Raw genomic sequence first — 61,149 nt, 5'->3', positions numbered from 1 at the left:
TTTTGTACGAATTCTTACATGGAAATGGTTTCCCGAAACGTGGTATATATTTGCCCGGTTTTCATTTCGGGTGCTGTTGTTTCTGATTTCAATATAGATTTGTATTCGAAAGTGTTCAAAATATCGAAACATTCTCGATAGTGTATCCAGGCACCCCACGAAGTACAATATACATATATTACTCGTCTAAATTAGGTCAATAGGTATAGCAAACGCACATTGTCTATCGTCCACCTAAAGAAAATAACTTTTGTAAATATATGCAACTATTTTATGAATATGGCTACAGGCCATATGGCACATAAATGTTGAGATGTCTTTTATTTTTCTAAATGTACTATCAACGATGTTGATTAACCTTTGGTAGATGTCTACCAAAATTATTAAGTATTTTGTATGCGTCAAGAAATAAGTAGATATTTGTAGATCAAAAGTGGATATATAATTTTCAAGTACAAGAGACATATATTTATATATGTTGTTCAGATACCTATGATATGTGTTCTGTTGTATATTTACAAAAGACATTTATTTTAGATGAATCGTAGATGATATACGTTTGCTATACCTATTGACCTAATTTAGACGAATAATATACGTATATTGTACTTTGTGCGGTGCCTGGGTAGTTTCGACAGCACCGATAGATGGCGAAGCTTTCTCGCAAATCATGCGGATCGCTTGTTGCATATAAAATACTATCTTATAAGTATATATAATATAAAATACTATAAAATCCGTCCTTAACTGACGCTAAGACATGTATGAATGTCAACAGGTCAAGTATAATAAGTTCTATAAACGTCAATAATTACAACATATTATTTTCGGAACAAGATTTAATTATTAATAGAACTATTCACAAAAGTTAATAATACTATCTAGGCATGTAAAATATACGATGATATATCAGTTACATTAACAATAATAAAGTGAAATTTTACTATATAAATAATAAAAAGATTTGTTATTCTTCCTAAGAAAGTGTAATAAGCGTAGAATAGATCATTTTATTACTCCCAAAAGTTAAAGAAATATAGTAACCGTTTCTAGATTTCCTAGTTCAGAAGAAAGTTAATTTTACTATAAAAAATATCTGAGTACTCTTTGAGCTATAAGAACTATTTAAAAAATAGTTCATTTAACTAGATTTTTCTCTCGGTGTATCGAAGTCATCGATACCAAAAGTACTTGCAATCTGTTGGAATTATAAACCAGAAGATTGAGGTTTATAAATGAAACAAAAACCAATCTATGTTTAATGCGTATAAAGAGAGAGAGAGTCTGACCTGTATTTAGTGGAGGGTTTTCGGTAACGATAAGAACCGTTGTTTGAATTAAGAGGCGACGCAGAGTCGCATCTCCACAAAGAGGGTCCAGAGAAAGAATTTAGTCATCACTGGTCCTGACCGAGATCAGCAGTTGCCGTTTTGTAGTTAGTTCGCTAGAGTGATTGGAGAAGTAAAGATGGGTCCTCCGAGCGTTAAGGGGTATGGCCACGGTAGAATTTTCAAAAAAACGATTTTTGTTTTTTTGGCTTAAACGATGCTTTAATATCATAAGAATAAGTTAGCATTCGACTTACAGCGAAAAAAATTTTCTTTATCGACTTTGAGCATGTAACATAAGCCTACTTGTAGCGTGGCCGTGGAGTATCCGGGCGCGCCGCGTGACGACCTCGGATTTTCGGAGCTATACCATTAGAGAGCACTGGTTGTCTACCTGTACGAAAACATACCTATAGAGGATCATCTAATGCCAGTATGACCGTTGAAAGAACGCCATTCACTTGCTCTTCTACTTTTTGTGCGTGATTTTGTATTGTGCAAGTTGAAGCATTTTATGTGAGCAGCCGAAATGAGTGGCCAAAAAAAGGTTTATCAATCAAAGAAGGGGTCAAAATCAAATACTTGGTCTTCGTATAAGACCAATATTTCGAAGCGTAGACTGGTAAATCGATTCTTAGCAGAGGCAGATGCAGAAGGCGTGAGCGCGTTGGCCAAGAAACTACGACTGTCAACGAGTTCGCGTGATAATGACACTAACGCTAAATTCGGTAACAGATTTATAAATTTCGCAACTGTTATGAACGCAATTGCTGAAGTGGTTGTTTGCAAAACGTGCGGTCAAGATGTAAAAATCACTGAATCGGCCATGCGCGGTTTGGGTTTCAAGATCGTAATTTCTCGTAACCAGTGTGAGAAAACTGAAATACCTAATTGCCTTTATGTGAGAAATGGATATGAAATTAATCGCAGAATCACCTTAGCGATGCGATTATTAGCTGTAGGTTTGAATGGTATAAAAAAGTTTAGTGCCTTCATGGAATTGTCACGGCCGATATACCATTCCTTTTATGACAAACTTGTCGAAGCAATTGCTGTAGCAACGAAAACTGCGTACTGTGCGTAACTGTGCGTAGGAAAGCTGAAGAGGATGAAAATCTTGCCTTAGAAGGTTGACTTTATGGAGCTGGCATCGCAGACTAAAGGTAAACATTTTTTTTGATTCGATTCTTCAAGTTTAACAACAAAAAGTTATACGTCAAACATTAAACGCATTTTTCTCAAAACAGCTTTTTTCTAATTCGCGTGATAAATAACTTCGACAAATTTCTTCCGATTGACTTCAAATTTTTATATCATCTTTGTAATTGTATTTCGCAGAGAAGTACATACGGAATTTTTGATTAATTAAAAACTTTCCATTTTATGAGCAGTTTTATACGAAATTTTTCACTGGAAATTCACCCATTAACTTCAAATACCTGCCATTTTCGAAAAAATTAATATTTTTAAAATTCCATATGTACTTCTCTAGGTATTTTTATGTAGATTAACGAGAATTTTTTCGTTTTGTTCTAGGTTAAAAATTGTGAACGCCAAATGTCACGCCGTGGAACGCCTCGGAAAAAAGATGAAAAAAAGCAAATAGGAGTTGTCGGCCATTTCGCATAAGACAATGATTGAAGAAAACTATTTTTGTTACTTTGATACATACACTAAATGTACCTGTAATTAGTTCTGTAAATAAATTACTTTTTATACAACAAAAAAATTGTTGAATATGCAAATGATTTTATACTCGCTACCGTGGCCATACCCCTTAAAGAAAGAATAAAGTCTTTGTTAAATTTGATACAATAAAGTGTATCATTCTCACATCCCATTTCCAATACAATCGAAATCAATGTATTGAGTAAATGTTCGCATTCACTTGTATTGGGTTACCTCTAATAAGCCTCTTTCATCAATAGTGACGATCAGTATAAAACTCTATAGTTACCTTCCTAGGAAATAATGCTAGGCGCAGGCGTTGGTACCAATGGCGGCAAGGAACAGGCTTACTTGGCTTATACCGTCCACCCATATGGATCAGTGCGTCGTTCGCGATTATACAAGACACTTGAGGGTAACAACCCTTAATTACGTTTCGCAGTTGTTTCAAAGTTGTTTCAACGAGCAAACTTCCATTAGACAAATTCTTACTAATTCAATAAAATTGGAAGGGAACAAATATAAGAGAACAAGACATTATCCACGTGCCAGATATAAACAAATCAGACACTTTAATTAATTGTGCGCGTACTTGGGTGTAAATTAAAAAGTGATCATAAAGATAAATGTACACTTTGTATGTGTATACCTTAAATTAACTGATTTGATGAAGAAATCTGTGCAGTAAGAGAACTCCAATTTCTACAATACTTTCTGTGTACTATCTTCAGCGGCATAGTTACAACTTTATTGATTTCTATTTTGATCAGGTATGTTCGGTAGTCTATGTCGTATAACTTGTACTTTTAATGCGTACGTCATGATTTATTTACGAAGATACTATGATTTAATTTAATTAAAGATCTTCCCGAAACGATCGATTGGTTTTTGAAGTCGTTTAGAAAATAGGAATGTAAATGGAATACATAGTTTTATTTCTGCTGTTTTTAAGTTAAAGGAAAAAATTAATTTCCCGCGGTGGAAACTTTAAAAATATTACTCATCGTATTAATATGAAAAATGCAGTAAAATCTTCTTACCACAAATCCTTAAAACCGTTAACCCTTATGTCAATGACCGGGTACTCTTCTCCTCCTCTGCGTGTAAACTCTTTACATTTTCCGATCCGATATTGAAAAACGCCTCCCTGAATTTTATCTTGGGCTTCATTTTGTCATTTTAATGCAATAAAATATTTACCGTAATTAATATATTTTTTAGATACTTATCACACTAAAATATCCAGTTAAAAGAACTAGAATTTTGGATACTGTAACTGAATTTGATTGTTGTGCACTCATTATTTCTTTGGTTCAAAAAATCGGACGTTTTCTGTAAAATATTACGTACTTTTTCTGGTAAATTGAAAGAGAATTTCTGTTTAGAAGAAAAATAATTTTTCATTAGAAACTCATCCAGTAGTTTAAGAATTTGATGAAGATGACCATACGTTTTGTTTAATTGTACATTTTAGTTCAGATAACGATATTCAGATACGGTTGAATGTATACGATACGTAACATGTACGTATGCAAACTTCTACTGAATGTTAGTAAGATGTAAATCTCAACAAAAAATACTATTACGTCCGTAATAATAGGTTTTTAAGATTTTCACGTGGCCGAGCACGGTCTTTTCTTTGTAGCGCGTTTGCCAACAATGTACTTACAAGGAAACATTCCCAAGTGTCCGCCCCCGATCTTATTGATTTTCATATATGTTGAAGAACCCAAAAATCTAAGAGACACGTGTTTTTTTATATCTGCAATGGTTCACATTTAAGGGGTGAAACAACCCCCCAAAGTTTGGCGAAAATTCGATTTTTATAACAATTTTCGTAGAAGCAATGGAGGGATTTCGACGAAACTTGGTATAAACGTGTTGTGTATAAAGACGGTGAAAACACAATATTGTTCAGCAATGTTGCACCCCCTCAAGGAGATGAACTACCTTTCAAGCGACATTTTTTTGTAATATCTATTAAACAAGCATTCCTACTTAAGTTCCACTTACGCGATGTGATTGCTCACAAAAAATGAAGAAATACGTGTTTCTTGCTTTTTGCCAATAAACATTTACACATCGGTTATAAGCAATGAATGTAGGTGGTATACGGGTACATTTTGACTAGCTATATTGGATTATATCGTCACCAATTCAATGTACATAAATCTTGTGAACGTGCTTATTCCTCAAAATGTCCTTGGTTTTCATAGCATGCAATTATTTATAAATAAATTTAAAAAAAAGTTTAAGAGACCAAAATAGTTTCGCAACAGATCCGATGACCCAGTCATCATCCGTTTCCAAATAGTAATACAATCTCCTTGGTGAAACGGTAAAATTGGATTTTTACTGTTTTTACGATAACAGAGTTAGCGATATTCGTAAATAATTGCATATTATGAAAACCAACGACATTTTGAGGAATTAGCACGTTCACAAGATTTATGCACAATGAATTGATCACGATATAACCTAATAAAGCTCGGAATATACCCGTATACCACCTGCATGCATTGTTTACAACCGATGTGTAAATGTTTATTGGTAAAAAGCAAAAAAAACACGGATTCTTCATTTTTTGTGAGCAATCACATCGCGTAAGTGGAACTTAAGTAGAAGTGCTCGTTTATTAGATATTACAAAAAAATGTCGCCTGAAGGGTAGTTCACCCCCTTGGGGGGGTGTAGCATTGCTGGACAATATTGTGTTTTCACCGTTCTTATACGGAATATGTTTATACCAAGTTTCGTCGAAATCCCTCCACTGCTTCTACGAAAATTATTATAAAAACTGAATTTTCGCCAAACTTTGGGGGGTTGTTTCACCCCTTAAATGTGGATCATTGCAGATATAAAAAAACACGTCTCTCTTAGATTTTTGTGTTCTTCAACATATATGGAAATCAATAAGATCGGGGGCGAACACTTGGGAATGTTTCCTTGTTAGAATCTTCATTATTTGAGTATCGATTACAGAACCAAATCACGGCTCAGCGTTTGAAACGAAGGACAATTCCACGCTCTCAGCAAACGTCTTGATGATGATCGCGATGCATCGCGAGCATCTAATTACAATAAAGCAATTTAGTTCGTCTGCGACTAGTAACTCAGTAAGACAAAATTCCTTTTGGCGATATTCTTACAAATAAAGTTAAGATTTTATTTCCGCAGATTTGTGAGGCCAAATAAATCATAGCTGTTAGTAGCTGTGCGTTTATGCATGCAATGCAAGGAACAAACAACTTTAGTGTAAAAAAAGACAAGTTTATAGCCTGATGAAAATTTAACTTCAAAAAACACTAGAAACATTTCTAGAAAGAATTAGCTGTCATTCTTTTCAATTTTCAAAAAATTGTTTCTTGTATTCAATTTGCTAAAGTTACGAAATTAAGTGGTGCTGACAAGTTTAGAACATTTTAACAGGTGTGCCGATAATCTCTTAAAGTACCCGGTAAGAAGGCTGGAATTGATTCGAATTGAACATTTTTATTCCAGTGAATACCTAACTATTCCTTTGCCCTTTATTCCGCTGGCGATAAAAAAAAAAGGAAAATCACTGCGAAATATCAATTCACTGTGAAAAATAGAGGGGAACGGGATTTAAAGGAGTTCTAAAATACGAGAACCAGGGTAGAGCAAAGGAATATGAATTTCAATTTTCTCGGTGGAATTGAAACAAATTTTTTATTTACATGGAAGGAAAGAAAAAACGGAAAAAAAATCGATTTTTATTATTACGTACGTTATACGGGAGACCAAGGTCAATTATAACAATTCTTACGTTTTTATTTCTACAATTAATCGGAACAGTTTTTTATGATCGGTACTTGGTTCATATATTAAGAAAACCATCCCCTGAAAGACAGTTTACATTTGATTACTTCAAGATCCTATAAAAATCAGCAATTTTTACTTTCTTTACTAAATGTATTTATTACAATTGCAACCATTGCAGGGTACGGTTGTAACACTCGTCGGGGCAGATGGCGGTCGCTACTGATTAATACAAGAATACTCAAATAACTATAATTAGTAACTATGTTTTGATAAATACGCGTGAACACAACGAAAGTCACTTATTTAAAATACATATATAAATAAATAAATATAAATATTTCACATTTCTAATTAGTAATACATTTCGAACAGTAAAAGTAGAAATGATCCATCTTGTTTTCCGTTTTACTGATGCACTTTTCATGGAACCATTTCTTGCATTGATGGCACTGAATGCAGATTTCGCCCATTTTACTTTTAGTGATGTACAAGGCTACGTATATCCATTGGAGCTAATCCCATATATACATTTGCGGATTTACAAATACATTCACAAAAAGTCTGTTCATTTTCATAGGAAACTTTGTTATGGGGTTTGTAACCCATAATCATTTCCTTTAGACTTTTTACGTACCTGTTTCAAGTCACATGACAAATTTCGAAATCATTGACTACACTCCTGTTACGTCTGGGAGGGAACAAATGAATTGATTATTTTTATGAAGTAGATAAAGATGATTTATTTCACTCTATGGTTATAACAATTGGCTTGGAGTTTCTGGGGTCCCCTGGTACCAACGCCTGGGCGTTATCGCCGCTAGATTCGGGAACGTCTATGGGGATAAGTTCCCAATTGGGGGTACGGACTTCGACACTCGTGAGTCGATGAGGTTTGGGTCGAGGAACTGTCCTCGGAGTGGAGGTTTTGAGGGGCGCCCTAATGATTTCGAGGCGCTCCGGAGAAATTGATAAAACCCTCTCTGGAGGTGAACGGGGTGCTGCCGGAGATTGATCTTGGGCCTTTTTCCTCGATCCTCCGTGTGGACGCCTACGGGTTGTAAATTTAGGCCTACCCTCTGCTTTGGCGAAAGTTACAAGGAGTTGGTATTTTCTCCCGGATCGTCTGACCATCTGCGTGTTAGGTAATATAAGGCTTAATACTAATACGGTTGTATTATATAAATTAGAGGAGAAACTATACCAGGGCCCGGACTCCTTTTTATATTGGAGGATAATAGGAGTTAGATGAAGAAGGGAAGCTAGACCAAGCCCCGCGCCCTCTTATATCAAGGAGATAATAGGAATTGGATATTGTTGTTGTTTCTCCTTTCAAAAGGGACAAGAAAAGAAAAAGTTCGTATAAGTGTGAATGATTGATTTATTAAAACATAGAAAAAATATAGTACCTTGAATAATAAGAAGACTGGTTATTCTTCCTCGCTCGTACTTGTAAAAAACTGGAACTCTGCGAGATGTTCGTCGTCTATCGATAAACTGTTACTGAACTCAACTGAACACACTAAGTGAGGGTGCATAGGTGCGTCCCTTTTTATACTGTTCCTAAACTGCATTGTCTCAAAATTTTAGTAGAGGGAGGACACTGCCCTTAACTACATTATCCACTTCTATCAGTTTTCTTACTTGTTTTAACAATGTAGGTTCGAAGCCTTAAGTTGGGCTACCACTGGCCCGAGCCATCGTTGTCCTAGAGGATTAAGAACAAGGGATTCTCGTTCTTATCACCTTTCGCATGGTGACGGTTACCTATTTTGAGCACGTTGCTAACACGTGTTCGGTAGAAAATTGACAGACGAGCGAGGACGATATAACACGATATTAGTAACATAGTATTTGAGAAAAGTAATAATTACGACGCTTAAGTTAATTAATATATGTAGTTGGAAGGGTGACGTTACGTGGGACGTAACACTCCTCTGACTGTGACTTATATTCATAATTAAATTTGCAACACGTTTCATGATATCTTCAGATGGATTTCGGTTCGATATCTTTTTACGGACACGGGGCATATTCAAAGAATCTGCAAGAATTATATTGAATTTATCCGTGGAACGTAGATGAACGGGATCAAATGTCCCATGTTACATTTGTGACAGTCTGACTTGTTATAATTATCCCCGATGGCTCTTTTTCAAATAATTGACACATACAATTACAGCAACTGAGAGCCAGTTTACTTTCAAATGCATTAAACATATAATGAACATCTGTAGGTGCAATACTGTGTCATGATTAAAGCAGTTTAATCCATTCCGGATTTAATATAAATCGAAAATATTGCTAATAAAAATAGTACTAACCTATGCCGTATCACGAAAAATGAAAATAACAAGAGAACGCCTAATTTAACAAACATGAAACAACTGCAGGATATTCCTAATATCCATGGGAAGCTTCCACCGCTTAATCACGCTTTTTCAAGTTTGAATAAATATTTTATAACGTTTGTTACAATTGCCCCATGTTACATTTGAACTCGGCCTCCCGTACTTATGTTCCTGTAAGTGTTCTCTTATATTTCTACCTTAAGTAGCAAAATATCATTTGATGCTCAAAAGGGTGGTTTCTCGATGATAACTTTCCTTTTCCCTCTTCTTCGGGAAGGGATAGGATCATTATAACATAAACGTAAGATATAATAACGAGTCTTATATACAAACGAGCTGTCGGCATCGTCTGCGAGAAATCTGGCCATCTGATGGTTTTGTCGAAATTAATGGTGCCAAACCTTTGTTTCCGCAATTACACAAGCAAGTTTAGAATAACGTTGCAATGTGGAAAATCTTACTATAATTGTGGTTACAGCTACCAGGTAAACCTTCTATCTTATTGTACTTATTACAACCATTTCATATAGTTAATATTACCATTTCGTTTGATCACTACTGCACCTTTTAAGCGCAGCGCCATGCATACAGCATCTGTTGGCAAGGTTAAGTTCATCATTCCATGAGGGTAATTTCATTTGTGCGGTTTCATTTACCACAGTATTTTAATCACATCGCTATAATAATTGTAACCAAATTATTTTTTTCTGTGTACTGATAATACTGGAGTAACTGATTAATGCGTACATTGTAATGACAATTTTTTACAATTCTTTCCATTGATAGCGTCTTCTCACTTTCCATATAAAAAAATTTGAAATGTTACATTCATTTAATTATAACTTTTTAAAATGCATGAGGTTTGATCGAATCTATGTTTCGAATTCAGGAGAATACAATACATATGAAACCAATCTCAAATATTGGAATTCAACTACTTAATCCCTCAGGCATATAAAGTGGAATTGATTTAAATTAGAAATTACAAACTTATATTCCAAAAGAAGGTTTCAAGGCAATTTAATACACCATTTTTTGAAAGGTACTGGAGGGAATTAGGCATTCCTATAATGTGTTTCTTTTAACGAAATACAAAACATTTTAATACCGATATTTTTTGCCGAACTAGAAGGAATTAAAACAAGTCGAAATATATTCCTCATTACGGAAATAAACAAAAATCAGAGTACAGATAGTCCTCCTACAACGCGGTATCCTGTAACACGGTTTTGCTCTAAAATGCTAGAATAAATTGCGGGAACCCTCGTATAGCACTGCACCCTATAACACTGTTTCGCTCTAACACGATAAGAAAATTGCGAGAACCTTTGTACAACACTGTACTTCTACAGCACTGGATAACATGATTTTTGTTACACATATTTAAAAACTAAATTACCTTAAAATAATGACGGAAAAGAATAATAAACTATTGTGCCTTTACATGAAAATAATATTTCTTGTTTCTTTTTCGTTTTGTGTTATACATACATTTATATTTTTTATAAAAATTAAGTTGCTTATATGGAATTAAAAAAAAGTTTGTCTTGAATAGGTTTTCGGAACGTAATCCCCCCCTTTTGTACTGACTCTGAGTCTCATATAACAAGGTTTCACCCAACACGGCATTTTCTAGAAACCTATCTACTGTGTTACAGGAGGGTTACCTGTATACAAGGGCAATAGAATATAATTGTCCGCAGTTCCCTCTCCCGGGGCCTCCCTATTTACCCTGAAGTACCGCCGCGCATGCCTGAATTTGCGCTGAATTAATTGTCTCACAAGGGAACATTCCCAAGTGTCCGCCTCCGATCTTATTGAGTTTCATATATGTTGAAGGACACAAAAATCTAAGAGACATGTGTTTTTTTATATCTGCAATGGTCCACAATTAAGGGGTCAAACAACCCCCCAAAGTTTAGCAAAAAATCGGTTTCTTAAATATTTTTCGTTACAGCAGTGGAGGGATTTCGACGAAACTTTGCATAAACGTATCCTGTATAAGGACGGTGACAACACAATATTGTTCAGAAATGTTGCACCTCCTCAAGGGGGTGAACTACCCTTTAGGTGACATTTTTTTGTAATATCCATTAAACAAGCACTCCTACTTACGTTCCACTTACGCGATGTGATTGCTCACAAAAAATGAAGAAATACGTGTTTTCTGCTTTTTGCCAATAAACATTTACACATCGGTTGAAAATAATGAATGTAGGTGGTATTAGAGTATATCCCGACTACCTTTATTGGGGTATATCGTGACCAATTCATCGTACATAGTCGTGTCAACGTGGTAATTCTTCAAAATGTCATTGATTTTCATAACATGAAATTATTTATAAATAAATTAAAAAATAGTTTCAGAGGCTAAAATTGTTTCGCAACGGATTCGACGATACAGTCATCACCCGTTTCCAACTAGTAATACAATCTCAGTGGTGAAACGATAAAATTGGATTTTTACTGTTTTTACGAAAAAATAGAGTCAGCGATATTCGATACCTTAGGTACGAGAATAGTACATTGAAGAAGAGTATGCGTATAAATATTGGTTCTGAAATTGATCAACAGGAAGTTATAAGAGAATATTTTTTACATCTCTCTATAAAGCAGGAGATTATTTAATATTACTGATCATATTTATTACAGTAGTGGTATTCGTGGAAAAAGTGCTTTATACAAAATGCTTTTTTGCTCCAAGAACACCGTATCATTGCTGCTGCACCACAAACATTACATTTCATAACTGAACAGCTTTCAAAGGCAAAATTAACCGGGTTCGGAAAGTTTTCTAATCTTTCATCGATATAACCACTTTTATACCGTGCATATTGAAACAGACTTTTATATCTAGGAGAAGACAACTGATTATGCTCGAGTGATTGCAATTTTATGATATTATTCCGTAAATGAAGGTTAACGTCATAATTATGTAAAAGGACAATATCAGAAAAACGCCTCACAAAATTTTTCCATACTCGAAAACCACAGACATCTAAAGGTCGGATTCGACCCCTTGGAGTAGTTCCCTTTGGTATCATCATTGACACAATTTTTTTGTCGGCAGGTTTCGTTTTTTCAATTGTATCGCTGCAGTGTCCGCTCCAGGAGTCAAGCAGAAGAATGCTTTGTTGACCAATGTTCGGGTAGAGGACATCCTTCAACCACGTTTTAAAATGCTCTACAATTTTTTTAATCGCATTAATCATTATTAGTATACAAGTTAATAAATTAAAGGAATAAGTTCAAGGCGTCTTTACCTGAAGTTAGCTTGCCAGACTTCGAGGCCAAAGGAAAAATATTTTGTGGACGAAACAATGTTTTTTCCACGACCGGTCCGAATTGGCCACTTGCTTCTTTCAGCACTACCAACAGCGGTGATAGTAAACGTCCATCACACGAAATTATTGGTTGGATTGTGTAGCTATGTGTTGTCGACGAAATTGATTGCGCAACACATTCCACTTTTTTTTCCCTTCATATGATAATGTCCGTCCCGAATGAATTTCTAGCTGAAATCCACTTTGGTCGGAATTATACACATTTTCGGCCCCGTACTGCGCTATCAGTGGTCTTACACTGTCTAGAAATTCACTAGTTACTTTTTGTAAATTGGCGCCGTCTTCTAATGTCTTCCTTGTAATAAATTTCGTTATTTTTCGTGACACAATACGATGAGCTTTTTTAAAATTATATAACCATTTTGATGATGCTTTAAAACTCACGTCGTTGTTTGTCCGTTCTCTCCATGCTTCTGGAGACCATTTTTTGATATCTGCGTCATGTACTATAAAACCAACGTCAATAGCGTTTCGTAATTTGTTCAGCGTGAATGTAGAGACATATAGTAATTTTTATTTTCGACATCCTCCGTCATCCACTTGGTTGGCCCACCTTTTTAATTCACGAGCATAAGAAAGTTTCCTAAATCGTTGTTGGGCGGTGGTCAATTTGAGATTGCCGGACTTTCCACTTCTCCAGAATTCTACTGCTCTCTTTTTATAGTCGAAATTAACGGCGTTCACCACCAAAGTGGGGACGATGACTTCCACCGCTAGATGGCATTAGCATCGAATTCGGTGGGAGGTAACCAAAACGTACTTTCTCGCTCGGATGAGGGAGACGCGACGCATAGTGGGCGGTGTTTAGCAACGGGCGAAAAATGTGTGCGTATTTTGCATGTATAGGACTCATACAATGGCTAGACGGCTCTGGACTAGGCGCCGAAACGAGTGTGACCCCCGGCCGCCCGCACACGCCAGATGGACGCTCCGCCTAAAGTCGGCAACGGTTGCCAAGGAATGCCCAAAATCTTCGCGAGAAACTCGAAAATCCTGAAATAGGTGCTCCACGAGGACAACGATTTTGAGCGTATTTCTCAACCGATTGAGTTCGACGAGTGCTCATTTTAAACATAAAATGTTGACGTGTGTTTATATGGAAGCGATTTTCGATCAAGCACCTCCTTCCTAGTTAAAAGGGCATTCAAATTATGTCGTTGCACTTTTTTATATGAAAATGACCACTTATCGAAAATCGCTCCCATAAAAACACATGTCAACATTTCATCTTCGATATGAGCACTCGTTAAGCTCGATTGGTTTAGAAATACGTTCGGAATCGTTGTCCCCGTGAGGCCCTGCAAAATCACTGGAGTGGTGAGCGCCCTTAACCGCTGTGTCTTGGCAAACCAATGAAGACGGTTGTGGCATCGATTCGTCAGTCCACTCTTCTTCATCTTCAACTTACTCAACTTCCCGTGCTTGAAAAGGTTCATGAAAATCCATTGTTGAATCTTCAGTAATCTCAAACGAATTAAATTGGAATATACTATCCAAAAGAATCGTTTTAATAGATTCTTTTAAGAGTATTTCTTGTCGATTAACTTCCGTCTCCATTAAATACATAGTTTGAAACGTAGCTAACAAAAGGTAGATCACGTTTATAGGATTTATCATCATTATGCACAAATATATCGTAGCACGTCGACAAAATAATTTAACAAGGACGAAGTCCTGATCAGAACTGATCAGCATCGAATCCAGTGCAGACTTTATAAGAACGCACGTCGGCGTAGACGATTCCAAATTTGATTTGATTCAACGTACCACTCCCGTATCTTAGGTATCGAATATCGCTGACTCTATTTTTTTCATAAAAACAGTGAAAATCCAATTTTATCGTTTCACCACGGAGATTGTATTGCTAGTTGGAAATGGGTGATGACTGCATCGTCGAATCCTCTGCGAAACAATTTTAGCCTCTGAAACTATTTTTTAATTTATTTATAAATAATTGCATATTATGAAAATCAATGACATTCCACTGAACACCAAATCTAACAGTTACGTAACTTAAAACTAACAAATAACATAACATTTGTTACAATATAATAACCTAACAGTTACGTAACGTAGAGCTAACTAGTTACATGCCATTTGTTACAATGCAGTAACATAACAGTTACGTAACATGGAGCTAACAGGTTACATATCATTTGTTACTATCATATCTACATAAATCTAGCTTAACTTTGTTACTCTTATCTTACATTATGTTACTGTCCTGATATTACTGTGTATATGCAGCACATATTTGTAACAAAACAGAACCACATTGGTGCTGTCATCTATTTTATCACGTCATCGTCATCGTCATTGTCATAATTCATTGTCAAATGTCATAAGATTAATATATGTCATATTTTGTTTACTACTCGTATGAAAAAATGTGACTTTAATTCGTACGCGCATATACATTATCCAGTAATTGTTTGCTAGTCGAATGAAATCATAATAGTCTTTACGTAAAATCAGATAATTTATCATTACATCATTTCATTGAAAGTTTGATCTGTCATTTAATATCTAACTATTGTCAAGTACCAAAAAAATAATTANCGCGCGGGGTGCGGACGGCGCCAACCGTTGGCGCCGGTGACCCCCAAATGTAAACAGAGCGACCGAGGAGAGTCGTGTCGACTCTCGCTCGATCGCTTGAACATTCTCGTCACAATATATGAAACTCAATAAGATCGATGGCGGACACTTGGGAATGTTTCCTTGTAAGTAAGAAGAAATATGCAGACATCAATTAACATCTTCGATATAAAGAAAAGAGTAGACATTGTCACATTGTAGTGGCCTCCAAAAGGCAACGACGTGGGGGAGGGGCAGCTCCCACGCGACCAAGAGCCATCCGTAAACCTCCTCGTGGTGGGGCTGGATGCGGATCCCTATGGATCCGTAACAAAACGGCAAATGGCTACTGGGGAACCATGAGAGATGCTCGCTCTGCGGAGTTTGACCGCACTCTTGTTCCCCCTAGAGTTACCGGCGAAAGGTGGCCCTCATCATGGGAATACTTCTCGACCGGACGGCTGGAGGTGCTCCGGGTAACCCGTCCCGTGTCCTCGGTTTATCCGGGTGCGGGTTGGGGGCCGGCCCTACCGGCCGTAATAAGAAGGCCGGCGAGCTAGTACGGGCCGATAGGTGGGATAACCGATCCTATATTTGCCGGGTCAACTCGGCCGATGGATCGGGTTCCCACCCGACCTAGCCTGGAAAGCTCGTCAAACCACGCTGGAGCATTACGTCTCCGCACCACGCGGGTGCAGGGGAGGGACCTCCTCGAGGTTCCCCGCAGGCAACGGGTGGGGTCAAGCGGCCTCCCTTCGGGGAGTGCGTCGCGGAGGCCCTGTCCCGGCAAGCGCCTCCCCGGGGTTTGTACGATCGGTCCGGAGCATTCGGGTTTTTCCCGGCCCGTCCTGGGCCTTCGGGCCCCTTTGACGGTGGGGTTGCCAGGTGGGTGGATTCGTACGCCCCGAGAGGGGCGCCGATAGGAGGCGCAAGCCTCAGGTGCGGTCGGCCACTAGGCCGGTACTAGGATCTCTGTCACATTGTAGTCTTAACGAAAGTAATGCCAACGAAGTCTTCAAAAGTATTGACCGAGAAATATAGTATTACAAGAAACATTCCCAGAACATTTCGTTTCACATTTAACCTGAAAAGGTAATGCAATTACATGTTACATTAACTAATTACATATTACATATTATATTATATTAATTACATGCTTAAAGTGTGTCGTATATAAACAAAGATTCGAAATTTATTGGTACATATCAGGAATCAAAATTACAATTAACGACAGAATTTTTTGAACATTTCCTATCAGAGATTTTCAGCGGGATTCATACATTCTCGTCATTTCAATTTGTTGACGTCGACGATTACATTGTCATAGTCACGTACTCTGGTTTTAATTTCCTTTTTTCTGAACACTGAAATACGGACCGAAATTATTGATTAACGTATTGTTACGTTCGCAGCTAAGTATGCTGAGACGACCTTTCAATAAATGTAGTCTCCTAGTTGACGCGTTTCGATCAAATTTTATCACAAACTGAACGTCGTCGATTTTCGGATATTCCTTATTGTTTAACACGGTTACAATTGCTGAACAACGACCGAGTACTTATAGAGACATATTATCTGTTTATTAGATGATGTACCTCAACCGTATTTCCATTTTTACAGAATGCTATTTACGAATAGATGGTTCACGGTTTGGATTCATCTTGGAATTTATTGTGGAATGCTCGAATGTGCCCGACCACAGTTTGATACTTCAACGGATATGGGCTTAGTTCTGGTTCCAGCTGATGCAGAAGTTAATTCTGTTATATTCCGATTGCGTGCCACAGACCAGGACGCAGATTTTCCACTTGTTTTTGATACTACAGGTAATTATATGAAACCTAATTTCTGATATTTCCAATTTGTACAAAATGAGGCATTACACATCCCAAATTTATAAAGTGCATCATACAGTAATGGTTATAAAAATTGCAATACCTAGTAACAATGAGAATACATGCTCCGATTTAGCAAGAAAAAAGATCATTATGCCCGAGTAATAAATGACTAAAATTTCAATTATTGTAGTCAGACATTTTTTTTTTCCTTTCTGTATATTGAAACTGTTCAAACATGAACATCCATAATTTACTTCTCGTAATACTAATATTTCACTCTACTGATGTTCGTCCACTGGCGTCCAAAAGATTGATTCTCATTATTGCTTTCCACATTTAAGGGTACGCACTACACACTAACACTCAGGGTTAAGTCCTCTTCAGACGGCGGTGTAGATTGTCATTATCGAGGAACTGTAATACCTCGACGTTGGGATGGCGATGTAGACGATCTTCATGCTTCCCAGCAAATTGTTTAATCACTTCTTTAACAAAAAGGACCCTTAGATCTCTATGGAGGTCGGAATTGCTTACATACCAAGGGGCATCAACGATAGTTCTCAGTACTTTATTTTGCCACCTTTGGATAATCCTGATATTATTACCGCTTGTACATCCTCATATTTGGATACCATAAGTCCAGGTCGATTTGAGAACGTGGTTGTATATCAGTAATTTATTTTGTACTAACACTTTTGAGTGCCGTCCCACAAGCCAGTACATCTGGCGACATCGCTTTTCTTTTGCATTGCCGTTTGGGCTTTTTGTGCGTAACTGGGCGGACTCGAAGCTCTTTACGCTTCTTAGATTTTGGTAGAATCCATGCTGTTTCTCGGGCGACCAATTCTTCTTCTTCATACGAATTTATCGGACTATAGTTCTTGGGTGGTTGCAACTTTTCGATCGTACCTCGTAGGTTTTTAATTTCCTCATTTGCACGTCTGAGTGCCTCCTCAAGAGTTTTGATTTTTTCATCTCTCTCAGCTGTTATTGAGTATAGTAGGGTAATTTCATTTTTTTGAGCTCCAGATGTAAACATTGTGATAACCCGAACCACCTCGGCAGCCGGATACCACTCGCAAGCAATGATATATTATCAATACCAGAGCGCCCTTCGTACACTTTTTCACTGTCCGAGAGTCAAACTCAAACTAGAGTAAACCACTTAAGGCAGAATTCTCACCCACTGACTCGCGCTCGAGACAGACAGAGAATATTAAATCACAAAAGCGTTTCGTACTTCGCGAAACAGCCGAGATTCAAACATCAGAAATGATCGCACTTTGCGAAAGGAATTACTATATAAGGGTTCGTACATCGCGAAAACGGAACTTTAACGCGACGGCCGTATAAGACAGCATTCTTGATTTCGGGTCGACATGGCTTCCTGGTCCGTCCGAAGAGAGAAGTAGCAACGCGATTAATTCAAACAAAGGCCACTCACACGAGACTTTGGACAAACGATAATGAAACAGGCCGCTCACACGGAACTCGGCCGAATAAAATGAAATAGGCCGCTCAACAAAACAATGGCCGACTAGAATGCGAAAGGGTGGACGACGTGCCGCGTGGCCCGACGACAGGTTACCCGGTGAAAGTGCCAAACGGGAAAATGTAGTCAAAACTAATCACATCCTACTCTAATTACGGTACGCTCAAACCTCGGACTCGGCGGGTGCGGCGATGCTCCCTCGATGAAAGGGCCACCGGATGCGGCGATCCACCACAGGTAGCTGAATTAACGTTGAGGCAGCGATGGGTGGAAACTCTCGAAGGCAACGAATAAATTTGGATACACCCAAGCAGCTTGGTGCTCGAAGACCAAGAAGACCGGGTTCTCGCTTTGGTCCTCCGGGCAGGCTCGGTGCGGCTCCTCATCGACGGCTCGAAGTCCACTTTATTTTGTTACGTGGCGGCCGAGCGGAAGCGAGGCCGGGGAAATTCGGTTAGGGATTACCTGGATTTCGTGCGTAACGAATGTATTAATCTTGTGAGGACATTGACCCGAGCGGCTAGATAAACTCCTCTGGTGGGATCTATGGAAGTGAGGACTAGAAGAGCGTCTGAATGGATGGCAATCTGGGCTAGTGTGCTATGATTGTTGTATTTATTCGTCAGTGAGATTGAGTTTATAATCAGCTGGGAGGGGTACCCGAAGTGCCTTAACCTAATTTTCTCTGGGTTATTACACTTCCGCATCGCGGCGGTTCTGGTGTCGCGATAGCGCGCTTTAGCGGCGGTAGGTTACTGGACGCCCGGAGTGCTGACGCGGGGATTCTTTACTGTTAGAACAGCGAACTATTCGTGATTCTATTTTATCTCGCGACGCTGAGATTTCGAGCTCAGTTGTTCGAAGGATGTTGAAGAGTCTTATTCTATCCGGTTGATCGGAGCAAGGCATGGAATTCGCGATAATGATTAGTATTCGGTTTGGTCGAATATGGGGGTTAACAAGTAATGAAATGAAGATAAGTCAAGTTTGTGAAGGATTCTCTACCTGGCTTAATCAGCGGCCGAATTCGGTGACACTCTCCTTTGATCGACCCAGCCAAATGACTGCGCGTGGACACCTTCGTCCCGTGGCGTGCCCTAGAGTTGGAGGTCTCCTAGAAGCCCCTCATCCAACGGAAGTCGGAGTGCCGCCGTCTGTTCCTGACTCGGTGCCCTGGGATCGCTGGAGTACCGAATGGCTCTACTGCGGCTCGCAGGATAAATGATCTTCGACAGGGAGTCCAGCGGTCTCGGTCTTAGACTCGTTAGGAACGGAGTACAGAAGATCAGGAGCTTCACTAAAGGTCGTCGACGAACGTCGACGTTGACTACCTTGTGGCAACTTGAAAGACTAACTAACTAACTAATTGGAAGGCTAAAAGCGTCGCTGATTTGGTGGTTGTCCGTTTTATTGGCAGGTTGTTACAATTGGTGGGGGATCCTAGGGCCCAGGTGATGGTGGCGTTTCTGTGTCGTGCTGATGCGCTGTGTAATCATCAGATTGTTCGCTTCGGGTCAATCGATGCCTTTTAGAGTCGTCTTGGCCGATCAATTTGTCGTGTCAGGTAGCCTAGTTCTGCATCCTTTCGCAAGAGTTTCCTAATCGCGTTCCCGTACTCGGATTTCCACGGCTGGCTTCCGGTGATCGGAATATGTTTCTTCCTACATTAAGGTACTAAGGGTTCCTACGAAACAGTTTGGTCTCCGTCGGCTGCCAAGTGCGACCGCCCTGGGCTCTCATCGCACGCTAGGTTTGAAGTCACACCGGTAGTCCAATCGGGGCGCACGGATGACGCGTGACATCACCGGGAGTAGTGTTCAGGGGCGTAGCTCCTCGGGTATCCAGTGGCGCCGGTCCTGGGCTTTCTTGAGCCGAAGTTTTCCTCATGGTGTAACTTGAGGGCGCCGACATCCCCTGATGCGGCTGCTCCCGGGTAAGGAGATCGGTGGGCCCTTCCACCCTGGGGTCACCACGCCCTGGCTTCGACGCAGGGGGCGATGCAAATGAGACCCTGCGCCGTTGCCTTTATAGGGACTCCCTTGAGTGAAAGATCCTGAGAGTTGAGATCCTCCCTTGAGTGAGAGAAGGGGGGGGTCCAGGGCTCTGGAGACAGCGCCCTCCTTCTGCCAACGGTGAGGAGCCGGAAAACCGGGTGCGGACGCGATGAGTGACGACGCCGTCATGAGTCGGTCCTTGCCGTAAAGCGCGGGGCCTCGAGCGGTTCGGTACGGCCCTGCTCCCCGCGGCCCCGGTATCCGTGGACGGTAGCGGGGCGAGACTCCCTGGCCACTATCTTCTCTTTGCCCATGGTTCCTCGAAATGCCCTTGTCCCGCGACCGTTTTCCGGGATGTTGATTTCTGCGCTGTCTGCATTCGTCTCACCGCAAGGACGTCCTATCGTCTATGTTACACGCAACTTATGTACTACAAAAAATTAAGGTAGCGTAATTAATACTAAGCTCCCTCCGCTCCGCGGTCTCAGGCGCCGAGCATGCTGAAATGAAAAATAGATGAAATAAAATAATACCGAATTAAATACAATTTCACTGTCTTCGGCAATTATTTAATGCTATCTCCGAAATTAAATATAATATTTTATAATATTCTGCCCTTGTGACGATCACCCCCAGGATACATCGTTACAAGGAAGAAAGTTTTGAAAAACTTAATATCACATTTTCATCCCTAACTAGCGTCACAACAAAGATATGAGGTTGAAACTTGGCAAAAAATGTTTATTGATAGCAAGCTAACAGCTAATGTATGCAATATTTAATTTGGCCCACGGGCACTTTTCACATGCTTACCCGGCTACACCCTTTCCTATCATTGTTGAGTACTTGAGTTTCCCCATCACAACTAAAGTGGGATGTGTGGAAGGATTTCACTATAGGGTCAAGGTAGCTTGATTGGCGGAATATTTTCCCAGATATCAAGAGGCCCGGATCCGTATCCCGACGCAATCACCTGAATTTGTTGCCAATCTTACATGAATAAAATCTTGTTCCTCGAAGACTTGTATTATTGTTAAAGTATTGCATATAATTATTTTATTTGCAGCAACCATTTCACCAATTGTGCGCATTGAGAATTTACCGTGTACATTATACAACAAAGTATGTCAAGCTAATGTCATCTTAATTAAACGTCTGATTCCGGGTCGCTTGCACGATTTTGCTGTACGGGTTAAAGACGCAAAGGGCGACTCAAATTCAATGCAAGCAACAATTTCGGTAACAAATGCAACAACATCTCGACAGATGATATTTCCGCATATACCATCACTTATAATGGTACCTGAGGTAAGCAAAATAGTACCCAGTAGTAGAATAAGAAAAACGGAAGGTATTTGATATGCGTAGGCAAGTTATTAATGACATTTTTTTACATCTCGTGGTACACTATGTTAATCACCTTGTACTGAAATGATATCTCTTTATTATTTTCTATACAGATTTGTCCAGTTCAATTTGAAATCGAGCACTTGATTATTTGCAAAACCTACATTAATCATCAAAACCATTTAACCACAAATTGAGAATTCATAACCAATTAACCTTTTAGCTACTAAACGCCACTATAGTGGCTTTCGCGTATGTTAACTTTTCGAACGGTACGCCACTATAGTAGCTTTCGTGAATATCATGTTTTTTAAACAAAAAACATATTGTAGATAATTGGTATACCAGTCCGGCTTTATTCCCGTATGTCTACGACAATGCAACAAACGCGTGCGGTACTGTAAAACATCGAAGAAAGGACGTGCCTATTATGAACGAAAAATTGAAAGCAGGTGAAATATGTATTTGATCTTCGCCTAATCTGGTAGCTCTCAAATGGCAAGACAAACGCAAAGTATATATGCTGTCCACTTGCCACTCTGCAGATTTAGTAAACACGAAAAAATTAATTACCGGACGGAGCAAGTTTACCGAAAACCGTCTTGCACAGTGGACTATAGTACAAGTATGGACGCGATAGACAATAGGAATAAAGTAATAACTAATGTTGAATCCGTCAGGAAAAGTATTAAGTGGTATAAAAAACATTTTTTCCATTTACTTGATGTGACCATTTGTAATGCGTTTTGTTTATACAAGATGAAGATAAATAAATATTGACAATGGGCGCATTTTACCTTCAATTAATAAAAGAAATGGTAAAAAAATATAAGACTTTAGACAATAATTATAGCAATCGTAATAACTCTACTGCCGACCACCCATTAAAATTAAAAGTAAAACATTTCCCGTCATTTTGTAAAACTGTAAATACCAAAAAAATATTGCAAAACTGTGCAGTGTGCTAAAAAAATGATGTATGGAGAAGATCTCGATACGAACGTAAAGATTGTAATGTGGGACTTGTCGTCTCTTGCTTTAAAACGTATCACACACAATTATACTATTAACTAATAAGGTATACGTCATCATATTAGCTCATTGTGTATTTTTCGAACCTATTACATGAAAATGTATAAATAAATTATAATTTGTTCTCTTATAACTCTATTTTTCTCTAATGTCATAGTAAGAAGCGTCATGCATAGTTTACGCGCGGTCCGCGCTGAAGCTTGCCGTACAGAGATACAGTATTGCGGAAAGTTCAGACGTAGCTAAAAAGTTAATTTCACCAAGGAAGCAAAATAGAATATTGCTCCTGCAGATGAGAAATTTTTCTTTCTTCTACCTTAAGGTGAAGTGAAACACGTCGAGGAACTTGATCAACGTCGATAAAGAAGATTTTTCTCAATGCCTACGTTGCCGACGTTCGTTTTTACATTGACAGCTGTATCGAATTATATTGGGTATTGTCCCAAATGGCATACTCTACCTGTCGTTTTCGTATAATAATTATAAAGAAATCGAAGTAAAACTCCAGAAATCCTCTGGATTCATGCTTTCTGGGGCTCTAATTGACTGCAGTGGTACCTCCTGCGCCATCTGTGATTTCCAGGTCAATTAAATTTTCACTCCAAGACCTCGTATTACCATCGTTTTGGCATAGAAGCGCATACAACACTTTTTTTGCCTTTATCCCGTTCAAATGCGAGTTTATCAATTACCAGAGTGTTCTAAATTGTCGTAAAATTGTCCTGACCCTTTTGTTTCTCACATCAGAGCCTTCAATAATTGTATATTGATCGAAATATGAGAGCTCGACGCCATTTTGGTTCCTGTCTGGGCTAAGTTAAAACAATTTTTCCAGAAATTCAAAGTTTGAATGTGTCAGGACAATTCTTAGACGATCAGGAGTGATGTTTCAAAGTTTCGGACAGTTTGGTCTAATACCCTTAAAAAAAAGTGTTGTATTCGAATCGACTGATTTGAAGGGGGTTTCACTTCACCTTAATGCCAGTCCACTTTCAAAGTTTCGGACAGTTTGGTCTAATACCCTTAAAAAAAAGTGTTGTATTCGAATCGACTGATTTGAAGGGGGTTTCACTTCACCTTAATCGTCCGAAAGTGTTATGGGATACTGCAGCATCGAATGTCGCTTCACTATTCTTAATACTACATTACGAAGAAGTAATAAAAAAAAATCTTAAGAATAAAGTGACCAATATTCTGAATTTTCAGTACAACGTTTAATGGTTTAGAATACGTATGCATATACATATTGCTTATAATTACAGGACACGAAACCAGATGTAGAACTTGACTACCTTCTAGCCAATTCTAATCCATGGAGCGGTAAACCTGTTTACATTGAATTGTGGGTATGTTAAGGCGTTTCATATAATTTAATACGGATTGTGATTCATACGAATAATTCATAGTAACAATTTTGTGTATGTTACAGCAACCGAAAGACATGTTTACGATTAAGCAACGACAAACTCCTACGCAAACCCGAGGAATCATCACATTAATTGGTGAATTAGATTTTGAGACACAGTCAATGTACACGCTCACCATTTATGCCACGGTAAGTGACACATCAATCTATTAAAACGAGGCAGAAGGCATCGCGCGCCACCTGTCCGTTCCAGAATGTAATATCGCCGAAATAAAACGTGATCAATAAGGCAATAAACGATAAGACTATCTAGGGAGATATGAGATGTTGGCGAAAGTTGATTTGTGAAAGCTGACATGTTGGGGAGACCTTGCAAACCCGTCGCAATACTGCGATACCACGGAGGGAACTAATTTATATTCAACGCTGAGAGAAGTAGCAAGTAAAGAGATAGAAGAAACTGTTGAAGTAACTACGAGCAGTAATCCATGAGCAATTCTGAGCAGTTTAAATAAAGTTAATCTGGACATTCTTTCTCCAGCCAACTTGGTCTTCTGTGAGCACAAGTACTCCGCAAAAATGAAGGTATGCTATGACGTAGCAGAATTCTGCCGTCACAATTACGGGCGCCGCAGTGGCGGTAGGTACCGAATTTTTGTAAATAATTAACTACAGCATCGGCGGCGACTCTCGGTGTCATCATATGCAATCCCTAGACGTAAGTATGTGTTGTAAGTCATTCTTTTGTAGTAAGCATTGTTATCTAGGGTGTCTGGCATAAGATTTAATATAATGAGACATTGCCGCGACCGGCTCGAGTCGAGGAGGAGCATTCGGGTAAGGAGCCTCCATCTAACAAGCCCTGGGAACGATTTCGATGGAATTCGGCCGTTTAATTACTGCGCCGCGGTACTTTACGTGTCATCTGACATAAGCGTCTCTAAGGATCGACGTGTAGCGGTTTCGTCGGTGCGTGGCAGATTCGAGGAGGGGGTTTTCTGCATTTCGGAGTTTCTGCCGGTCCTTGGACTCATTGTCCAGGATATTTCGAGAGTCGCCGAAAGTGCCGAGAGTCGCTCCGCTGCCGTCCCGTTGCTACCTTACCGTTGTTGCCGCTTGCTGCCGTCTTGTTTCGGTTTCACGTCTAATTTGGCGAGCAAAACCACCTGGGGCTGTATAACGTTTATTTCCGGTCCATCTCATAAAATAAAGTGTAACCCGTAGATTCCTTCTCGACATACGACTCACATTCCGCCATTTTCCGAGCCGCGGGTCTGGAGAAATTAAGTAACCACGTAAATGGTATAATGTTGTGGCGGCTGTTTCGTTGTTTTAAGACCGGGACTCTTTTCCCGTGTGTACATACCATGTCTTGAGTCAGTGATCCCCTGGTCAAACGTTATCACCCCACCCGGCTCGAATTGGTCCCAAATTGTTGCGGGAGTCCGGACGGTGTTAGGTTTGGGCATAGTGCCCCTTTTCGGTTCTCTCGGGGTGCAGGGTGAAGTCTCTGGTGAGAAACCGTCTGCTACTCTTTATCATGCAGGACCGTGAATTATACTTGCCGTAGAGATACTGAAGTGAATTTGTGAAAGACAGAATAAAAGAGTTTTCGAGGGTAAATTTGATAAATTTGATCGTGATCTGTCTGATTTCAAAATTTTTGAATCCTTATCGAAACGAATTCTTATCGTCGCTCCGCTTCCCCCCCCCCCCCCGACACCTCTGTGCCACAAGCGACAACTTGGCTCCTTGCGGAGCTGAGTAGCCGGACATCCATTCTTTCCACGTTTTTTCCGGGAGCCGGGCTGAATACCTGACGACTTAAATAAATTTACGCGAGCCGTTCCTCGTATTGAATTTCTATCGCCCGGCCGAACTCGGAATTGGCACAGGAAAATTTCGCGGAACACCAGATTTACAGGGTGTGGTCTGCGTGACCCTAATTCCTGTCACAAATTTCTGGCGCTCAACATGGGGCGTTCTTGCAATAAATGTACTAAATTTTTTTGATACCATCTTATTTTGGAGCAATTATTTAGAAAATATTATCTTTGACTTGTAACGAGAACGAGAGAAAAGTTTAGCGCGAGTATGCGGAATATTGCCATGATTTTATAATGGTTAAAGCTGAGCATGGATTAAATTCTGAAATTTGATCCGGGAAATTCTGTTGCTGTTAACTACCGCCCCGGTTTTACATTGCCCGGACTTTTCTTTACAATTCACGGTACAGACTGATGACAGCACTATCGGTCTAGGAGCCATCCTTTCGTAAGAAAAGAAGAGAAATGGGTAATGGCGTACACGAGTAGGATGTTCAACGACACCGAGAGGGAGTATATCGTAACGGAACTAGAGTTCTTCACCGTAATTTTCGCGATTGATAAATAGCTACCTTATTCAGAAGGGTATCGTTTCTGTGTTGTAACCGATCATAGTAGTCTCCGTTGACGGAATAAGCTCAAAACCTTTTCCGGTCGTTTAGTTCGTCGGGCCTCGGCTCTTCAAGGGCATGATTATGAAATTATCTATCGTAAGGACAGTACAAACATGGTACCGGATGCCTTGTTGTGATCAGCGGAGGGTAATGTCGCCCTGATAGTCTGTGCCGTTGAGCCCGAGGTAGAGGACAGCGTCTTATGATACACCCAACAAGTCGCCGAGGTTACGAGTCAGTCCGGGAAATTTCCTGGTTGGCAGATTGAAAACGGTCACCCTTATTATCGACGGGCAGATCCTTTATTAAAACAACTGGCAGGAGACCTCGACCAATGAAAGTTTGGTATTGCCTCTGGGCTGACGGTTACGAGCTTTGCAGGAGGCCCATGATGACGTTCTGGCCGGACATTTAGGGGTAGATAAGACCTTTCGTCGTCTGGCCCGGGAGTACTTTTGGATCGGTCATTCCTGTGTTGTCATAACGTATGTTTGTCGGTGAGCGACTTGTCAGAGTGTAAGATGGAGCAACAGCGTCCCTCGGGATTATTTGGCTCTCCTGTGGTTTCTTAACCCTGGGTTATGGTAGCTGCCGACATAATGGGACCCTTTTCACCAAGTCGTCAGCAATTTTACTATCTATTGGTAATTCAAGACCTGTTTACCAAATGGGTGAAATGCAAGCCACTTAGGAAAGCTACCGGTGCTGCCATTGAAGAGGCTGTCGAGAATTTGGTATTTTGTCGTTGGGGAGTACCAAAAGTACTGCTCATCGACAATAATACTGAATTTCTAAATAATACCTTACAAGAATTTACCGCCTCTTATGGGTTCAAGTTTTGCTAAATCCCTTCATATCATGCCCAAACTAACCCCGTAGAGAGGGTCAATCGAATATTAAAATCCATGTTGGTATCATATTTCAGAGGTAACTGAGATCGGGACTTACACCTTTCCGCTCTACGATTCGCATATAACACGGCGCATCATAGTATTTTTGGTACTAATCCTGCTTTCTTAAACTTTGGGCGTAATCAACTCCCGTTGCGATCGTATAGTCAAAGCTTAGAAAATCATTATGAAGTTACAATTCATATGGAGCCTCGATAATGGTAACGGCGTTGAGAATCTTTGAAGACTCTACAGACATGGGTCCGTATTAATTTAGAAGAATTTCGACAGCGAAAGGTGTATTACTATAATCCGACACGTACGAATCGTGTGTTTACCTTAGGCAATCTTATGTGGCGCCAACAGCGTATATTATCCTTGGCCGCAAATTACGTTGTTGCGAAGCTGGTACCGAGTTTTGTGGGTCCGTGTCGAGTGACTCGAGTTATTTTACCCGTCGTATATGAACTGTGCGATTTATCAGGAGGAGGTGGACGAAACTGTCATTTGTCCGATTTTAAATCAGTAGAAGCTTGAGCTGTCAGGATGAAATGAACTCCTGGTCTGGCGACTGGTGACGATATCTCTTACCCAAGATTGTCTTCCTTATTCCTGGTCGCCGCGTGACCGATACGTCGAGAGACGCCGTCGAAGCTACTACCGGAGATCATAGCGCGTTCCGTTCCTGCTGACGTTTTTGGTTCGGTGATCAGCCCACTCATCAACTCCTGCCGGGCACTAGTAAAGCACTGCCATGGGATAGGTGATCTCTTTCAGGATCGGCGAGGGAAACTTTTGGCTGGCCTGCGATGCGAATTAGCCTCGTCAGACTGTGGTCAGTTACGGAGGTTCCTGAAGACCCAATGTCCATGGGGGATGGAAATCCTGCAACGATTGGGGGTCAAGGAGCCAACGAACCACCAAAGGACACTCCGGATCTGGAACAGCCATCGGCCAGCGAAAGCCAGGGCCTGCCCCTGACAAGGGATGAGACCCAATACTCTCTCCGACTCCGGGTCAGAGGAAACCGCCATCTAGGTGATGCATAACGCTGATGAGGATCCAGCACCAACCCAGACCCCTCCGAAAACCAGCAACCAAATTCTTTCAAAGATAGTGCTGAAGACGTATTTCCGGGTTAACTAGGAATACTGTCAATTCGATTGGTCACTTAACGGCAACGGTCCCGCGGCAATGGGCAAGGTTACTTCCGCTACGAGCGAGAGGGGGGGGACCTCTCCACCCGTGACTACCGACGTTCTGCACCCAGACGGCCGAAACATATGTTGGAATTGTTAACACGAGGGCCACCGCTACTCCGACTGTACAGAGAGGCGCCGCCGGTTTCGCTACGGATGTGGAGCTCAGGGCGAATATCGGGGAAGCTGCCCCCGCTGCAGAGACACCTACTGGTAGGAGCTCCGCCATAAGATTAGCGCCGTGCGCACTTCTGCCCCTTAGTCATGACGAGGGATTGAGGTCGCACTGCATTGGCCGAACGTTCACCCCGTTGAAGGTTCCCCGTCAACCAGTCTTATAATAGACCTTAAGGATCCACTTGGCCGCACACAGGAAAATAGTACGAAACTGTTGTTATTTTGTTCTGTTCTATTCTGTGCCAGTTCCAAGTTATTGTTATTGTTTCGGATTGATTATTCAACTTCCGGGTATCGAGCCAAACTTTAAAGAGTATGCTAACTGTACAATTACTCCTACCCATTCCCCTCGTATACTACCGCTACCATTTTGTTATTTTTGTTTGTCAGAGCGAAAATGAGCATTCATCTCTCAAGTACAGGTGCAGCGAGGGTTTCGACCGATAGCCCCTGTGTCCTGCGGCTTCCCCGAGGAGGGAGGAGTATATGACGTTACATGATTCTGCCGCCACAATTACGGGCGCAGCGGTGACGGTAAGTACCGTATTTTTGTAAATAATTAACTGCAGCAGATTTCCGGATCATCATGAGCAATTCCTAGTTGTAAGTATGAATTGTAAATAATTGATTTGCAGTAAGCACTGTTATCCAAGGTGTGTAGTATAAGATTTAATATGACGATTCTGCCACGACCGGTTCGAGTCGAGGCGGAGCATTCGAGTAAGGAGTCTCCATCTAGCGAGCCCTAGGAGCGATTTTGATGGAATTTGGCCATTTAATTACCGCGCCGCAATACTTTTGATAACATCTGGCATAAGCGCTTCTAATTGTAAGTGTCGACGCGTAGTGGCTTCGTCGGCGCGTGGCAGATTCGAGGAGGGGGTTTTCCGCATTTCGGCGGTCTTGCCGATCCTCGGACTCATCGTCCAGGTATTTTTTCGGACGTCGCCGAAAGTGCCTTATCGTTGCTGCAGCCTTGTCCTGTTCTACGTCTAATTTGGTGAGCAAACCCAACTGCGGTTGTATAAAGTTTATGAAATAAAGTGTAACCCGTAGATTCCTCCATGGCACACGACCCATCATTTTCCGTGTCGAGGGTTCTGGAAAATGACGTAACTGCGTAAATGGTATAAGTGTCGTCGCGGCCGTTTTGTCGTTTTAGGACCGGCTCTTTTACCTAGTGTGTATACCGTGCGCTTGCCTTAAGTCAGTGATCCCCTGGTTAAACGTTATCAACCCGCCCGGTCCAAATTGGTCCCAAATTGTCGCGGGAGTCCGGGCGGGGTTAGGTTTGAGCCGTGTCGAATTATGTTGGGTATTGTACTAATTGATATACTCCATATGTCGTTTCCGTACAATAATTATGAAGAAATCGAAGTAAAACACCAGAAATCTCTTGAATTCGTGGTTTTTAATGCCCTGTTACGTCCCACGTAACTCAACCCTTTCAATTATATATATTATATAAATTAAGCGTCATAATTACTATTTTATTAAATACTATCTTAATTCGATATTATTATAGTGTTATATCGTCTTCGCTCGTCTCTCTATTTTCTTCCGAACATACGTTAGTAACGTCCTCAAAATAGGTAACCGTCATCAAGCGAAAAGTGATACGAACGAGAGTTCCTTGTTCTTAATCCTCTAGGAGAACGATGATCCGGGCCAGTGGTAGCCCAACTCAGGGTTCCAAGTACACATTGTTAGTACACGTAAGAAAACTCATAAAAGTGGACAATGTTAAGTTCAGGGCAGTGTCCTCCCTCTACCAAAATTTTGAGACAACGCACCTCAAGAATAGTATAAAAAGGGACGCACCTGTGCTCCCAGGTCAGCAGTCAGCAAAGGAGTCGACTCGGAAGGTGTCCTGGCGGATTCCGAGGACTCGTAAGTTTTAGAGTTATGCGTAGCCTCTCGTAGGGACCTGGTGGGCTTCTGGAGTTTACTGATCTGCTTTTGGAGTTCCCTGATTATAATTTGACCTACTACCACTGACCGTCTTATCGCGTCACCCGAAGCTTCGCAACGCAGAACGAAACCGAAACCGTAAGAATTAGACTCGCGGGTCCCGACGGATCCTTATGATTTATAGAAATTCTACTTGACAAGAGGCAAATACAGTCATCCTCGTCAACTTATTAACAATCTGCATTTATTGAGTCCCACTTCAGTTCCCCATTCCTATAAATTCCAACAGAGGATTTGGTCAAGCCGCTCGGATCATTTCCTCGCAACAATATTTAAAACGGTACGTGAGCGTATGAGGTAAGACCTCTTTAGGCAAAACCCAAGTATTTCCCCGGACCTCGCATTCCCTCAGCTGCTATGTAACAGCGTCGTGATCTGGGTTGGTCCTCGCATTTCGTTCTTTGTATCATCTGTTTCGAGTCCCACCTCTTCGAGTCTGAGGGCGAGGTTGGCTTTTCGCAGTTCCTAGATCCAGCTTGTCGCCATCTTGTCGACTACCGCTCGCAATTACGTTAAAAAAAAAATCCGTTACTTTCTCGCGTCTTCGCACCTTACAGCTACTATATGGTAGATCGAGTAGCCGCGTCTCCACCTAAACACTATCCTGGCAGGATCGCCATGTAACGGTAGGCCGTTGGTGCCACAGGTTAGGTGACGCCCCGTATGCCACGGTCTACGTTCGGTTTTCTTCCCGAGACAGTAGCCGCTCGGAGCGTTTGACGTGCGCGGCTAGAGTCTGGATGGAGTAATTCAGTCAATGCGTAACCGTAACAAAATTTATTGAAAGGGGTGCCGCCAAAATCTCCGTTGTGGAGCTACAAAAGGAAAGACTAATTCGTACTTTAGTATTGGCTCGTCATTCCTCAAGTGGAATGACGTTTCAAAATGGGGATGCTTCAAAATGGAAACCTTGTCGGCGCCACGGCGCGACTGTTCGCGTTACTCGTGACCCTGCTAGTGCGCAGCGGGTCGCGCGTGTCCTGGCGTTGTGCGGTGCGCGGCGACTTGTACTCGTCGTGTTGCCCTAGCCCTGGTGTTGAGCAATGCGGCTCGTCACAAGTAAATAAAATGTATTTAGAACGGCTAGTAGTTCTTACAAACCCGACACCTCCAGCCATCCGTCCTCCGAGCCGAGAGTTCTCCGACGCTAGGTTGGCAATACGTTGCCCCATTTGTGACGGCATTCCTCCCACCGAAATGCACAACAACATCTCCCCGGAGCAGTGGAGGCGCCTCGCCGGAGCATGGCAACGTCCTCTGAGGCCTGTAACTGTGGGGCCTCGCCCAAAACTTACCAAGAAGAAATGACCACAAGGTAGTTGGGATCAATCCACCGTACAAAGCAATATATTTTTCGGACTTCCACCCCTGATTCACAGTTACAAAAGTGTTTATCCTAGGGACGCCCGAAAAAAAAAACAAAAGAAGAACGAAAAGCAGATAGCGCCGTATGGGGTGTTCGGCGCGCGGGATTCTTATTGTGCCCCTCGGAGGCGCCCGAGAGCCCGCTAGTCTAACCTGCTAAGACAAGGGCCGCTCGGATAGGCTAAAAACAATATTATTTCCCTCCTCTAGTGACCAACCCAACGTGCGGAGCGCGCGCAGTGCGTCGGAGGGTTGTTCCACGCTCGGATATCTGGAAGGAACAAAAAAGGAAAAATGGAATTAAAAGAAAACTTTTGAAGGGGGCGATTGCCGGGGCGAGAAAATGTCCCCGGTGTAACTGTGGAGGGGGCTCGACACCCGGTGGATATGGTCCGGCAAGAGGTGGAGAAGCCTTCTTAAAGTGGGATACCCGATTTAGTCGGTATCGCGAAAAAGACAAAAAAAAACAAAAAGGGCATGGGCCCAAAAAACAATCTTTTCACCGTAGATCGACAGCCCGAGAGTGTGATTAGCGTGTCAATCCCTACGGCGGCGAGGGCAATAGGAATGTTATCGAGGAACCGGAACTCCTCGGGACGCGCGACCCGGAAGGTATTAAAATAAAAGGGGTTGGTGTTTGAGATAACAAAAGGTGAAAGGGATGGGGAACAATTGCCCGTAGAAACTATCCCGAGCGTACGCATAAAAATGAAAAGGACTGTAGGGACTAAGCGTGAATCGGTTCGCGAGGATCGTAGGACTGTAGGAACCATATGTGGGTCCCCAGTCCCACGGAAAGAAATTAAGGTAAATATAAATAGATTATAACGACGGGAGAACTAAACAGGAAGGTGCTCTGGCCCGACGAGGTTGTGGTCGCCCTGGAACGCTTGGCGATGGGTGTACCTAATCCGTCGGGATTCATTTGTCGCCCCCTCGTCTGTCCGTTCCGGTCAACCTCGTCCTTTTGAAGCGTGTAGGTACGTCTGGATAAAAGGGACGAGAAGCAAAAGAAAACGAGGTTACATTTAACACTTTGCACTCGGTTGTCCCCTCTGAGGGGACATTTAAGTCTAGATGGGACGGCGCCAAGTGCAAAGGGTTATAAGCATCCAGTGGGACATTCAAGGGTCGGGGGATTGTAGGGTTTGAGGTTTTCCACGTGCATCTTACCTATCAATTTCCCATCCAAGGAACTTACTTCAAACAGCAGATCAGACATACGATTGATTATTCTAAAGGGACTGTGGTACTTTGGAGCGAGCTTTGCGGCGATATGTTGCGCGACTGCGGATAAAACAAATTGTCTTTTCAGGACTATATCTCCTACTTTGAATTGGTTCTTCCATCTCCCTGCAATATAATAAATGTTAAATTTTATTGTTTCATTGGTTAATTGAGCCCTGTCCTTAATTAACCCTTTACGGTCGTATTTACCCACGATCAAGAGAACTTTGGTGGCTGAGAGTAGATATCCGACCGCAAAGGGTTAAAGAACCCGCTCCTTTTTAGTCATTGAAGGCATTACTGGATTTTGCATTATTGTTCACGGGATTTGCGAGATATTGCTGAGGCCAATAGAAGTTGGCCAGTTATTTATACTTGAGGTGATCTATTAGGGGTACCCAAAAGTAATCAATTATTTAGAAAGAGGAGTTTTAGACGTAAAACAAAATGATTACTTATGGGTACCCCTAATATTTCGGTTGTAAGGAATCTCGATTACCTGTCGAATAAAGTACTAGGTTAGTTGGCAGTACCGAGTACTTGGTGTCAAAAAGTGTGAATTTCATCGCTTTGACTTTCATCGAGCCCCGATTTAGTTTTTTTTTCTATAGCCACTGACTCGATCGCGTTGTCCGGACCCAAGGTTAGGCGTTCAGCGTCATTCAGAAGAAACGAACTCTCAGATGTATAGTCGCAATGTTCATTAATCTGTATCTTCTTCCATAAGTGTAACCTACATTTTTTTTTACAGGACCCGTATACGCAGCCTGGGAAGGATACAAGGAACATTGCAGGATTATACATTGCTGTAATTGTTCAAGATATTCAAGATGTACCCCCTATTTTTACTCTTGCCCCACCATTGACAAAGATCAATAACACAGTTCAACCGGTAAGAATACCTTACGCACATCACAAAAGTTATTGTTACGCATTAACGTATATAACACAATTCATGCAATGTCGTGAAATTCAGTAGAGTTTAATTCCTAGCACATTCGTGCACATAAAACGTCATTTGAGTGGCAAGAAAGTCCGCGTAAACACAGTTGCAGACAATTGAAAGAAGTAAATAATAAATAGCGACTTTCAGTTTGTATTGTGCATACTGCTTGAAATATTAAGTATCGTCAGCATTTCGCTCTGCCCGATGAACTTTCAATACACACTTTAGAAACTGATTTCACTACAATTCACGTCAGAGTGTAATTTTTCTACTGTTAAGGGTGACGTAATTTTGCGTGTACACGCAGAAGATGGAGACAAAGGTGTACCACGAGAAATCGTTTATGGCCTTGTTTCTGATGGGAATCCGTTCGCTCCATTATTCAACATATCAGAAAATACAGGTATGCGAATATGGAATAACATTTGATTATTTTAATTCCATTCGGTTTAATTAATCATATTCTTATTTAAGCCTGTTATGTTTCGGAAAAACTGAATTTTTACCAAACAGTTTAGCAGTCAATGTATTTTATTAAAAAGAATGTTTTGAATTCCATAATAATTTTAATTCCTATGAGAACGCATCGGTTATTATAATAATTGAAAGACATTAACATTTTATCAAAGAACTATTTACAGAATAAAATAAAAATATTTCATTTCACGTCCGAAAAACGATGATGCTTTCCAAGCAGCAGTATATCGTCATAATGATGTTATTTTTGTTAGAAGGCTACCCAATTTTCCTCAAAATAGAATGGCGCGCATTCTGTTAAATATGAGTCAGTTACCGGAAGATAAATATCGAATCCAAAGCAACGACAGTATCGTCAGATTAAACCGAAAAAATAACAACAAGTGGAACAGTCATCGAGGAATGTTTTGGTTTATTCGCACGCCTCCCGCATCGAACTGCACTCTGGATCAAAACACGGACCTACTCTTCCGTCAACATAGTGACTACCTCAGCACGTCCGATCAAGCTTCTAACAACAAAATTCAAAAACAAGGAAATCGGACCCTGTCCTCACGAGCATCTCAAAGATAAGATCTCGTATAAAAGCGGTACCGAAAAGCAGCAGTCTATCAGTGAGTCTATAGAAGAGTTTAAGACAGCGTACAGAGCAGTCTCAGGAGCGAGGCTGGAGCTCTCTGAAGAGCTGATCGTACCGTAGTAACAGTTGTGCGTTTCGGTACTCCGACATCCACAAGCTAACAGTGAGAAGAACGACGGTGCTCCGAATTCCGGACCAGCGGGAGAATCTTAGGAAGCTCCAACCCTAGGTCACGCCCCGGTTTGAAGGCGTTCACGTGCAGTTCATCGCAACCGGCAGGACGTAAGAGAGACGTCACCGGAAGTAAAAGCCTCTGCGAAGCCAAGGTACAGGTCCTCTTCGAAGAGTTCCACTCTTCCACTCGTCCACTCTTCCACTCGTTTACTCTTTTATCACTCTATTTCGAACCCTATTCCAAATTACTAACCCGCGGTAGAATTCGGTATCTACCTTCTGGTAACAACTATCAAATTCTAACTCTTCAAGTATGAATCGCAACTCATTAGCCGCCCTTGCTGAGAAAGGCAAAGCGCACCTTGCAAGCAAAGAATTCCGCGTCAGCATTCCGCAATTGATACGCGGACGTATCTCGATTACACTTGCGCGAGGCGCTAGCGCGCGACCTACAACGTCCTTGTCTCGACTCGCTACGATCTGCTTAGCGCAGCACATCCACCAGGAGTCTTGGTGGCTAGAGTTTGATTCGTGGTTGTAATGGCTTCGGACTCCTCCATGTCCTGTAGATGCTGGTCTAGCCATCTTTGTAGTCTCCGATACTGGCCTACTCGGGAGTGGAGTTGTACCCAAATACGGTGGGGGTTCGTGAAGTTGCTGGCCCGTACCAACTTGTCCTTGAGCGATTCCACTGGTATGACTGGGATGGTGGTTGTTTCCATCTGGCGGGTGAAATTTTAGGTAAGGGTAAAGATGTAGCGAGATTGAATGAATTTGTAGGGCTGGGACAGGGTAAAACTTTGGTTGTTACTCTTTTCTAATGACCTAGCTCGTGGTTTTGTCGTGGTGGTAGTAGTTTCCTTTTTACAGGATTATGATGGAATTATTGACCTTACTGTTTGTTTTATTCTTAGTATTTGTGATAGTGAAAGGAGGATAATAATGTCATGTATGAGATGATGTGGTTTCGAAAAATTTTCCTTTTGTTCAGTACTAGTTAGATGTATGATCTGCGGACCCACGCAATCTTATAGTTGACCCTTACCTATACCCTTAAAATTACCTTACTTTCTATTATAATCGATAACAGCCCAGTCCATTCGCTGATCCCGTTCTAATAATCTGTGCTTTCATATTAGGACTGAAAAATAAAATTAGCATCTATGCACGGGTGGTTCCTCCGAATTGCCTGATTACATTTTTACAAGGTTCCTTTTGTTATCTTAAATATCGATGGACCTAATTATGATTTCTGCCCTGCTTCGAAGTCGCAGCATGTTACATCCAGGTACTCACCGATACAGTCACGGCATTCCTCCGCTGGCTTCATCTGCAGGACGGGCTGTGGGTATCGGCTGCACACCGTGGGGGTCTCTTTCTGATGAGGCTGTGCCAGGTGGTCCAGATGAATTCTCCTCGATCTGGTTCCAATGTTGGATGATTGTAACACGTCTCGCAGATTCGCTCCGTTCGTTGCGGATTCCACCAGACGGCACTGTGTTCCGACTTCAGGCATATCAGCTGGTACAATGGTCCATAGGTATTCTGGTATTGGGCGGGTATGACCCCGTCGGCCTCTCGGTTGTTGATCGACTTCTTGTGATGCTGCAGTCCATGGACAACCGGCATTTTGATCTCTGCGTTTCAAAACCCTTGATTTATGTTATACTCCTCCCGTTTTCGTTAAGGGTGGAGGGTAAAGAACGAAGGGCTCTTTGTTCCGCTCCCATGGGCGTGGAGTTGTTCGGTTCGAACCTCCCTGGGTTCTATCATGGTGTATAGGGTTTCTTCCTCAGTTGGCGCTACCGGTTCTAATTGTATTCCATCGGCCGGTGATGTGCAATTGTTCCTAGGAGAGGGCTTTGGGGGTTTCCTGCGTGGTACTATTAAAAGGTGGGTGACTGAGTCCCACACACCTCCAAGGAGGTAGATTGACCACCCGTAGATGGTGTAGAGCGCATACCCGTGTATAATCGTGTCAATTATTAATTTGACTATCTTTAAAACGACAAAGACGCCAACTATTCCCGCACTTATGTTCCCGAATTTTGTAAAGTTATCCCATGTTTTGATCCAGGCAGATTCAACAATTTTAGTCAGGGTACTCTCATCTAATAAATTGGATATGGACTCTCCAGTGAATGTTGTCGCCTGTCCCGTCATCCCTCTTGCTAAATCGTTTAAAACCGCCAATCTTTCGGCGGGAAACATGACGTAGTCCCTGAGGTCTTCCAATTCGGCTTCTGAATATATGCCGCTCGTGGCTAACGATCTTGGGCTTTTGTAGGTCCATGTGGGCGCAGTACTCGGCATGATGACCGTTGGTGGTAGTGCCTCCGTAACCTGTGGCGTTATTTTGTACCATAGGTCGCCTATTAGGTACATGGGTGGTACCAATCGGTTGCACGTCACTTGGAGTCCAATCCTTAGGAGGATATGGGTCCTCGATGTTAGAAATAGTGTGGCGTTGCCCATCTATACTGGTAGTTCGTGGTAGCAGCGGGGGGTCTGGAACAATTTTACTTCTACTGGTACGCATTTGATGATTGCACGACTTCTTTTGCCACTAGTGCCATGTGGGCAGATCCCTTCATTAATCTAAATGCGAATTCGTCGGGTGCTTGTGTGGCTATAGCTAAGGAATTTTTCAGCATTTGTCTTTCCAGATTGCAGTATTGGGTTAATACGTCCTAGTGGAGATGTTGGACATGTGTGCGGATGTGTTTTTCAACGAAAATGAATTTCGAATTCACATTGGTGAGGATGCCTAAATTGACCGTCTCAATCTGTGTACGCGGGATTGAAACTTCCCCTTTTCGAATATTAATAATTTGGGATGTTCGGTCCTGGTCAGGGTATATTCACAACCCTTAAGATCTGATTTGGCTGTCAAGGCGAAGGTGACGTCGCTGCTCATTAGTGACTATACTGTTTGGTTGGTTTTCTGGTCGCTGTTAGTCATCTTTTCGACCGGCCCCTCATATAATGCTCCACACTACTTAAACGAGCAAGCGTCAGCAGATACTGGGTCCCAAAAGGTGTATTTTCCTTCGAAGTAGGTTCATCGGGTCTTGGATTTTCACATACCGCTTCTGAATTTAAATGCAACTTGTTTGTGTCGTGGTTCACTCTGGCTATGTAGTCCCTGAAGATGACCTTTATATTACTGACTACGGTAACTCCGGTCCAACTTCCGTACGGGTCTGAGTACGCTCCGCCCTCACAGTTACCGTTTCCACCTAGTGTTCCGGCCAGAAGAGTGGGTCTGGATATGGTCTGGTTGGGGAAGATCCCGTATATAATGGTTCTTCCTGTTATGTGCATTCCCGTAGTGGTGCATATCTAAACAGCTGTCCCTTGACACGCCCTCCACGTAGGCGTGTTTCCCGTTCGGGACATAGATGGAGTGGGAAAACATGCCGCATTTCCTGATGAGTCGATCTATTTCCACCTTGCACTGCTTGATCTGGACTGTGAAGAATTTGTTGATATGCAGGAGCTGTACGCGTATGCGGACGTCCTTGACTTCTCGTTTGTGGAAGTTACATTCCCCGACGTCTAGCAGAGACATGATAGTAATGTTGGATGAGCGGGATCCGCAGTCATATCCTATTAGGGCGAAGGTAGTCGGCATGACTCCAATCAGCCCAACGGTCAGCAGGGTGGTGATGGTGGACCTACTACTCGATGCTTTCATCTGAAAAGTAAACGCGAATTTAGCGCTCCTGGTGTTTCAGGTGAGAGCGTCGTAATCTATTAGGGTGCACGACTTTCGAGGTTTTCTTGATTTTGTTCCGAACATTCCCTTTGCCTAGTATCTCTAGTATTTCACGCGGACCGGTATAATGGTCGTCAACCTTCTCTGGTTTAGGCCCTCTTAGTAAGAAAACGAAATCTCCTACTTTGAACGTCTGGGGGTTTATTTTCCGATCATGATATTTCTTGGAAGTGTATTTGGCCTTTATTAACACGTTGAGTGCCACGCGGTTTTATAACGACTTCCCGGTCAGGCCACGCGCGCTGGTATCGTGGTACAACAATGCGAAGGGCAATACTACCAAATAGAATTTACTCGATGCAAATGTTTACATATTAGGGCCATTGTTTCTTATCGTAGTGGAAGATATTTCTGTTTGAAAGGGAATGCTTATATGGACATTCATCCAACACGTTAGGTGCCTCGCTTGTTTTGTATTGTTTATCGTTTGGCCCGCTAGATAAGATTACATTGAAATCGACTTCGGGCCGGGGCTCGGCTTAGGCTACGACAAAGTAATACAAACACGTTAGAAATATCCTACGTGATACGTTTTTGAAATGTTTTACGTTTATATCCATTCAGTCCTCTATGGTTCTTGGTCCAGTGCACACGAAAATTATTCCTTAGCCTTCAGAATGTCAGTCGAAGCGTCTGAAAGTGATAATAGCGAAGTTATTTTCGCTAAAAGACGGTATAGAGTGACCGTTATTTCTTCATCAGAGGAAGAGTAAAAAAGTGTTGAAGATTGGAGTGATCCGAGGGGAAATCAGCCAAGTATTCTATCTTTTGCCTCTCCTTCTGGATTTGTAATTGAAGATTTAAGTTTAAGGTCGGATGTAGCAGTAGAAAATTGCTACGAACTATATGTGCCGGATACATTATTCGAGGAAATTGTGAAACAAACGAACCTATATGCGTCACAACATTAGAAGGCGGATGCTCGGAGCGCTTGAAAAAGTGGACAGTAACAAATAAGTGTGAGATAAAGCGATTTTTAGGACTAATTCTATGGATGGGATGGGTGCGATTACCGGCCATACACTTATATTGGTCCCATGATCCTGCGTATGTGCAAACATTCCCACAAAATGTCATGTCCAGAAACAGGTTCGAATTGTTACTGAGAATGCTGCACTTTGCCGATAATAGAAACAATAATGGATCCAACCGTTTGTTTAAAATCGAATCACTTGTAGACGCACTGGAAACAAATTTTAAAAAATATTACAACCCGACAGAGGACGTATGCATTGATGAATCGTTGATTCCGTTTCGTGGCCGTATTATATTTAGGCAATACTTGAAACAGAAGCGCCATAAATTCGGAATGAAAATATATAAGTTATGCTGCAAATCTGGCTACACATATGCCCTTCGTGTGTACGCGGGAAAATCTTTGGAACAAGAAAATACGCCCACTAAAATCGTGATGTCCTTTTGCAGGGACATATTCCATAAGGGGCACACGTTATATACCGATAAGTGGTATACAAGTGTGGAATTGGCAGAAAAACTAATTGGCAAAAACGTGCATTTAGTAAGAACGTTACGTTCGAATCGGCGAGGGAATCCGCAGCAGGTGATTTCGAAAATGTTAAAACGGGGAGAGGCAATTGCGAAAGAAAATAGAGAAGGAATAACCATTTTATAATGGAAGGACAAGCGGGACATATTAGTTCTGTCAACAAAACATTCGTCGGAAATGGTCAATGTTCAGAGCCGATCAGGGTATAAGTTGAAACCGAAAATTATAGTGGACTATAATACAGAGAAGGCAGCTGTCGACTTATCTGATCAGATGAATGCCTATAATAATAGTCCACTAATAAGATCTGTGAAGTGGTATAGGAAGCTGGCTGTTGAACTTTTGTTAAATACTGCAATCCTGAATAGTTTTATTTTATGCAAAAATATCACAAAGAAGAGTATCAGCATTACGGAATTCCGCAAGAAATTGGCGGTTTACCTAACAAATTGCAAGGAAGCCGACGTTCCATCCAACAGAATTGCAACCAGTAGAAAACGACATAAACTGCAGATAAAATCTGGCAGAGTTTCAGCAGTGCGAAAATATTGTAAATCGTGCTATAAAGAAAATGTGCTACAGAATGGCAGAAAAATAGCAAGAAATTTGACCAAACAAGTTATAACATTTTCTGACACTTGCGAGGGACAATCATTTTTATCTTTACCTTGTTTTAGTATAATCCATTAACGTTTTCTGAAAAAATGTTCAAGTACATTAATAATAAAATCCCGCATTAAATAAAAATTAAGTGGACTTTACATAAATTTTAGATAACAACTTAAAACAATGTTAATTTTTAAGTTTAACAGGTTAGCTACCACGCGCATTTATGAGGGAATCGCGGTGAGGCCACGCGGCCTGAACGGAAAGTTCAGTGTCAGTCACCGATGACTGACGCGGCCTGAACGGAAAGTTCAGTGTCAGTCACCGGTGACTGACGTGGCACTCAACGTGTTAAGTTTTGTCTTGCTAGTTCTTGTCGAGTATAGAGTTGGGTTATTAACTGGGCCAGGTAGTCGTGCTGGGTAGGCAACTGCTCTACTGGGGACAGGGCCGTTTCTGACGGCAGATGAGCAATCTTTCCAAAGACTAGCTCATACGGGACATGCTTGGTCCCCTCGTCTACGCTAGTATTGTAATTGTACATGGCGAATTCTGCCCACTCGTTCCATTCCGACTCCTTGCTCACATATTGTTTAAGGTATTCGCCTAGGGCATGGTGGAATCGTTCCAAGGATCCGTTTGATTGAGGGTGGAAAGCCGTGGTTTTCACCGTCTCTATCCGGAAATATTTAGCGACGGCCTTTAAAAGGTTACTTAGAAAATTTCGCCCTTGGTAGGTTAATACCCCCTGGGGGGTTCCAAAAATACAAATTAATCTTTTTACAAAGGCATCCGCTATATTCATAGATATCGCGTCGGATAAGGGCACCGGAATGCAGTACTTTGTTAGCTGATCTTGCATGGTGAGAAGGTACTCGTTGTTCCTTTTTGTCTTCTGTAGAGGTCCTACTATGTCCATTGCTATTTTTTCGAAAGCTTTTTCCGGTATATGCGTTATTATCATTGGTTGTTTGGTTTTTACCCGTACTAATTTTCGCAGCTGACATTGCAAACATCGTTTAATAAATTGCTGCATGTTGACCTTTAGGTTTTCCCAGTAAAAGTGATGTCGGACTCGATTATACGTCTTGGTAACTCCCCTATGTCCTCCAATGGGTGTTGAGTGGAATTCTGCCAAAATTTGCTGCCGATCTTCTTTAGGGGCGTATTTGATAAACCCGTGACAAACTATTATTTTAATCAGAGTGTCTCGAAATATGTCGCTGAATGCGCCAGCTACGTTTTCCCAGGGTACATTATAAACGTGGGTCCCTTTTGCTATCCTAATGGAGCAGGGAGCATAATGGTCTCGGGTGTCGCAAAAGGTATAATGTTTCCTGGGAGTTCAAGCTGTTTTCTGGCATAGTTTATAACGGCTTCACTCTGGATAAAGAATTCCAATCCCAAAATTGCGGATTTTACTATCGGGAAGTCATCGGGTACTATGTGGAATAGGACCATGTTCCCTAGCAAATTCACTTTCATTTGTCTCAAAGTGAATACAGGGTCTGGCCAAATCCCGTTAAACTGCAAAATTGCGGTAAAATCGATCTGCTCGTGATCTTCCACTATCCCGATCTCCATAATGTTAGGGTTGGCTCCTGAAACCAGCATTAGGTCTCTATTGGCTCATTTCTTAATTTTAATTTGATAGTTGGTACACGCTTGCTCCCATTTAAATAGATATCCACTGTTCGGAATACTCGCTGTTGGTTCCTATCTCGTTCTGCTGCATCACCATGGCTTGACGCTGTTGGCTTGCGGGCTCCCTCGGCGCGCTGGTTCCGAAAGGCCCGTTCCCGTTTCCCGGCGGGTTGTTTCTACTGTTGTTGTATTCCCTGGTCCTACATTCCTCTATGGTGTGGTCCTCTCTCTTGCAGTATCGGCAGGTTTTGGTTTCTCCTGAGGGTACTCCCCCGGTCCTAATTGTAGTTCTGCATTGGTCTGTGTGACCATTCCTCTGGCAGATTTGGTTCCTGGGTCTTCGTACTTGCGAGACTGGAGGCTATGGATTTCGGACCGCGGACCAGCATTTGTCGGCTAAGTGCCTTCTCTTCCGGCAGATTTGACATATCGGAGTTTCCCTTGGTGGACTTACAACCCGGGGGTTCCTTGAGCACTGGATAGCCGTGTGACCCCTATTTTGACATAATTGACATGTGATTGTGGTAGGTTGGAGCCGCCAGCATTTATCCGCTCCGTGTCCTCTCTTCTGGCAAATTTGGCAAATTACTATTGGTGAAGGGGTTGAATTTTGGATGGGCTCAGCTGTCTGGTTAGGGGTCCCTGCATTCCTTCGGTAACAGGTGTCGGCAGTGTGACCAGGCCGTTGGCAGATAGTACAGCATCCTTCGGTAGTGCCGATCACGTGGATATCGGCCTGTACCTTCCGTGGTTTGGCTGCAGCTGTTGGTGAAGTGGTCTTCGGGTCGCCTTTTCCTCGCTTCTTCCGCAGGGCCATCCTCGCTGCTAGTTCCCTCTCAATTTCTATGGCCTTGGTCACTGCTTCCTTGATGTCTTCGAAATTGCTAATTCGTTGTTCTATCTCCGGTTTCAATCCTTGGATGAAGCATCTTTTCAAGTCGCCCTAGATTGGTGCTTGGAAGTTAGGGTCCACCCTTCCACCGTTGATTAATTTTGTGCGCTTCCAAGATATCGCCACCTAGACTCCTTACGCAGTTTGCGTAGGTCAATACGATTTCGTCGTCCTCTTGAAAAGAGCTTCCTAGCTCTCCTTGCAATTGATATACAATTTTGGCAGGGGCAAATAAATCCTTCAAAAATTTACACAAATTTTCAACTTCATCAAAGGGTTGGTTGTGGATCGTGCGTCGCGCTTCTCCAGTTAGACAGGTTCGTATCAATTTAGTGAGGTTACCCTCAATGTTTTCTGGGAGCATAGACCGAGCCCCGTCGCATCCTTCTATAAACCTACTCTAGAAAATATTTCCGCCATCAAATTTGGAGTTAGCCTCCAAGGGGTGCCTCAGAGAGACTAACTGATTATTGGAGACCATATCGATAGATTCTATTTTAACAATTTCGGATGGTTGGAGAATCCTATCACTCAAGAGGTCGTTGTAGACGCTCAGAAAATCAAATGTCTCGAGTACTGTGGGGGTTTTTGGAGTATTTCCTTTGGACTTGGGTGGCCTTCCCCTGGGAAGACTTTTGGGTTGACCGGAAGAAGATTTTTCTTCTAGTGCCGCTTGAAGGGGTATTAAGTCAAAAATACTCTGTCCTTTAGGGATGCTGGTTGTCGGGGAATCGAAAACTGGTGGGTTCGATACAGAGCGTTTATCTGAAGTTTCTTCGGGCTCGTTAGTTTCGGCTCCCAAAGAGGATAAATTTTCCGTAGAACGGAAAAGTTTAGATTTGCTTCGAAAGGGAGGGGGTAATTCTTCTGAATCTGATGCAGGGCCTGTGGACCTAGTATTCATCTCCTATTTTCGACGACCATGTGCTAGTCATCCCGGACGAGCCCCCAATTTTTTTTTTACGTCGAAATATTAACAAATCTTGATCCGCATTCAGATCAACTTACCTGCAGCACGGATCAAACCCCCTTTTTGACCATGAATTCAATCGTAGAGCCGGGGACTGAGGTGCACAGAGGGTCAAAGACGGAAATAACAAGGCTAGGGGTATTAACAGTTAACAAAATTTTATTACTAAAGAACAACCTTAAAAATAAATTTCGAATACAACTCGGGGTGTATCCCAAAATATATGCGGGTCAAATGTCTACATTTTCAATTGGAACAATGTGCGAACACGAAAGTCACAATTACAAGCATACACTATACAATGAAGTTTGCAAGAATTTGGATTTCGAAATTACAAATCTACTTTGGCAAAATTAAAATCTGGAATATTTCATGTATCGTTACATGTCATGTTAGACCAAAATTAAAAAAAAATGCAAGAATACGACCAACATAAAACAATGGTTAATTAATTGGCATAGGATTTAATAAAAATTCATGGGGAACCAAACCTCGACATTATAAATTTAATGTTAATTAGGAATTAATCGATTCGAACTAAATTTCAATAAAATATTGTAAGGGGTAAATTGGGAACCGAGCTTAAAATTAGGAAACAATCAATTACAATAGTAACATTCAGTGAAATATTTAAAAATCAAAGGTTAACATCAAATGCAATTTCAGACGACATTCAACATACGCAATGAAATTTTACAACGAATCGCAGAGACAAATGCAACACCACCGAACTCTCAATCATTCTCAAGTCAATCAGACCTCACCCTGTCGATCCCCTCCAGTCGGGGTGCTGGGGTTGTTAGTCCCCAGGCGGCCCTTGCCAGCGAATTTCTCCGGATGAAGCGCACCACTCGGTTGGAGGACTTCGTATTCGGTCCGCTTTCCGGATGGGCGTCCTACCAGTGAATTCGCAGTATACCTCCTGTGGGACAAAGGGTCCCACCTCCCGGGTAACCTGAACCCGGGGCTTCCGCCTTGACTTTCTCACGTCCCTTCACTTCGCACGGTTCCACGGGCTCCGAGAGGTCCTGAAGCTGAACTATACCTACTCTAACCTCCTAGCGTCACCCTTAGGGTCACACTAATAGATTTAAATATTTCACAGATATGAAAAGATTCTATTGGGTTGTTCGGAAAGTAATTTCGTTTTTTTTTTATGAAAATGAAAGACGATTTTTTTATAGCGAATAAATATTTTATTGGATTATATATTGTCCATTCTGGTCCAATACCTTTTGCCATCTTTCTGGCAGTAACATGATTCCACGCTCATAAAATGTTTGGCTTTGCTGTAAAGAAACTGATCCATGTGATTTTTGACCTCCTCATTTGAAGTAAAGGTTTTACCGTCTAAAAAATGTTGTAAAGACCGGAACAAGTAATATTCAGAAGGTGCCAGATCTGGAGAATATGGTGGGGGTGGCAGTATATCCCATCCAAGCTATTGAAGCTTTTGGCGAGTGAAGAAACTTGTATGAGGTCTCGCATTATCTTGGTGAAACACTACACCTTTTCTATTGATCAATGCTGGTCTCTTCTGTTTAAGTGAATCATTCAATTTGTCCAGCTGGTGACAGTACACTTCAGAATTGATCGTTGTGTTGTTCGGTAGAATCTCTCTCAAAAAAAAAACGATGCTTTTGAAATCCCACCAAACAGATACCATCACCTTTTTTTGATGAATTTCGGCTGTCGAAGTTCTTTGAGCCGATTCATCTTTTTTACTCCATGATCTCTTGCGTGTAACATTGTTGTGGACAACCCATTTCTCGTCCCCAGTGATAATGCGCTTCAAAAATGGATAATTTTCTTCACGTTTGAGAAGCAAAGCACAGACGTCAATGCGATGACACAAATTTCATTCCGTAAGAACATGAGGAATCCATATGTCGAGCTGTGGGATTAAACCTAGGCGTTTCAAATGATCATGAACGGTCGAATTCGATAAATTTAATCTCTCAGCATTTTCACGAGTTGTTATTCGCCGGTTTGCATCAATTAATGCCTTTATTGTGTTTTCATCAGCTTTAAGTGGCCTTCCAGAACGTGGTGCATCTTCAATATCAAAATTGCCGGATCTAAATTTTGCAAACCAATTTTGACCCTGGCGTTCCGTCAATACATCTTCTCCATACACATCGGATAATGTTTTTCTTGCTTGAACAGTATTTTTACCTTCTTGATAGTAAGAAAGTAAAATATGCCGTAAATGCCGCTTTTCACTTTCCATATTTAAAAGGGTACCAACCAAAAAACTACTGCGTAGAATCAATCAAACTTTTTCACAAGCAAGCCTTGCTAGATCAGCTGTCAAAATATATAGTGATTATGCGGCTTAAGTGTGAAGTTGGCCGTGAAACAAAAATTAAGTCCTCTATTGGGAAACAACGAAATTACTTTCCGAACAACCCAATACGTACATTCAACCTTTTGTTCGGTGTTGCTCGTTTATCACACTTCTCAATATTGTAGGAACGTAATTGGCTACATAACAACAGTATCAGAAACGGTCTCGTTTTATTCAAAAGAATATGCATTCCTAAACTAACAATACAATTTTGAAAAACGTTTTGCTATAATTGTATAACGTTCTCTTGAAATATTGTAGCTCTTTACTAGTGAATTTTTTACAATCCAGCAATAAATTATGTATGTTTGTATTTTCACTTAAATATCCCATTGTGATCAAAGTCACACCAATCAATTTTGTTGCAGATATAGTCGTTTATTGCTTTCTATTTTATTTTGTTAACTGATATCCATTGCAGGTGAAATTACTTTAGCTCGTCCTTTGGAAGAGATTTCCCAAATGACACACACTGGGATCCCAATTATCTTAACTATAGTTGCGGAGGAAGTGCGTCGCTCGAGTGATGAACCCGTTGCTCAAGCAACTGTTATCGAACTAGGAATCTTACTGAGTGAAACAGGAAGCAATCCACCAGTCTTCGAAAGTGACAGGTATGTTCTGTGTCAACCGTATTTAATATTTTTTATCTTACCAAGTAATTGAATTTAAATTCAATTTATGGTTCAGATAACACATGAACTGTTAATGTTTTCGGAGCAAAAATTTAGTTACTATCTAAGGAAGGATTCTCATGTAACAAAAAAAAAATCGATTTTTTTATAAATCGAAAGTACATCACTGAAGTATACACACACAATTTTAAGGTCGAAACATGAAAGTACATAAGGTCGAATGATGTTATAACCAGTTGAATGAGATGCGTTAATTTATTATTCGTGATAGAGGTGCCCGTTATCTTCACAAATGTAGAAATGTCCGAAACAACTGTAAAAGATATCCAAACAACGCACGTCAGAATTCCTCGATTATAAAACGGATGCTATTAAAATCACAGCAATTTGTTCACTAACGATTAAATTTTTTAATAAAAAATAAAATAAACAGGGATAGATAAAAACTTGAAATGAAATTGAGGCTACTATTAAACGTGTGCTCTTCGGAACTACAATTTTCAAATTAGCGTGCAAGATAACTCAAAAACTAATCAACAAATGTAACCACACAAAACCCGTTAAATTTCTTACACATTTCTCCACGAATTATGCCCATCATTTCAATTTTATTATTTATTTATAATATTTATATCAGAAATTTAAAGTTGATTTTTTATTGCTGAAAGGAGTACCAGAGATGTGCGCCAGGCTAGACTAATTGTAAAAAGTTGGACGTAGCACGGCAGCGGTGCACAGACCAAGACACAAGACACAAAAAAGCATCTATATGGAAAATAGTGTTTTATTAACAGAACATGATAAACAGTTCATTTTGATTCCGGACACTAGAAATTCTCCAATTTTGCAAATATTCTTTTTTACATAGGCATAACCCCAGCGTATACTATCCAGTTTTACGAAAATATTTTATTTTTGGCACCCAGATGCCTGTTACATCCAGCTGCTACAATTCTCGATGACATTCGCTGTGTTGTTGGACGTGGCTGCGAACATTATATCCTATTTGAAGAAGCATAAAGAAAATTAAAAGAAAAAATATCTTTTAAACTCTAAGAAACCTCTTCATGTTATAAAAAAAGTAATTCAAATATAATTTACAGTTTTCTTATAAAAAGTTCATGAAAACTGGTAATTTCTTAAACTCTTATACGAGAATACCCCTCAATGCAACAAGTGGCCTGATAATAAATTAGTGTATCAAAATAGGGTAGTGTGTACCATTCTACCTCACGGATGAACAATCACCTAATGCGTTTACCCACCAGACCTAGAGAGTATCGAAAAACAATGACTAACAAGGAAACATTCCCAAGTGTCCGCCTCCGATCTTATTGAGTTGCATATATGTTGAAGAACACAAAAATCTAAGAGACACGTGTTTTTTTATATTTGCAATGGTCCACATTTACGGGGTGAAACAACCCCCCAAAGTTTAGCGAAAAATCGGTTTTTTAAATATTTTTCGTAGGAGCAGTGGAGGGATTTCGACGAAACTTTGCATAAACGTATTCTGTATAAGGACGGTGACAACACAATATTGTTCAGCAATGTTGCACCCCCTCAAGGGGGTGAACTACCCTTCAGGTGACATTTTTTTGTAATATCCATTAAACAAGCACTCCTACTTAAGTTCCACTTACGCGATGTGATTGCTCGCAAAAAATTAAGAAATACGTGTTTTTTGCTTTTTGCCAATAAACATTTACACATCGGTTGTAAACAATGAATGTAGGTGGTATTAGGGTATATCCCGACTACCTTTATTGGGTTATATCGTGACCAATTCATCGTACATAAGTCGTGTCAACGTGGTAATTCTTCAAAATGTCATTGATTTTCATAACATGCAATTATTTATAAATAAATTAAAAAATAGTTTCAGAGGCTAAAATTGTTTCGCAACGGATTCGACGATGCAGTCATCACCCGTTTCCAACTAGTAATACAATCTCCGTGGTGAAACGATAAAATTGGATTTTCAATACCACCTACATTCATTGTTTACAACCGATGTTTAAATGTTTATTGGCAAAAAGCAAAAAACACGTATTTCTTAATTTTTTGCGAGCAATCACATCGCGTAAGTGGAACTTAAGTAGGAGTGCTTGTTTAATGTATATTACAAAAAAATGTCACCTGAAGGGTAGTTCACCCCCTTGAGGGGGTGCAACATTACTGAACAATATTGTGTTGTCACCGACCTTATACAGAATACGTTTATACAAAGTTTCGTCGAAATCCCTCCACTGCTCCTACGAAAAATGTTTAAAAAACCGATTTTTCGCTAAACTTCGGGGGATTGTTTCACCCCTTAAATGTGGATCATTGCAGATATAAAAAAACACGTGCCTCTTAGATTTTTGTGTTCTTCAACATATATGAAACTCAATAAGATCGGAGGCGGATACTTGGGAATGTTTCCTTGTAAGACCTCAATTCAGACGATTTGTAATTAGCTTGTTTCGTATCGAGAATCAAAGACTCGCAACGAAAGGGATTCTACATTAAAGTACAATTCTAAGCATCCAACGACCTTTATGGTGATGTTTTATAGTGGCATGGTTTCCCGTCTCTTGGAGAACTTGTTTTGCATCTCTCTCGTTCATATAATTATATTTTACGTAATTATAAAAGCAGCGTCAATGGTACTTTTTCAAATCACAATTATTATACTCTGAAACAATATTTAACAGACTTGTTGCTATAATTGTAGATACATGGCTTCGATAGATGAGAATGCAGGGATTGGATCAATATTAACTTTTAAGGAACCATATATCACGAAAGTTACTGATGAAGATATCGGTAAAGCTGGAATATTCACTTTGAAACTGGAAAACAACAATGGCACTTTCGATATATCTCCTGCCGTTGCAGAGCGTGCGGCAAATTTTCTGATAACAGTACATGACAACTCTCTCATAGATTATGAGGTGCACCACTGTTTAACCTTCAAGGTGAATATCCTGATGCGATGAAATGAAGACCATGTTGGTGATATTCATTAATCACTGGTTACATTCTAGATAATTGCTCAAGAAGTGGGGCCGCTATCAAACCTTTCTACTTCAGTGCCAGCGATCATCATTGTAAACGATGTTAACGATAATGCACCAGAATTTGATACAAAATTATATACGGCAACATTGTTTGAAAATGCCGCTCCTGGAACGAGAGTAATTCAAGTAAATTTTCATTCTAATACCTAAATACTGCTGGAATATTTTTTTCATTCAATTACTTAATTATTTTCTCTTTAATATCGATTATTGACTCTTCTCACGATAAGGTACGCAGTAAACAAACTCATGTCATCCGCTTGTTAGTTTGTGTTAGGACTAATCCATAATCTTGTTACGTGGCGGCCGAGGGGAAAGTTCGGGTTTTGCCCAATAAGGTTTTACCTCGAACGTCCACGTAATGATCAGATATTATTGTGAGGAGATGGTCCGAGCGGCTAGACCAAATCCTCTGGTGGGATTTGTAGGAATGGGGAGCTAAGGAGGCCCAATAAACGGAGATTATCAATAAATTGATGAGGATGTATATTTTTGTCTTTCAGTCGGATGGGGTTTATACAAGTCGTGAGGGTCCTCGAAGGTGCTCGCATTTAATTCGTACGATTCGATTTCGTTCCGCGTTGCGGAGTTTCGGATGACGCGATAAGGCGGTCAGTGGCAGTAGGTCACTGGACGCCTTAATCTGCTAACATGACACTTCTGGCATTCTGAATTTGCGAGGTTCGCGTGACTCTAGCGCGAAACAGGATATTGAAATGTTTGGAGATATAAAAGACTTAATCTATCCGGTTAACCGGAGCTAGGCATGGAATTCGGGTGGTTTTAGTTGCGATGAAAGATGAGGTTAGGATTAAAGATGAAGGTGACCCGAGCTTGCGAAAGGGCCTGTACCTGGCTTAGATCAGCGGCCAAGTTCGGTGACGTCCTCCTTAGATCGACCAACCGGATGACTGCGCGTGAACGCGTTCCGCCCGTGACGTGCCCTAGGGTTGGAGGTCTCCTCGGAGCCTCCCGTCCAACGGATGTACTAGTGCCGCCGTCCCTTCCTGGATTGATGCTCTTGGATCGCCGGAGTACCGAGCAGCACAACTGTAGCTCGAAGTGCAGGTGATCCTCCGAGTTCGATGATTTCGGTCTCAGACTCGCTAGGAACTGAGAGTCGAGAACCAAAGACTCCAAGCTCGTGGTCGATGACGATGATGATTTTCGTGGGACTCGGTATGAGTCTCACCTTTCTTCTAACTGACTGCGATTAACTGCCCAATAACTGGACGGTTGTTGGTTTTTATTGACGAATTTGGGACGGCGCTCCAATTGGTGGGGGTTCCATGGTTTAGACGAGGGCGGTGTTTGCAGGGGTGGAGGACATGTTGCAGCGTCACCAGGATGCATTTGGGCCCGGTTGATCGCGACCTGGTCTACTTGGGTCGGTGGCGCGATCTTAGTCAGGTCGAGTGGGACCTCATTTCGCAAGCGTATGGCAAAATCGCGTGCTAATTTATGGAATTCCATGACTACCTTCCAATTTACCGGGTCGCGATTATTTCGTAAGTAGTGTCTACGTAACACTTCCCCCCTTAGATGAAACATCATCTGATGGATGGTGCTTTCAAGGGTGTCAACCTAGGGCTGCTATTTACTCGATCAACCATGTGGGTTAATGGTAAATGCGTCAGATGTTTCAAGAATGGGAATTTCTCCTCTTTTAATTTCTGTGTTTATGAGTGTGATCTGACATGGTTGATCGGGTATTACAGAGTTTGGCAGAACCAGACGGGTGAGCTAAAGTGCCGTCTCTATGCTACTGATCGGTAAGATGGCAATCACTCTATTCGTCGGGGGTGCGGGCGTTGACAAAGGAATTGGGTTTGAAATGAATTGACCGCGTGGAGAGATGCATTTTGTGAGCGCGGGGGGTTCTCTCGGTGGTTCTGGCGGTGTTTGGCGCGGTGACTTTGGCAATGGACATCGTCGAAAAAAAAGGTATGCGAGTCCCGCGAGGACGATAAAGAGTGTGGGAATTGAAATTCCTACCGGTAGGTAGGTTGTAAGCTGGTGATGGAGTCGAGTTTGATGTTGGGTTTGGATGTTGTGAACTTCGGCGTCCAATCGTGATAGGGCCATTCCATTCTTGCCGTGCTTCCAATTTTGGTTAGTGCTGCCGAAGGTAAGTTCCTTGGCTAAGTGATCGATGGCTATTTGGTGGGATTCGGCTACTGGTCCGGAAATCGATGTGAGGTTCAGCAGTGTTGATGGCGTGTAGTGATAGGATGTGTTGGTTGAAATTTCTTTGGTTGCTGTTAGCCGTGTGGTTTGGCTGATCATCCTGCATCCGGGGGCCAATTGTAAGATCCCCTGTCCCTTGATTTCCTCCATGCCTCCATGTGATTTTATTCTGGCAGTGGATCCTTAGGGTGTCGGGTTTAATGGCGGCATAGAGCCAGCTGTTGGATGTTACCAGCTTTTGCCAGTACGTGGCTCCAGGGGTTGTGAGTCTAAGGTCGCAAGTCTTCCAATCCATTTCCTGCGGCTGGATCAACAGTTGAACCTCACAGCTCGTGGATGATTCGGTTTTGTGGAGGGGGATAGTGAGTTCGCATAGGAGTTGTTGACGGTGAGGAAGGCATTGTTGGATGTATTGGTCCTCTGGTGTAAAGAAGTAGGTTTGATCTTCAGAAAGGGCTATATAGGGTATTTTGGGTAGAACGTAAGCTGCTATCGGGGTCGTTGTTCCGTAGGATTGTTGAGTGGAAATTGGATATGTTTTGTATAAGTGGAATGGGTCTCTGTCGAGGAGGGGGAAGGTCAAGATGAGGATTAATCGTTTGTTTTGGTATTGGGTTTGGATTTCCGCTATGTGATTGAGGAAGCCTGCTAGGAGTTCTTGGGTTGATAGGGGAAATTCCAAGGGTGAACTGGCTTGTATTAAGTTAACTGATTTTGTTAATTGTTCCGCAGATAGGATTGCAGGGTGTAAAATTCCTTGCCCGGCAAAGAGGACTGCGTCTGTTATCAACAAGATTCCGGAACGGTACTCCTGGACCAGACTTCCTAGGGCGGTTATCCAGCGCCATACGGAGGTTCTATATGCTTCTCGATGTTTCTCGAGGCTTTGTTGATTTAGTTCTCCCGCTATTCCTTTCGTGATTATAAAGTATCTATTGGTCTCGTATGTTAAATTGTCCAAATATATACGCAGAGTCCATTCACTGGCCTCACAGAAAGTGACGTTGGCCTTTCGGCACTGGTCACCGGCTTCCTTTATATGGGAATCGATTTGTGGCCTTTTTACCAAAAGGGCGTCGATTTCAATTGCGGTGACCAGACGCCACCGGACATGAAAGGTCCGGATTTCCTGAATTTTTTCGAAATAAATTCCTGGGGATTTTCGGATGGGCATCGTCTTGTATCCAGAGTTTTCGATGAGTCCCGTGGCTAGGTGGGCCAGTGCGAAGAGAAGTATCCAGACATGCATCCTTGCTCGTGTTAGTGTTGTTCGCGTCAATCTGAAAATTCACTTATGTCTATTGTGTGGAGGTGAGTGTACGGATGAGTGGTGGTGAGTGTTCTGCTGAGTTGATTTAAAGCGGGGAGTCTTTCGCGAAAAGTGCTGATTCGGGGAGTTAGGGGTGCGCGGTTTGATCGTCGTGGTCGCGATTTATTTGGTATTTGCCCACGGTACGGAGAAGTTGAAGAAGAAAAAGGTTTATTATGGCTGGTGACATGGAGCAGAACGTTTGGGTTGCCTTGAAGGAGGGACGCTGGAAGTGGGTGTTAATCCCTCGGCGCATCCGGGACGAAATGATGAATCTTCTGCATACGGTAAGGCTTGGGTTATCTGATATATATATATGTTGCGACGTGGTTTCCGCCACAAAGCTCGACGCCCGAAATACTACTAACACTCGCGGAATGGGCGCCAGTCGCCACCGGGCGACACTAAATCCTTACTCTACTTCGCGACTCTACGCTCGCGGTTCACAATGTTCAGGGTCGCGGGCTCCCGGTCTAAATAACGCTACTTATCATACGCCGCGATCGCGTCCTCCTCGCTGCTACCGGTTACTGAATCTACTCTTATTCAAAAATGGCGCGGCCCTCTCGGACAGGGACCGTGCGCCTCATCACAAACAATCAAATAAAGACATAATCAGGGCCGTATGGCCAATACCTTAATTCTCGACGAGGATGTGTCGTCTCCTCTCGATCTCTGTCACTCTCTCTCTCTCTCTTTCTCTGTCTTCCTCAACGTCTCTATCCAATTTCCAAAATCTGCTTCTCACACTTCGGCNGAAATTAGGGATGCGACGGCTACCTCGATGGCAGAGATCGCTGGGGTTGGGATTTAATTTCTAGAATTCTCCTATAAACTTTATTTCATAAATATTTTGCCTCTGTCTGACTCCTGACTTTTCTACCTTCTAAATCTGTGTCCAATTGGGACCTGAATCTATCCTACTTCTATTAAATTTGGGTGATATCTCAATTTATTCTCCTTGATATCTAACTCTGTTCTCTTCGAGAACTCATCCTATTCTGGCTTTTAGAATTTTGCTTGGAGTCTCCTGGAGTCTCGCGGCCTCTCCCTACTCCTAGGCTTCCTCCTACTTCTCGCCCTTTTCGCATCGCCTAATTCTTCGGTTCTTGCGCACGCGTCGATCGCCATCGATTTCGCTCTCGCGCAAGCGCTCCCAATTCGCCCCGTTACATTAAATATTCGAAGAAGGTCTCAAGTTAATATGACGCATAGCCTTCCCTGTAATTCCCAAGTATAGCATTAAATTTTGACTGGCAATACTAAGGAGGCTCGCCTTAATTCAACAACAGTGTTTCAAAAACTTCAGAAATTAATGTGTACGATTATTGTGCACGGATTACACTATTGTAATGAATAGATGCATGATACTTCAGTCATTTTTCTCACTGAAAATCCTAAACTGTCTGCATAACATAAATATTTTTCACATGTCTCGAGTACTAATAACAAAATTACTTCATACCATTAATACTTTTCGTAAAAACATATCTCAGTACGATTAAGTCTTCCTCCCTCGTCTCAAGAATATTGTTATATCGCCGGCCACGCCGATTTAATAGCAGATTATTTAACAATATTATATTCATCGCATTAACCGACTAAACATCCAAGCAGTAGAGGAAAATTGATGAGATTAGAAGTTCTCAAAAGAAATCAGATATAAATAATTCACTTTCAAAGTTCAAATCGGAGTTTTGTGTTACCTATCTCATTCACAATCCTTAACTGTTGTGTTACATACTTACATTTCGCATGACTCGAGCAACAATAACATAATTAATGCACAACGTTCATATTTTTTTTTGGAACACATCTAAATACCATTAAGGTTCTCCTCTCTCGTCTTAGCTATTTTCTTATATCGCAAGCCGCATCGTGTTAACAGGTGAACAATATAATTTAACAACATTAAAATCGTTGCGACAATTGACTAAGGATCTAAAGGTATAATAGGAAATTGATGAGATTATAAATTCTTGAAATACAATGCCATCATCTACACGTAGATAAAAATAATTTTTAAATAATAAATTTTGAAAGAGGACGAATAGGCCATTCTTAATAAACTGAGGGATTACAGCAACAAATAAATTATTGAAAGTATTAATGAACGTAAAATAATTTAGCGAGAATGAACGATAAACAAGCATTATAAAAAGGGAAGTGCTTCGTAATGAATAAATGTCACAGGGTAAATTTCTTCATTAAGAATTAAATGTCGCATTGACAGTAATCATTTACTGCGTAAATATTAACACGTTAAGCGCCATGTCAGTCACCGGTGGCTGACAGTACACCTTTCGTTCGGACCGCGTGAGTCACCGGTGGATGACTGTAGGTTTATTCGCGTTGACTGCACTATCTACACTCGAGTGTAACGAGTGTACTACACTATTCTTGAAAAGTACAGAAGTGTAGATACATTTTCGTCGACGTCCCGAACGCCAGCAACCTCACGAAAGTCCAAGATGACCGATTTAGTAGAGCGGTACGCGATTTTGAGGTTATCTGTATTGGACGATGATTCAGGTATTGAGGATCAATAAGGGTGAGAATGTTATTGCAGTAGAATGAAAAGCAATTTAACTACAACAGGGAAACATTATAGTTTAGTTCATTCCAACCGCGGTTACGTAGTAATACATAATTATTGTAAATTGTTTCAAACATTACGTAGAAAAATAAAATGCTGAATCGTTCTATACACGAAGAAGATGCATTAATAATTACTTCTATTTATATTACGTTGAGATGTTAGCATAAATGTTGTATTTTCCTGTTGTTGGTCTTTTCAATTTTGAAATTTGCCGCCAAATTCGCGGACTACACTTCTTGCACTCGCCCGGGATCGAGAGTAGAAAGTGTGGAGAAAGTGTACATTCGGTGTAGATGCACTCGCAAAACGAACAGCGACGTCTGCGTCACTTCATCAAAACGATCGCCAAAGTGTACACTTTTCGTAAAAGTGTAGAATGTGTAGGCAAAACGAACAACCTAGTAGCGCTAAACGGAAAGGAAAACAAAGCGTGACACTTAACGTGTCAATATTGTACGTGTCAGTTGACGTTGAGGACATGCCGCTTTGGAAGGTAATCATTGAAGTAAGCAGATAAGTCCAAGATGTTAGAAATTTCTTTGCGACGTTTAAATCTTTCAACTTCTTTGTTGATTGTTGACCCAGGTTTTAATATGGAGTTCGATTGCTCAAGCATGGATTTTAAGGAATATCCGCTTTTAATCTTTTCCTTGCAGCTAATGGCACATTGCCATTCTTAAAATGTCCATACCGATCAGTGACTATTGATTTTTTCTCCTCCGTCCAACGTGCTTTTCTGATTCTGTTAGGTGGAGATGCTGCGAAAAAAAAAAGTAAATAAGAACGATAATTAATCCTTGGCAAATGAAAAAGAAATGACGTTTATATCTTTCTGAATGAATTTATATTTNGACGTTTCCCGACCTACTCGCGTTCGCGGTTCTAATCCAAGAGAGCGCTCCGTCCTCGGTGCCCCGCGCTCGCGGTTCGCGACCCCTCTCGGTGGGTCCCCCCACCTATTGCAAATATTATCGCGCATGCTCGTAACCGTGGCGCCCGTTAACCACTTGACCCGTTACACTATTGTTACGAGAATATGTTTGTATCCTCCTTTCGCTGTTGGTAAGGGCCCAAAATAGTCGATCGAAACTAACTCCAGAGGTTGTTCAGATGTAATATTTTGCATTGCAGCATAGCATGTTTGATTGGTCACCTTACACCTTTGACAAGTATCGCACCGTGAGGTAATATTCTTGATTAATTTTTCCATTTTTGGGAAAGTAAATTGTTCTTGTAAAATCGCGTGCGTTTTTCTTCCACCTATATGGCCATAGATTTCATGACATTCTTGTGCTATTTGGTATAATTCTTCCTTTGTGAGCAATACCTTGTATGTTTGGAGTCCTGTTTTCTTCATTACGATGCCATCTTGAATCTTGAATCTTCGGTTTTGTTTATCCGGTGTTTCTTCCAGTGTCTTCTTTATTGCGGATATTCGAGGATCCCGATTCTGTCGCTTGTTAATGTTCTTTAAATAATCAATTATAGCTGGTAATGGTTCCCTAACGAAGAGTGCTGAGATAACTTTCTTGTGATCTACAGTTTCCGACGTGCGATTTTTCACCTGACGACTAAGAACGCCTGCCACCACATTGTCCTTTCCCGGGCAGTGTTTGATTATCAAATCGTAATCTTGGATTGAGAGAATCCACGGGCCATTCGTGCGTTTGCAAATTTACACGTGAGAAGGAATGTTAGTGACTTATGATCTGTTATTATCGTTATGGGTGCTCCCAGGATGTATGACCGGAATTTTTGGAGTGCCCATACCACTGCTAATAATTCTTTTTCTGTTGTAAAGTACCTTAATTCAGGTCCTTTTAACGTTCGACTTGCGAATGCAATAACCCCTTCATTCCCGTCGTCATCTATTTGAGATAATGTCCCCCCGAGTACGTAATCACTGGCGTCGGTTCGGATCAAATATCCCTTTTTTGTGTCCGGATGGTGAAGGATCACGGCTTCTTGGAACAGTTGTTTTGTTCTATTGAACGCCTCCTCGTGGGTGTCTTCCCATTTCCACCTCACGCTTCTCCGTAGCAGTTCTAGGAGTGGTGCTGTTTCATGTGCATGCCAATTGGTGAATTTCGTATAGAAGTTAATGAGTCCCAGAAATCCCCGCAATTGCTTTATGTTCTTTGGGCGTGGGAATTCGTGTATTGCTTGGACTTTGTCTGGTTCTGGTTGTAGTCCTTCCGGTGTTAAAACATGTCCGAGAAAATCGACTTTTGTTCGGAAAAAGTGACACTTCTTGAAGTTCAGTGTCATTCCATAATGGGTCGTTCTTCTAAATAGTTCTTCGAGGTGCCTTATGTGCTCATGGAAGTGCTCCGATATGCACAAAAGATCGTCAACGAAATTGATGATATGGTCCCCCAGACCATGAATTACCATGTCAAGTCCTCGTATTAGGCTTGCACTATTAGTTTTTAGACCGAATGGAGTCACCACAAACTCATAACATTTTCCCTTATGCAGGAATGCGGTGCGTTTTCTGAAATCAGGATGAAGTGGTATCTGCCAAAAACTGCTAGTCAAGTCAAAACCTGAGATAATCTTAATTTTATTGCATTTCTGGAAAATCTCTTCGGTCGTCTCCATGCATTCATGGTCGGCAATCATAACTTCGTTCAGTTGGCGAGCATCTAAGCATAAGCGGACTGACCCATCTTTCTTGATAACTGTTACCATTGGATTGACATATGGGCTATTGGATCTTTGTATTATCCCAAGGTCCAACATCCTCTGAATTTCCTGGTCTATCTTCTCGCGATATGCGATAGGTACCGGGTATGGTTTTTGCTTAAATGGTTCATAATTGCTGAGCTCCAATTTATGTTGGTAAACTTGTATCCTTCCTGGTCTTTTGTCAAAAACACCTCGGAATCTTAATATTAGATTATAGAGTTTTGTTCTTTGTGCTTCCGTTAGTCCTTGACATTCTTGTATCTTTTCTTTGATTTCTTCCGGGCTGACCCAATATTTGTTTGAGTCTTGCACATAGTCTGTCTTTCTCGGGCTGCTAGGACATTCCTTATTATCCTCTGTGCGTGCTATTTCACTTATGTTTCCTTCAAATGTTTCTTCCGACTCTGGGATCGCTACAGCTGCTTCCGTAATTGTGGAGAGGCTTTTTTCTTCTTGCTCGTTGACAAAGGTAATCTTTCGCGCTCCGAAGTCTATTAAGCTTTTCCATTTTACTAGGCTGTCGACTCCGATGATACAATTCCTGAGGAGTTTAGGGACTATCAAATATCTTATGTGTATTCTACGTTCCTTGATCTTTGTTTCCGCATAGATTTGTTTGGTGACAAAGACTGGCTTCATTCCGGTAGCTCCCACGATTTGTGTTCTTCTGACGGGCAGAATTGGGCAAGCTTTTAAATTTTCTTTGTTTTAATCATAGAACCGCTCCGAAATACACGTCACCTCGTTGCCTGTGTCGATAAGCGCTTCTGTTGGAATTTCTTCGATCTCCACCTGAATGATTGGACATTTGATGATTTCCTCTTCCGGCACATCTTCCTCACTTTCGTCTGTGAGTTCGGATCGAACGTTTTCCATCGCTTCATCACTCCGACTCGATGGTACATTGTCTTTTTGAGTCACTGGTGGTAGGCTTTTTGTTGCTGGGATTCTTATGTCTTGAATAACTCTTGGTTTCCTTGGATTTACTATTGTTTCCTCGCGTTGCATCGGTAGTTCGGAAACCGATGGATATATGGGAAGTTCGGATGCAACGCTTATTCGTTTCCCGAGTGCTGCTTAGTTTTCGTTTCCTTGACCAAGGATGGTAGTGGTGGTACTGCTGTCAATGATGCTGTTGTGTTGCTTTGTTCTTGCCGTGGGGTTCGATCTCGTGGACTTCTCGAATAATGGTTTCCTTGATATCGCGGGTTTGGTGTGTAACTGTTATTGTTTTGTTGGTAGGGTTCTAATTGTTGAAATGTTCCCTGTTCTCTTCGCGGATATCGAGGCTGAAAATGGCGCGGTTGTTCTTGTTCGAATCTTGGTGCTTGAGGTTCGATGCGTTGTACCACCGATTCATTAG

The 61,149-nt window shown here is 41.5% G+C and overlaps 2 protein-coding genes across 2 annotated transcripts; one reads left to right on the top strand and one right to left on the bottom strand.

Moving 5' to 3' along the window:
• The first annotated feature begins 3,456 nt into the window (after nucleotides 1–3,456).
• On the top strand, nucleotides 3,457–52,745 carry LOC105700219 (cadherin-86C). The gene is made up of 11 exons (XM_023432926.1): nucleotides 3,457–3,766; nucleotides 16,668–16,873; nucleotides 21,438–21,679; nucleotides 24,013–24,096; nucleotides 24,180–24,305; nucleotides 34,137–34,277; nucleotides 34,611–34,734; nucleotides 47,728–47,920; nucleotides 50,658–50,901; nucleotides 50,971–51,129; nucleotides 52,722–52,745. The coding sequence occupies exons 2-11, from the start codon at nucleotides 16,669–16,671 to the stop codon at nucleotides 52,743–52,745; spliced, it is 1,542 nt and encodes a 513-aa protein (XP_023288694.1). The 5' UTR covers nucleotides 3,457–3,766; nucleotide 16,668.
• Nucleotides 5,985–12,894, bottom strand: LOC111674042. Its single transcript, XM_023432927.1, has 4 exons — nucleotides 12,855–12,894; nucleotides 12,390–12,494; nucleotides 11,953–12,310; nucleotides 5,985–6,066 (listed from the first exon to the last, which is right to left on the bottom strand). Exons 1-4 carry the CDS (start codon nucleotides 12,892–12,894, stop codon nucleotides 5,985–5,987), a joined length of 585 nt encoding a protein of 194 aa, XP_023288695.1.
• Nucleotides 52,746–61,149: the final 8,404 nt, after the last annotated feature.

The sequence above is a fragment of the Orussus abietinus genome, unplaced genomic scaffold (assembly GCF_000612105.2).
Source record: "Orussus abietinus isolate OABI.00-Male unplaced genomic scaffold, Oabi_2.0 scaffold477, whole genome shotgun sequence".
NCBI lineage: Eukaryota > Metazoa > Arthropoda > Insecta > Hymenoptera > Orussidae > Orussus > Orussus abietinus.
This window is presented reverse-complemented; position numbering and strand designations above follow the sequence as displayed.

Excerpts from the sequence above, each read along its gene's own strand:
- LOC111674042 (XM_023432927.1), bottom strand. The coding sequence starts at position 12,894 with ATGGTCTCCAGAAGCATGGAGAGAACGGACAAACAACGAC. Across the intron at positions 12,495-12,854 it reads GAGAACGGACAAACAACGAC|TGCTGAAAGAAGCAAGTGGC; the intron begins GTGAGTTTTAAA and ends CGCTGTTGGTAG. Across the intron at positions 6,067-11,952 it reads AGTCTGTTTCAATATGCACG|ATGCTCGCGATGCATCGCGA; the intron begins GTATAAAAGTGG and ends TATTGTAATTAG.
- LOC105700219 (XM_023432926.1), top strand. The coding sequence starts at position 16,669 with ATGCTATTTACGAATAGATGGTTCACGGTTTGGATTCATCTTGGAATT. Across the intron at positions 16,874-21,437 it reads ACTTGTTTTTGATACTACAG|CAACCATTTCACCAATTGTG; the intron begins GTAATTATATGA and ends TTTTATTTGCAG. Across the intron at positions 51,130-52,721 it reads CTGGAACGAGAGTAATTCAA|AGTTTGGCAGAACCAGACGG; the intron begins GTAAATTTTCAT and ends CGGGTATTACAG.